At 36.7% G+C, this 72,089-nt stretch overlaps 2 protein-coding genes across 3 annotated transcripts in view; both read left to right on the top strand.

The window, feature by feature from the left end:
* The window catches only part of pdpk1a (3-phosphoinositide dependent protein kinase 1a), a 34,206-nt gene extending 4,463 nt beyond the window's left edge, over positions 1-29,743 (top strand). The window contains exons 2-14 of the mRNA XM_022666654.2: positions 4,487-4,699; positions 8,432-8,474; positions 9,244-9,381; positions 9,480-9,624; positions 10,939-11,036; positions 13,155-13,230; positions 14,244-14,312; positions 16,713-16,809; positions 21,123-21,296; positions 24,183-24,400; positions 26,117-26,174; positions 26,355-26,507; positions 28,938-29,743. Coding sequence (XP_022522375.2) covers positions 4,487-4,699; positions 8,432-8,474; positions 9,244-9,381; positions 9,480-9,624; positions 10,939-11,036; positions 13,155-13,230; positions 14,244-14,312; positions 16,713-16,809; positions 21,123-21,296; positions 24,183-24,400; positions 26,117-26,174; positions 26,355-26,507; positions 28,938-29,051 — 1,596 coding nt within the window. The 3' untranslated portion in view covers positions 29,052-29,743. The remainder of the gene's footprint in view (positions 1-4,486; positions 4,700-8,431; positions 8,475-9,243; positions 9,382-9,479; positions 9,625-10,938; positions 11,037-13,154; positions 13,231-14,243; positions 14,313-16,712; positions 16,810-21,122; positions 21,297-24,182; positions 24,401-26,116; positions 26,175-26,354; positions 26,508-28,937) is intronic.
* Positions 29,744-41,653: 11,910 nt separating this feature from the next.
* Positions 41,654-68,757, top strand: kctd5a (potassium channel tetramerization domain containing 5a). 2 transcript variants are annotated; one of them, XR_007438288.1, is made up of 7 exons: positions 41,654-41,936; positions 47,516-47,624; positions 48,954-49,045; positions 51,425-51,520; positions 56,962-57,087; positions 62,027-65,656; positions 65,707-68,757. XR_007438288.1 is itself a non-coding variant. In XM_022666676.2 (6 exons), the coding sequence occupies exons 1-6, from the start codon at positions 41,712-41,714 to the stop codon at positions 62,054-62,056; spliced, it is 678 nt and encodes a 225-aa protein (XP_022522397.2). In that variant the 5' UTR covers positions 41,654-41,711; the 3' UTR covers positions 62,057-68,757. The 2 variants fall into 2 exon arrangements, 1 of the variants encoding a protein (XP_022522397.2); XM_022666676.2 differs by having other exon boundaries at positions 62,027-68,757.
* Positions 68,758-72,089: the final 3,332 nt, after the last annotated feature.

Below are 72,089 nucleotides of genomic sequence, written 5' to 3'. Positions count from 1 at the left end.
CTATCTATCTATCTATCTATCTATCTGGATAGTGTCTGTTTGTGTCTGTCCAATTATTTATCCATTTGTCTGTTTGCCTGCCTATCTATCTATTGGTATGTGTAATTGTTGATCTGTCTGTCTGTCTGTCTGTCTGCCTGTCTGCCTGCCTGCCTGTGTGTGTCTATCTGATTATTAATATATTCATCTGTATGTCTGTCAGTTGATCTGTCTATCTATCTGTGTGTGTCTATATAATTATTTATATATTTGTCTGTCTGTCTATCTATCTATTGGTATGTGTAATTATCTATCTGTCTGTCTGTCTGTCTGTCTGTCTATCTATCTATCTGTGTCTGTGTGTGTCTATCTAATTATTTATTGTGTATGTATGTCTGTCAGTCGATCTGTCTGTATCTATTTGTGTGTATGTGTCTCTATCTAATTACGTATCTATTTGTCTGTCCGTCTGTGTGTCTACCTATCTATTGGTATGTGTAATTATTATCTGTCTGTCTGTCTGTCATTCTGTTTGTCCATACTTCTATATATTCAGTGATTGAGTATGAATAGTTGTTTTTTAGGATGTGCAGTGTCACAGGCTAATTCAATAAAACAATTACAACTTGCTTTATACAAATTATATGAATAATTCATACTGTTCTCATTTTACATGATTTATCTACCAGAGACAGATTATATCCACATGGTGTTACTTATTTTACTCCAATATTGGATACACAGAGTACATTATTAACAGAGAAATCCACAAAAATCTTTTTTTTTTTTTTATATTGCCACTTATAATCTTCTGATATTGTCCCACCCTATTGTATAAGTCTGGAATGTGGTCACTTTTGGACAGAAAGGATTAAAAGTAGTACAAAAGTATAATGTGTTATTTATGTTCCTTTCACAATATATAAAGCTGCTGTAGCACACTGAATTTATTTAATTATTTATATATTTATTAATTATTGTGAATGTGTCACTGTCATTTAGCTGCTGCTTCTTTTTCTGTTCTCTGAATGTACAGTGTGTACCGTGTTGCATGTTTTGTGAGACAGTGTGAAAGTGTGATGACGCGGTCTGAACCCCGACCCTTACCTTGTTTTTTTCAGTGTTGAGTAGTAGATCATTCACAGCTTTACACGCGTCTCAGAGCCACGCCGACCCTTCAGCACCCTGCTTCACCCTGATCACAAGTGTGTCTCTGTAGAGGATCAGAAAAAAAATAAAATCATGTGTGATTTGATCAGGGTGTTAAAAACTGCATGTAGAACAGAGATAAGGTAGCTTATACAGTCTGTACTGCATTGAGCAGTGAAATGTAAACTGAACACATATAATTCATATTTTGATTTACCATAGTCTGAAAAGAAGATCATATGTTTATTATAGTCAAACATAAATTTAAATACTTAATAAAGTTGTTCAATAAGAGGAGTGTTGTAATTTGTTTATTATACTAGTGCATCTCAAAAAATGTGAATATAATTGAAAAGTTACTTCAGTTTACATTGTGAAACTCATATTATATAGATGTATTACACACAGAGTGATCTAATTTAATTGTTTATTTATTTTATTGTTGATGATTATCGCTTAAAGCCAATGAAAACCCAAAAATCATTGTCTCAGAAAATTAGAATATTATATAAGAACAATCTGTACTTATATATGGCAGTGTGGGCTGGGTAGTGTGCCAAGTCCTGCTGGAAAATGAAATCCTCATCACCAACACCAGCAGATGACCTGATTCTTCAAATTATCACTGATTGTAAAAAACTTCAAGCAGTTTGGACTGTGTGTCTCTCCACTCTTCCTCCAGACTCTGCTCCCTTAATTTACAAATGAAATGTAAAATGTACTGATGATCAGTGATGGTTTGGACAGACATGTCTGCTATCTGCTGGTGTTGATCCACTGTGTTTTATTATCAAGTCTAAAGTCAGTGCAGTTTTGTTTTCCCACAAAATCTTACAGCACTTCATGCTTCTCTCTGCTACTGACAACTTTTATAGAGATGCAGATTTCATTTTCCAGCAGGACTTGGCGCACTGCCCACACTGCCAAAAGTACCGATTGGTCTTATATAAAATTCAAATTTTCTGAGACCTAAGAGTGCTCTTTAGGGCTGAGATTTGAAGTGACCCGGATTGTGTTGTTTGAGGCTGAATCTGGGTGTTTTTACTGTAACCCCGCCCCCGTGTTTGGGAGTTACGGGGAGGGAAAAGCCCCTCTGGTTTCTGTGGTGGGGTGCTGGCTCTGTGTGCGGCAGGTGTGTGGAAAGTACCAGGCTGCTGCATTAATAACAGAACCCTGACAGAACACTGCGGGGTTTACTGCTCTCATAAACAAATCAGCTGCTGGAGCTGGAAGTGCTGGTTCTGTATTTGCATGACAGTCGGGTCGGCGGGTTGATGGTGAGGTTAATGGTGAGGTTGGACTGGTGTTCTGATTTAAAGCGGGTCTTTGTAAGATGGGTCTGGCTTTAGAATATACAGCTCTGGAAAAAAATAAAAGCTCACTTAAAAATGATGAGTTTCTTTGATTTAACCAAATTGAAAACCTCTGGAATATAATCAAGAGGAAGATGGATGATCACAAGTCATCAAACCACCAAACTGAACTGCTTGAATTTTTGCACCAGAAGTAAAGGCATAAAGTTATCCAAGAGCAGTGTGTAAGACTGGGGGAGGAGAACATGATGCCAAGATGCATGAAAAAAAAACTGTGATTAAAATCCAGGGTTATTCCACCAAATATTAATTTCTGAACTCTTAAAACTTTATGAATATGAACTTGTTTTCTTTGCATTATTTGAGGTCTGAAAGCATCTTTTTTTTGTTATTTCAGCCATTTATCTCTTTTTCTGCAAATAAATGCTCTAAATGACAATATTTTTATTTGGAATTTGGGAGAAATGTTGTCTGTAGTTTATAGAATAAAACAACAATGTTTATTTTACTCAAACATAAACCTATAAATAGCAAAATCAGAGAAACTGATTCAGAAACTGAAGTGTTTTCTTATTTTTTTTTTTCTGGAACTGTAGATGGAGTGTTTTTATGATGGAGTATTTTTTATCACAGTTTTCATCTCATCTTGGCATCATGTTCTCCTCCACCAGTCTTACATAATGCTTTTGGATAACTTTGTACCTTTACTACTGGTGCAAAAATTCAAGCAGTTCAGCTTGGTTTGATGGCTTGTGATCATCCATTTTTCTCTTTATTATATTCCAGAGGTTTTCAATTTGGTAAAATGAAAGGAACTCATCATTTTTAAGTGATCTCTTATTTTTTCCAGAGCTGATGCACCCTAATGTGATAATTAGGGGTGGGTGATATGGCTCGATATTTCAGGGTATAATCGTGACCGATATTATACCCTGAAATATCGTGCCAAATCACCCACCCCTAATTATCACATCAGGTTATTACTTTTTTTTGCTGTTTTTAGCAAAAGAAAAATGCTTTTCTCATTTCCCATGATATATCTACTAGTGACAAATTGTATCTGTCCAGTAATATTTATTATTTTACTTTAATCCTAAATATATTTGGAGGTATTATGTGTGCATTATTAGTATCATGACATTCTGGATAATTGACGTATTGTATTCTTGAAATACCATTAAATATTGTGATATTATTTTAGGGCCATATCGCCCACCCCTAGCCGATATTATTGAGTACGATGCGATACAGCACACCACTAGTGCGAGTACTCTCTGAACTGTGAAACAACAACACAAATATTATATTAAATATTATATTACAAATATTTAAGTATTGGAAATAAAATAAAGTACTTTTAATAGTATGTACGTATTGATTTGGCTGATGATTATAGTAATTATAATAATGTTAATCTTTATTTTTTACATTATTTTATAATGCAAAATGTCTAAGCTAGTATTAATTTTACGTTAAAACACATTTTATGTTTCAAATTAATACACATGCGAGGGAGTATACTAGTGTAACTCTGTATTAATAATTAAAGTAAAATAAATAATATTGATTATTATTGTCAGTTTAAGACCAATTTATACTTTGATATAATAACTATAACTAACTGTAAGTAACTAAATAATAATATAAGGTAATTAAACTCTTTAAAAAGCAACAAATATTAAATTTTTACAAATATCTAAATATTGGAGTATAATATTGTTGTAATAAAACATTTCATAATGCAAAATGAAAGCTTTGATTCCTGAATAGCTCTTGCTTTTCCCAGAACTCCCAGCAGGTCCAGCTCCTTTAAAGGCTGGCGGAAAGGGCCGAGCTGGTGCTGCACCTGTAGAGCGGCGGGGCGCGTAAACAAGCGTCGCCCTGCCCCGTGCGGAAGCAGCGCTGCTTTATCAGCTGCTGCCTCACCGCTTACTACCCGCACTGGTTCCTCTTAGCGTGTGTGTGTGTGTGTGTGCGTGCATGTGTGTGTGTTTATGAGTCTGTGTGTTTGTGTAAAACGGCTGTTCTCTCCTCTGCCCTGTCAGTACGATGCCGCTCTCGCTCAGCCTGGCGTGGCCCCCTCGTGCCCCCCGGCTCCTCTCTGCGCACTGAGGGTCCGGCAGAGCCCTGGCTGCCCCCGGACCGGCACCATGGAGGGTCCCGCTGAGCCGGCGGCCCCAAGCCCCCAACCCCAGCGCAAGAAACGAGCCGAGGACTTCAAATTCGGCAAGATCCTCGGAGAGGGGTCCTTTTCAACTGTGAGTTATAACAGTTATTGTTATTGGAACTGTGTGTTTTAACCTGCAGTTTAGCCTTTAACCCTCCTGTTATGGTCCGGGTCAGTTTGACCCATTTCAAAGTTTGAGATCTAGAAAAAATAGTTAAAAGTATTTTTTTTCAGGATATGAAATTCTTCTGCTTGCATTTATTAGTGTAATCAACATATAATATGAAAATGGTTCATCTCAAATATTTGCAGTCACCCCCTGGAAAAAACTAAACTAAAACAAAATGGCAACGTTATGTTTTAATACTATGTAAAATTATTGTTTTTTTATGTTGGTCTTTTAAAAGTAATAAAGCAATGAAACATTAAAAAAATTGGAACGTGTATTTTCTTATGATAAATGAGAGAATTATCCTATTTAAAGCATTACCCGTTAGAGGTAAGGAACACAATTGCACTAAATATTGATAGAATAATTAGTAATGGAGTTATTAATTAAATATTTACACTGCTTGTAAGGATTTTTTTTGGTTTCTGACAACTTTTGGATAATTAAACATGCACCCGTTCAAATTAACCCCAGAACACCATCGCTGTTCCTGACAAATGAACATAATAGGAGGGTTAATACCAACATTATGTTTAGGACTAGTGGTGCTGTTTACCCTTGTTAGATCTTTTGTTTATACACACAAAAACACACAGATTACGACTGAGCTAAAAGTGCGCTTAAATACTTCTGAGTACAGTAAATCTGCTTAGATTTTGCAGAATATTGCCAAGAAATTTTGTTTTGGTGTTTTAAATTAATATACATGTGAGAATGTATACTAGTGTATTGCACAAGGGGAAAATATCCAATCTATGTATCAACAATTGAAGTAAAATAGATTGTATTGATGCAATACAAAAGTGTAATAAGACAGTTACACCCTCTTATAAGGTTACTAACATTTAATTATTACAAATATCTAAATATTGCAATTTTAATAAAATACTTTTTTTAATAATACACCTGAATTGATTTTGCAGAATATTGTAGTAATAATTTTAAACATTTTATAATGCAAAATTTAAAAGCTAATAGTAATTTTACGTTAAAAACACATACACATCTTGGGGTTTTAGGTTAAGATACATGTGAGAAAGTGTACTAGTGTGTTGCAGAAGAGGAAAGCATCTAATCTATGTATTAATAATTGGAGTAAATTAATTTGTATTGATCAGAAATCACCATTAAGCTGACAGATTTTGGTTGTCATGTAACACGTGAAGAACAGTGTGAGTTTTTCGTTATGTCTGAGGAATTGGCCAATTTATACTTTGATATAATAACAATGCATTAGTACAATAAGCTACAAACATTTAATTATTACACATATTTAAATATTGGAATTGAATTAAAATGCTTTATGATTTTTGGTTTTAACGTATGGTCATGAAAATTTGCCATGAAGGCATGGAGAAATCATGAAATAATGATGGAAGTTTATTGGTTAAAAAGTGTTTGAACCCTGTATTTATTATATAGGGCGTAATTATTGTGATAGGCCTGTTTAATTCAGTTTAATGCTGTAAGAAATAGCTTTCACACCACAAACAGTTTCCTGCTTTCTAGGAAACCAAAACAAACATCACCCCCCTCCCTCTAAACGTATACGCTCACTAAAACTGACTAATCTAATTTTTTGCCTCTATCTATGTCTATTATAACAGAGTGGTTCTTCAGGTATTCCTCAGTAGAAGCAGTGGCTGTATAATACAGTATATATGAAGAACATATGTGGGACAAAATCCATTGTTTAGTATTTAGTCCTCTGTGAGAAATAAAAGGAAAATGTTCCTTATCTGGGCAATATAACATTTTATATACAGTACCAGTCACAATTTTGGACACACCTTTTCATGCAATGTATAGTAAATGAATAGTGAAGTGATCTATCAGACTATGAAGGAACACATAAAGAATCATGTAGTGACTTAAAAACAGTGTTAAACAAACCAAAATACTCTGTGAAGAAGCTTTTAGATGCTCTTATCTGGGGAGCTGTTGACTTACGATTTCTGAGGAAACTCCTGCTCTTTCTTTCCTGAGGTGGTCCTGATGAGTGCCAGTTTCATCATAACATTCTTTGATAGTCTTTGCCAGTTCTTGCTATAATCTGGATTAGAACATTATTCAAATATTCACTATTCACTGTATACCTGTAACTCTACCTCTTCACTACTTTACTTTAACTGATGCTCTCAAACACTTTATTAAGAGGCAAGAAATTCAAGTAATTAACTCTTGATGAGTTCAGCACAGCTGTTAACTGAAAGCCTGAATTCCAGGTGACTCTACCTCATAAAACTGACTGAGAAAATCCAGCAGAGATGCGCAAAACTGTCTCTATCTAAGGAAGAGCTGCTACTTTAAAGAATGTAAAATGTAAAACATGTTCTTTTTTTGTTTAACACTTTTCTGTTTACTAAATAATTCCATATATAGTTTGGATGGCTTTAGTATTAAAATCTACAACGTAACTTGATATGCTTTAGAGAATGGTGATGTACAGAATGGTACAATATAATGAAAAGCCTAATGAGTATCAGTATTTGTTTATTTGTTAACACAAAAATCACAGAATGCTGTAAATGTAAATACTAGGGTTGTCACATTTAAGTTATTTGGTAACACTTTATAATAACTTTCATTAGTATACCATTAACTAATTATTAAAAATTGTTCTTTTTCACATTTTCAGAAACTAAAAAGTTTGTAAATACTAGTAAACACATCGGCAACATGAACTGCAATTGATAAACATTTGCCTGGTTTAAAATTCGTATTTACTAGTGATTTATTAATGTTCAAATTCTGATGAGCTAATGATTTGCTAACATTTTTAATATGAATATCCATACTGATAAACAAGTGTCATGTGTGAGCATTTGTTAATAATCAAATTCTGATGAACTACTGCGTTGTTCACATCTACTGATCATTAGTTAAACATATATTAATGAAAGTTATTATAAAGTGTTACCAGTTATTTTTGATTAATTTTTAGGGGAAAAAAAATAAAACAATTAACTCTGATTTAATTCCATCTAATCAATTTATCAACAATTAGTGATTCATTTATCTTGGAAAAGAGTTAGCTTAGCCAGTTATTTATTATGCCTAATCTGCCATTTTGGACTTCATAATAAAAGTCAGATCATGGCAAATCATATTAAAATGTGCTTAAACAATAAAGAACATCCAGTATGTTATTTTATTGAATTTGGACTTTACTAAGTATACTTTTTAATCAAAATATGGTCAAATATTTAAAATCTCGTGTTTAAGCTTAAGTTTAATTCCAATACACTCTAATAACTCTTTTAACTCTATACTAGTTATTCATTTCCTCATTTCTCAGAAAAAAGTATATTGAGTTGTGCATTTTAAAATACTTTGATGATGAATGCAATTTAATGTGATTAATTAGATTAGATTAATTAATCACAGAACATGTAATTAATTTTAGTTTTTTTTTTTATCGCCTGACAGCACTAGTATACTTATACTAAACAGCACATAATTGGGTATTTAAGCAATATAGATTGTTTTTATGATATTGTCACTATTAAGAAACCAATACAATTATCCCATACAGATTCTTTTTAAGCCCCAATTAACTCATTTTTTTCTCTACAAAAAGTAAAAACATTAGATTAAATCAGATCAAATGTTTTTATTGAATTCAGCTATTTTTCTTTTTTGTTTTTATTCCAGGTGGTTCTAGCCAAGGAGCTGTCCACAGGAAAGGAATATGCAAGTAATTACAATTTCACTATTACTACTTTTTAAATGTTATTAGGGGTGGGCAATATTATATCATATACAATATATCGTGACACAGAAATATCATGATATTAAAAATCCATATCATGATAATAGGGCTGTTCTGTCTTAAAAGTAGTCTATTATTTACTGTGAAGCTTTAGGTGTATTTATTGTATAATTGTTTTAGTTGCAGTTTATATGCATGCACTAAATATTCTGCAATATTTTTTGCTGCATTATATTATTTTATGCTATATTATTTATTTTGCCACATTATGATTATTCTGTTATACTCTTATACTATATTCCTGAAATGAATAAATTATTTTAGTTTCCCTATATCGCCAAGTATATCGTTATCACAAAAATAACCTGAAATATCGTGATATTATTTTAAAGCCATATCGCCCACCCCTAATGCTTATAAATATGCTTATCTAAAGTGTAAGTTTCTATTAATCTTTGTTGACTTTAAACTGTGTGTTCAGCTGTTTGGTGAAAAACCATCTCAAAAACAGCAACTTTTAATAGAAATCATTCTAAAAAAAAAAAAAAAGTTTGTTTCAGGTAATATTGGAGAATTTCTATTGGTACATTTCAAATACACAAATAAATATTCACTGTGTAATGTAAAGTTTGTGTGTTCAAATTATGTAGTTTACTTAAAGTCATCAGAAGTGGAGATACTGTTTTTTTTTATTGAAGATATTTTAATCTTTCATATTGTGTAATATCTTCTTCTGCTGCTGTTTTGTCTTCAGTTAAGATTCTGGAGAAGACGCACATCCGGAGGGAGAATAAAGCGCACTATGTGAAGCGGGAGAGGGACATCCTGTCCAGTTTAGATAATCCTTTTTTTGTAAAGCTGTACTTCACCTTTCAGGATGCTGAAAAATTATGTATCCTTTCTGTGCTGTAGTGAAGAGAACGCTGTGAACAGTGAAGTGGATAAAGTCCGTTACACTACAGTTCATCCTCCTTAACACTAACCCATCAGATTTTGGACTTAGTTATGCAAAGAATGGCGAGCTGCTTCGATACATTCGCAAAATAGGCTCTTTTGACGAGACTTGCACGAGATTCTACACTGCAGAATTAGTTAGTGCTCTTCAGTATCTGCATTCAGTCGGGATTATTCACAGGTAATGTTTTAATGTTGTATAAATATGTTTGAGTAAAATTAACATTGTTGTTTTATTCTATAAACTGCAGACAACATTTCTCCCAAATTTCAAATTAAATTATCATCATTTAGAGCATTTATTTGCAGAAAATGAGAAATGTCTGAACTAACAAAAAAGATGCAGAGCTTTCAGACCTCAAATAATGCAAAGAAAACAAGTTCATATTCATAAAGTTTTAAGAGTTCAGAATCAATCAATATTTGGTGGAATAACCCTGGTGATTTTAATCACAGTTTCCATGCATCTTGGCATCATGTTCTCCTCCACCAGTCTTACACACTGCTCTTAGATAACTTTTTTTTAACTCCTGGTGCAAAAATTCAAGCAGTTCAGTTTGGTTTGGTGGCTTGTGATCATCCATCTTCCTCTTGATCATATATTTTAAAGGTTCTTAATTTGTTAAAAACAAGGAAAAACATCATCATTAAGGGGTCTCTAGTATGTATACTATGGAAAAATATGCAGTACGCTTCAAATCCCAAGTTTATGATTATATGAAGAATTAATTGGCAAAAACAGGTGCTGTCCTTTAAACATTTTAATGAACTTTTATCTGTTATTGCAAATTAACTGTCATTCTCCTTTTCTCTTTATATATTTATAAATGTACTGAAAATGAAACCCCTGTCATTTTAGTGTGTAACATTGCACCAGTAAGAGCAGAGTGTGAAGGTTCAATTAGCAGGGTAAGAGCACAGTTCTGCTCTAAATATTGCAATGCACACAACATTATGTGTGACATACCAGAGTTCAAAAGAGGACAAATTGTTGGTGCACGTCTTGCTGGCGCATCTGTGACCAAGACAGCAAGTCTTTGTGATGTATCAAGAGCCACGGTATCCAGGGTAATGTCAGCATACCACCAAGAAGAACCAACCACATCCAACAGGATTAACTGTGGACGCTGTAAGAGGAAGCTGTCTGAAAGGGATGTTCGGGTGCTAACCCGGATTGTATCCAAAAAACATAAAACCATGGCTGATCAAATCACGGCAGAATTCAATGTGCACCTCAACTCTCCTGTTTCACCAGAACTGTCCGTCACCACGATAAATTATTGTGCTCTAAAACCAGGTGTTTCAGTTTATATTATGATACTATTTATTTTTATTATGGCATATTATCTTGAGCTACACAGTATTTTAAATGAAGATTTAAAACTTAAAGATAGTCTAAACCAGGCTTAATCCCAGACTAGGAAATTGTCCCTTTATGTTTTAAGTTTTGTCCATATTTGGGTGTTTTTTTGATCTGTTTTCTCTTTTTAAACAGGGATCTTAAACCGGAGAATATTCTGCTGAATGAGGAGATGCACATTCAGATTACGGATTTCGGAACAGCTAAACAGTTCTCGTCAGACAGCACTCAGAGTAAGCTGGAATCCTGCGCTGTTTTTCTGCACTGTAACTTCCCTCTTCTCCAGCCTGTGTTTACTCCTCTTACCTTACCCTCGCTGTAGGTCACTGATAAGCTGCCTTTTGTTATTTATAGATACATTCACCAACTGCCCCTCCACCCCCCCACACACACCTCACACACCACCACACACACACCTCCTCCTCCAGCACACAAACATCGTAAATACGGGATTTAGTGTTTGCATACATTTAACAAACTGAGAAAGAAAGAGCGGCGTGGACGCTCCCCAGAGCCCGCGCTGTGTTTACGCTCTGTTCTCAGTAAAGGTGGAGGAGCCGGCTTTGCTTCGGTGTGTTTTTGTCACGTCCACCAGGGTGTTACTCATTTTATTATTTACTTATTTATATATGTTCAGTCAGAGTTAACAGGTTATCACGTTGTGTTTATCTCAGTAATATACAAATTTAAAAAACTGACCAAGTTTACAGAGGCAGGTGACGTTTTAAGAAGTTTATATTATTTTATTTATATAATAATATAGTGTCGCTACTGCAGATTTCATAAGGCAAATTACATTTTACTTAGACTAAAATATGGATTTAATCTAAATTACTAAACTAAAATCTCTTGCTTTTTCTCTTTCCCTCCCTCTATTTCTCTCTCCCTGTCTTTTTCTCTCTCTCTCTCTCTCTCTCTCTCTCTCTCTCTCTCTCTCTCTCTGTTTAAATGTTATATTCATGGTTTTAATCATGTTTAATCACGGAATAGTGTTGTGTTTAGAAGGTAGATTACTTTTAATTAAATCTCATAACTTACACTTTCTCCCTCTCTTTCTCTGTAACTATCTCTCTCTCTCTCTCTCTCTCTCTTTCTCTTTCTCTATCATTTTTACAATTTTACATTCTTTTTTTTTTACATTTAAATAAACACTTAATTCACTCACTCTCTCTTTCTCTCTCTCTCTCTCTTTCCCTCTCTCTCATTTTTCCAATCTTAATTTTTTTTTTACATTTAAATGTTCATTATTAAACACTTAAGTCTCTCTTATTCTCTCTGTCTGTCTCTCTCTTTCTTTTTCTCTCTCTCATTTCTCCAATCTTACATTCTTTTTTTTTACATTTAAATATCCATTATTAAACACACAAGTCTCTCTCTCTCTCTCTCTCTATCTCTCTCTCTTTTTCTCTCTCTCATTTTTCCAATCTTACATTCTTTTTTTACTTTTAAATAAACACTTAAGTCTCTCTCTTTCTCTTTCTCTCTCTCTCTCATTTTCCAATCTTACGTTCTTTTTTTACTTTTAAATAAACACTTATGTCTCTCTCTTTCTCTTTCTCTCTCTCTCTCATTTTCCAATCTTACGTTCTTTTTTTACTTTTAAATAAACACTTATGTCTCTCTCTTTCTCTTTCTCTCTCTCTCTCATTTTCCAATCTTACGTTCTTTTTTTACTTTTAAATAAACACTTAAGTCTCTCTCTTTCTCTTTCTCTCTCTCTCTCATTTTCCAATCTTACGTTCTTTTTTTTACATATAAATAGCCATTATTAAACACTTAAGTCTCTCTCTCTCTCTCTTTTTCTATCTCTCTATCTCTCTCTCTCTCTCTTTTTCTCTCTCTATCTCTCTATCTCTCTCTCTCTTTCTCTCATTTTTCCAATCTTACGTTCTTTTTTTTACATATAAATAGCCATTATTAAACACTTAAGTCTCTCTCTCTTTCTGTGCCTCTTTCTCTGCCTATGTCTCTCTCACTCTCTCGCTTTTTCTTTCTCTCTGTTTAAATTTTAATCATGTTTTAATCATAGTTAATCGGATAATATTGTTGTGGTTAATTGTTTTTTTTAATGATTGAAACGAATTTAAAATTGAATTCCCTTTTGCACCATTATTAAATTAAGATGACAAAGTGTGATTAATCGTGATTTACAAAATGATGTTGTGATTAATTGTATATATTGTTTTAATTAATAGACTATAGATTAAATCTCATGACTAACGCTCAGTACTCCTCTCTCTCTCTTGTCCTCTCTCTGTTTAAATTGTATTTTTTTTAATGTTATGTTATTGTGATTAGTCCTATTAGTATTTTTTATAAAGATATATATTTTTTGTCTTTTTTTTTTCTAGCCAGAGCAAACTCTTTCGTCGGGACAGCGCAGTACGTTTCTCCTGAGCTGCTGACTAAAAAATCAGCGTGTAAAAGGTACATTTTAAAACTAAAAAATTCAGCACAGGTTGAAATATAAGGTGGAAAAAATTTAATCAATTTCAGTATAACTTGCTTTTTGTGTTACAGTATAGTTTAATAGTTTAAACATAACATTACATTTTTATACGAAATAAAAAGTAATTTTACCCTTTACTTCACTTTTTTTGTTATTCTGTACATTTTATACAATTTTCTCTATTTGTTATTAAAGACATTAAATAAATAAAATAAATAAATGAAAGATGTTTTTTTTATATAAATCAGACATAATTACTGACATCATCTCGGGATAACCCCGTCCCTTTAAGAAAGTAACCTTTGATTGACATCAGTGACATCACACAGTGACAGGACACTTTATGCTTCATGTTCAGCATTAATGAATGATATTATATTTCATATTTTAATATTTCACTTAATATTTCCCATATTTTCTCCATACTGAGTTTAAACAGGCAAAGCTAATTTTGTCCACCCTGTTGCAATAAAATATTACATTAATAAAATAAATAAAATAACAAAATCTAAATGTATCTTTGTAACAAAGCAAGAACAAACAGTCACTATTAAACCATGAACAATTGAGTATGTCTGCAACTCTATCTCAACCACATTATTATTATTTTTTTAAATAAAAATTCCAAATTTTGCTAAAATTGTCCATCCTGTTGTGCAGCTTGCCATAACAGTGTGGACAAGTGCATGACAGGAAATTAAAAGCAAAAAAAAAAAAGCAATTAAGATGAAAAACATGAATTGTGTGTAGTCTGAAATCTTGTAAATGTATTTTTATTAAAGTTATGAAACACCAAAAGGCACAGTATTCTGAAAATGAGCCAAAAATGGAATGTACAATATATACACATTATATTTTATAATAATCTCAAATCTCCAAATTTTTCAGCTTGGATTCTGCTCTTAAATGTGTTTTCTATGCGCATTTAAATCAGGTTTAGGCTATTAAAAATGCTTCTTTGTGTTTAATTTCCTCTTTTCTGTGCTTCCAGTTCAGACCTGTGGGCATTAGGCTGTATTGTGTATCAGCTGGTGGCCGGGTTGCCTCCCTTCAGAGCAGCGTAAGCCTTTCTTTACCCTTTTTCTTTTAAAATCAACATCACTTCAGTGTATCAAGCAGCATTGTAAACCCTAATGAGTTAAGTCTACTCAAATCATTTGAGATAATTCGTTGTCTCAAACGAATGAAGTTATGAATTAAGTAATTTATAATACTGTATGGAGTTAAACAAACATTTATCTTTACGTTCAACAGACAAACCACAAAAACTTACACTCAAAATGTGGTTTATCTGAAACACAACTTTTTAGGTATTAGAGTAACTATAGTACCATATTTTTCGCACTATAAAGCACACTTAAAATCCTTTAATTTTCCCGAAAATCATCAGCGCGTCTTATAATCTGGTGCGCTTTATGTATGAATTCTACCAGTCATATATTAAAGAAGCAGTAAAACCACTCTGCTAAGTTTCTCCAGCTCCAAGGCTGGAGCAGTATTAGCATTAGCCACCAACCGCACTAAGCACTAGCTCTTTTGCAGTTCAGAGGCGTATATTATCTGCCTGTAGCCTGCTGCTACCCCCGGCTAGCACTGCTAGAGCAGTATTAGCATTAGCCGCTAACTAAGGTAAGTGCTAGCTCTTACGCAGTTTAGAGACTAGTATATTAGACTGTAGTCTGCGTGTTTACCGTGTTAAAACAAGCTACATTTAAAGAACAGCTAGCTGATAGCGCCTTGGCTTGCCGAAACATTCAGGGTTCCTTAGTGTAGAGCTGTCGGGCGGCATTTACTAGTGCTAATCACAGCTATCACTAGCAGTTAGCTGCTAATGCTAATGCTGATGCTGCACCAAGCCTTAGTGGAAATCTGGGTCTAATGGAATCTAATCTTACTGTAAATAAGTGGAAGATCTTTAGTAACCCAAATAAACATTTTTAGAAGAGAAATCTGTGTAAATTAACATCCAGTGCTTGTGTATTACAGTTTTGTTTACTTAACTTAGCTTTACTTTACTTAACACCACCCAGCAGCGAGACCTGCTGAATTAGAAGGAAAATATGGCGACACCCTTGTTTCTTAATAGTGTTGCTTAAAATGCACCATATAATCCAGTGCATGAGTATGTATGAAAATAGACCAGATAATAGATGTCTATTTATGGTGTGCCTTATGATCCAGTGCGCCTTATAGTGCAAAAAAAAAAACTGTAGCTGTTTTTATAGTCAAAAGTTCTAAATTTAAGAGGCACCACAAAAAAATCGAAATAAACAATGAGATCAAAGTTAAGTTGAATTAAAATAGACTCTTAACAGGATGCAATAGATAAAGAAACTTACATTAGCAGTCTTTCCTCAAAATCATTAATTCATTTAACATCAATTAGCTATAGAGTGAACAGTATTGAGAGCACAGCAACACAGAATTACACAGAGTTACTATAGCAACTCAGAAAATGATGCTGCTTGTTCTTCCAGCCTACAACACAGAGACCAAGCAGTTAATCGTAATATATGATCTACAAGTTTACTAAAGGTAGCCCGGGGGAGGAATGACTACACACTGATGGTGAGTGTTAGTCAGAAACTGGAGGACACACCCATTATGCAAATAGAGAGAACTGTGTCAGAAGCCAATGGGAAGGAAGCTGCCAATGGAAACAGACTAAACTCAGTTATTATATCTCTGTTTAAATGTATATGTGCCCACAAATGTTCACTTAACTCAAAATAGTTGAGTTATGTCCAGTTTTATGTAAAACAGACTTAATTTATTTAAGTTTAAACAGCGTATGGAATAGAATATAGAATATAATATCTTTATTTGTAATTATACCAAGTATAACGGAATTAAGGTGCAATTTCTCCAGAGTCAGAAACAATACAATTTGAAAATTAAAGCTAAAATAAATGACCAAGAATGTATAAAAAATTGTAAAATAGCAAATTAAAGATTTATATAAAAAATATATAACAGCAAAAACAAACAAGATGCAAAATAAAAGTGGGTTTACAGTGTGTGTGTTGACTCTGTGCTCGGGGCACCGCGGTGTCAGAAAGGGGCCGTTGTTGTTATCACTGCATTTCTTCTCTTCTTTTTTGAATATGAAACATGGTGTGAAATAACAGGAAGTAATGGCTTTGGTGTTTATGACTTGTTTGTGTAGTGAGTCTGAAGGCTCTGAGAAAACCCCAACCATGCTGAGTCACGTGACCTGCTCGCCTCATGGTTACACTACAACCAGCAGATTGTCTCGACCGGCCGTTAAAAACACAACACTCGCAGCCATGTGACCCGATGTTCACCCATTCATTAAACCCAGGCTTTAAACAGAGCTCAGCACGGCTCAGTGTTATTTTGTGTGTGTGTGTGTGTGTGAGAGAGAAAGAGAGAGAGAGAGAGAGAGAGAGAGAGAGTTTCATGTGCTTGTTTTTGTTGTGTTTTTTTGTCTTTTTAACAGGAACGAGTACTTGATATTCCAGAAGATAATAAAGCTGGAGTACGACTTTCCTGAGAAATTCTTCCCCAAAGCAAAGGACCTGGTGGAGAAGCTTTTAGTGAGTTTGACTTCATCTGTTGATCAGCCAAATATGGGTTTGGTGTAAAAATGCACAAGAAAATCAAGAAAATGTTAAATTCATCAATGACATCAATACTAAGATAGAGTCCCCTCCTAAAGTACTGGAACAGTGATGTCCATGCCTTTATTTCTGCTGTAGACTGAAAACGTTTGGGTTTGATATTAAAAGAATAATATAAGACGAAAGATCAACATTTCAGTTTTTATTTGAAGTTAAGCTAAGTTCAGAAGATAGAAACTTTTTAAAAGGAACCTGCTAAAGAGGAGACTGAAGGGAGTAACACCCCAAAACAAACACCCACTGAAGAGGCTGCAGTGAGTTTAGTGAGTTGTGATTGGTAAGGATTTGCAAATAAATATCAAGTCTTAGGGCCCTATTTTAGCAATCTATAGCACTCTGGTCAATTGCGAATTGCATAACCCCACTTAGGGCATGTCTGTTTGTCTTTGCTATTAAGGACGCCAAAAATAAGCCTTGCTCGACTCGAAATGCATAAAAAGCATGTACTCATTGTCTTATTAGGGCTGCAACTGATGATTTATTTTAGTAGTCGACTAATCTAATGATTTTTTTTCTATTAGTCGATTAGTGATTATTTCTGCTATGTCCTCCATCTGTAAAAATGATAGAACCAGCTAAACATGAGATTTAAAAATCATTTAAAAATGTTGTTTAAATGTGGAAAGTACTAATATTTAGAGAACAAATATGTGATCTGTTGTGTTTGGGCACTTTTAAAGACACAGACTAAGTTAAGTGTAACCTAAATGCGGTACTGTTACAAATTAACGATTAGTCGACAAATTTAAATGACGGACATTGACAATTATGTCGAATAATTGTGGTTGTGTTTTGGGCGTAATGTGAAATAAACCAATCAGTGTGACAGTTGTCACTCCCTTTAAGAGGCAGGCGAGCTCTGACTTTGGCACGTTCGTATCTTAAGATACTGACCTGGCCGTTCACACTGTGAAGATGCACCAGCCGCTCATTTAAGGGAACAGCAGTGTTATTTTATTCTTTATTCTGTTTATTGTTGAGTTAAAAGCTGTATTTGTGCTCTGCAGTGCATTTATTTATGTGTGTTTAATAAGTGTGCGTGTACTAGGGTTGTCACGATACCAAAATTTTGACTTCGATACCGATACCAACTGTAGTATCACGATTCTTGATACCAAAACGATACTTGGAAGAAAAAAAAACAATAAAAATATCTGAACATAAAATGTTTATTTTTGACTGAACTGGATTGAACACTGAACAATCAGTGCAAACGTTTTTATTCTAAAATGAAACATCTGAACAAAAAACAAGTTTCGTTATTATAACCTTAACTATAACATAATTATCTAAACACTTCCTAAAAACTAAAACTAAAACCAGAGGTAATGGTAGCCTGACTATGTGAACCTGACGGGCGGGCAGAAGTTAAGTTCTGAATAAGGAAAATAAAGAGACAGAAGAACATTACAATGTTATGTTCATTTTAACACTCACTGCTCCGTTTTATTAATCAACCGTTTACCGTTTTTAATAAGCCCATGTTCAGTGTAACGATCAAGCAGGCTACGTGCCTGACCACAGATTTGCGATGGAAACGCGAAAACGTGAACATCTTGAGTTCATGTTTCACAGCCAATGGGATAATGGAGAAACAGAGAAAACCACGGGTCCAAAACAAAACTCCTGCACACTCCTCTCCATGTTAACGTGATTTACTAGCAGTCGCTAGTAAATCTTAGTAAAGCTACAGACAGAGTGTATCTTGACTAACTCCACTAACCTGTCGACTTATCAGCTCTTTGTAGAGATCAGGGTGCTTGTCTGCTAAATGAATGAGCGAAATATGATCAGAATTATGTTAAATAATACTGTAACATAGAAGCATAGAACTATTATTTAATTAAAATGATTTTTAAGAACAGCTACACACAATGCTGCAAGTCAAACGCGGAGGCGTTCACGAGCGAGAGAGAGAAAGAGTGAGAGAGCGAGAGTGAGAGAGAGAGATTTGCGTGTTCTGATGTGAGCTACTCACAGGTAAAGGTTCTTTTATCTCCTCGTGCTCATATTCTAATCCCACACATAACTCTGCAGCTCCCTCAGTGTTTTCTGTCGTATTTTGCGGCTAGCGCGAGCGCTTACAACTAACACCGCGGAGCGCGAGGTGCCGCCGCGCTTGTGCCGAATCCGCTACTGAATCCGACTCCCGCTTCGCGGACAGAATCGGCACAACACCCCCCGCTGTACAACTGCGGTAGTGAAAACAGCGCTTATGAATATATTAGTTTAGTTTCACTTTCAGTTTTCGTTATTTTATTAAAAAATAAAAATATAAATAAAAAACAGATGCCTACATCTCAGACTATTTTCCCACACTTCACTCCTCGCGCCCGTTTTGTCCACAAGTCGCGGACGAGAGACATCTGTTATTTTAGCCGTCGCCATTCTACACTCGCTGCTGCTCTGCTGGCTTGCGCGTGCGTGTGTCGCTCTCAATCGAGTCAAATGAATCGATTCACACGTGAAACGATTCATTTGTTCAGAACACTAAGTTTATCTGAATCCTGCCACACCGACTGCTGCGGTGTGAATCAGTTTTCTTATGAAATGAATCAAATCGCGCCTACTAATTTGACTCATTTGAAGCTAGTGACTGGGCTATATCCAGTATCGAAAGCATCGAACGCTAAAGAACCGAATTGTTTGTGATGACGTAGTATCGAAAAAGAATCGAATCTTCGGTACACCGTGCAACTCTAGCGTGTACACGTGTTGAGGAAGGCAGACTGTTGACTGTTGTCAGGGTTTTTATCAGTCAGTGGAGCACCTCTATAACCCACCGGCAAGATAGAAACACACCAAAAATGTACCTGAACAAACCTCACCTCCAGACCACACAAAACCATCAGTGTAGATTTATTCCTAAACTCCAATACTATTTTAACAGCGCGGGGATAAAGCATGAAAATAGACTGTTGACGGGGTGTAAGATAGCAATAAGCATCACAACGTGCCTTGCACAGAGTGTACAATAGGGCTCCATGTCGCTGAAAAAGGGGAGGAGCGTGAATCAGCATAACCTGAGCAAGTGGCCTACGGCGTTGTGCGTGTTAATACTTGTGCACATTTGTGTATCTGCGTCGCTTTACAGTTAAACCAGGAAAGCAGGAATGTGTGGGCGGAGGCGTGTGCTTGTCCTCGCTTCCATATTCTGCTGAATTAGCCATGAAAATTAATCTCAAAAGGCTTTCTCTAGAAAAGTTTGGACACACCTTAAATTCTGTGTTTTCTTATTATTTTAAAATGTTCTGTATTGTAGATTAATACTTAAGTCATCCAAACTATGAAGAAAAAAAGTGTAAACCAAACAAGAATATGTTTTATATTTTAGATTCTTCAAAGTAGCATCTCTTGTTTAGAAACAGACAGCACATCTCTGCTGGATTTTCTCAGTCAGCTTTATGAGGTAGAGTCACCTGGAATTCAGGCTTTCAGTTAACAGCTGTGCTGAACTCATCAAGAGTTAATTGCTTGAATTTCTTTTCTTTTAATGTGTTTAAGAGCATCAGTTGTAAAGTAGTGAAGAGGTAGAGTTACAGGTATACAGTGAATAGTGAATTTTTGAGTAATGTTCTAATCCAGATTATGAGAAGCAACAACTACTCAACTAAATAAAGAAAAAAAATGACTTCTTAAGTGCAGTCGCCACAAAGACCATCAAAATCGTTATGATGATGGAACTGGCACTCATCAGGACCGCCCCAGGAAAGGAAGAGCAAGAGTTTCCTCTGTTGTACAGGATAAGTTAACAGCTTCCTAGATAAGAGCACCTAAATGCTTCACACAGTATTTTGGTTTGTTTAACACTTTCAAGTTACTACATGATTAAAATGGCCCTCATCAGGACCACCCCAGGAAAGGAAGAGCAAGAGTTTCCTCTGTTGTACAGGATACGTTTATCAGAGTTACCAGTCTAAGAAACAACAAGTTAACAGCTAGTATTTGGTTTGTTTAACACTATTTTTAAGTTACTACATGATTCCTTATGTGTTCCTTCATAGTCTGATAGATCACTTCACTATTCATTTACAGTGTAGGAAAAAACTAAAAACAAATAACATTGAATATGAAGGTGTGTCAGTTCTGCTTTTCCTTTAAAAGGGGAACTCTTTTTAAGCATAAAACTAAATATGCATAGTTTAATACAAATTATTTTAAAAGATGCACTAAATAAATGCATGTTTTGTGATATTAATTGTCTGAATAATGCTTTTTTTATGTCTCAGTGCTCAGACGCTACTAAGCGGCTAGGTTGTGAGGAGATGGGAGGGTACAATCCACTGAGAGCTCATCCATTCTTCGAGGGCGTCTCGTGGGAGAACCTCCACCTGCAGACTCCTCCCAAACTCACCCCCTACCTGCCGGCCATGGCCGAGGACGATGAGGAGTACTACGGAAACGTGAGCGTGTTAGATTTCATGTAAACGCAGGGCAGAGTTTTCCAAGTAATGCTTATTTTTCACTGCGGCAGAAAATGTTCTACACATAAACAGTAGAGGGCAGATCCATGAACATGAAACATGAAAGTCTTTTCATGTCTGAAACAGATTTTTGTTTGTTCATTTATTCCCATAACTTTTCTCTAAAGAACAATTCTGAGAACTGGTATTCTTTAAAAGAAAAACATGTTCTTAAAAAAACTTTCTTATATTTTTAAATGGCCTGACAGTGGTCTCAGACTAAAAGAGGTCAGAATTTCAGATAATAAAATCCTCAGTTTAAGTCAGGGGTGTCCAAACTACCCGCGAGGTATTTTAGAAATAGAATGAAAGTTGGCCCGCTGTTAAGCAGGTTTTTATAATGTGAGATTCAAAGTTTGAACACTAGGTGTCAGAAACGGGCCAAAGAGTCTAAAAGCGGAGAGGCTGCTCAGTTGTAGCGCAGACAAACGGGCCAAAGAGTCTAAAAGCAGAGAGAGTGCGCAGTTGTAGCGCAGAAAAACAGGCCAAAGAGTCTAAAAGTGGAGAGGGTGAAGTTGTAGCACAGAAAAACGGGCCAAAGAGTCTAAAAGCGGAGAGAGTGCGCAGTTTTAGCGCAGAAAAAACGGGCCAAAGAGTCTAAAAGCGGAGAGGGTGCTCAGTTGTAGCGCAGACAAACGGGCCAAAGAGTCTAAAAGCGGAGAGAGTGCGCAGTTGTAGCGCAGAAAAACGGGCCCATGAGTCTAAAAGCAGAGAGAGTGTGCAGTTTTAGCGCAGGAAATCGGGCCAAAGAGTCTAAAAGCGGAGAGGGTGCGCATTTCTAGCGCAGAAAAACGGGCCAAAGAATCTAAAAGCGGAGAGAGTGCGCATTTCTAGCTCAGAAAAACGGGGAAAAAGAGTCTAAAAGCGGAGAGAGTGCGCATTTCTAGCGCAGAAAAACGGAGTAAAAGAGTCTAAAAGCGGAGAGGGTGCGCAATTTTAGTGCAGAAAAACAGGCCAAACAGTCTAAAAGCAGAGAGGGTGAAGTTGTAGCGCAGAAAAAATGGCCAAAGAGTCTAAAAGTTGCCGTAATTAAGGAGTTTAATATTAAGAGACATCATGAAATAAAACATCAATTAGAAAAATCTTAGTTTAGACAACACTGTCAAAGATAGATAAAGATTAAGATTAAGTAAATAGATAAAGAGTAAGTAAAGTAAATGGTGTGTAAATGAAAGTAATTAGGAAAATGTATTATTTAAAGTGGTATATTTCATTATTTGTTGTTATGAGTCTGTGGCCCGTGACTTTATATATATTTCTCCTTCTGGCCCCCAACAAAAAAAAGTTTGGACACCCCTGGTTTAAGTAGTTGTATTACAGAATTAATGTCTGATTTCAGTAATTTCACAGGATTAAAATTGGAGATTGTGAATACTATTAGTTTCTATTAAAGTTGCTGAATTCCCACATTTCCTCACAGTACTCAAACTAAAGAGGAGACTGAAGGGAGTAACCCCCCAAAATAAACTGAAACAGGCTGCAGTGAAAGCCTGAAAAAGCCTAAAAAAATTATTTATTTATTAATAAGTTCTTAGATGTAATGTTTTGTGTCACAGTTTGGATGTCTGGAGTATAATCTACAATAAAGTAATTATTTAGATTTTAAATAATGAAAAAACGCTAAATTTGTGATGTGCCCAAACTTTTCACTGGTACTGTACATTTTAGAACTTCCCCTTGGGGATCAATAAAGCATCCATCCATCCATCCATCCATGTTACTTGTATAATTTAATTAGTTACATTTATTGTAATTGCGATTTATTGTTCTTAAGCTTCTTCAAGTTTCATATTTGTGTTTCATGGATCGCTATTTTAACTTCCTATGAGAAATATAATCTTAGATTAGACCACCACTAAAGTAATCATTAGTCGCAGCCCTACACTGGACACTGCCTAAGTATTGAAGAACAAGGTGAAGGGAGAATAGTAATAAAGTATACAGAGAAACGGATACAGAACTACAGTCTAATAAAGCTTTTAAGATTGACAGTATACGGTAGGAAATTGTGTTAATGTTATGGCTTATAGTGAAAACTCCAGTAATCATACAGTATAATAATGATTATGGCTTACAGCCAATGAAAACCCAAGTGTTTCCAGTCCTGCTGGAAAATGAAATCATCACGCATCTCTATAAAAGTTGTCAGTAGCAGAGAGAAGCATGAAGTGCTGTAAGATTTTGTGGGAAAACAAAACTGCACTGACTTTAGACTTGATAATAAAACACAGTGGATCAACACCAGCAGATAGCAGACATGTCTCTCCAAACCATCACTGATCATCAGTAAATTTTACATTTCATTTGTAAATCAAGGGAGCAGAGTCTGGAGGAAGAGTGGAGAGACACACAGTCCAAACTGCTCGAGGTCTAGTGTGAAGTTTCCACCAATCAGTGATGGTTTTATATATTGGAGAGACATGTCATCTGCTGGTGTTGATCCACTGTGTTTTATTATCAAGTCTAAAGTCAGTGCAGTTTTGTTTTCCCACAAAATCTTACAGCACTTCATGCTTTCCTCTGCTACTGACAACTTTTATGGAGATGCAGATTTCATTTTTCAGCAGGACTTGGCACACTGCCCACTTCAACAAAAGTCTCATATAATATTCTAATTTTCTGAGACACCAATTTTTGCGTTTTCATTGGCTGTAAGCCATAATCATCAACAATAAAAGAAATAAAAGCTTAAAATAGATCACTCTGTGTGTGTAATACATCTATATAATATATGAGTTTCACATTTTGAACTGAATTACTGAAATAAAGTAACATTTCAATGATGGATCCATGTTCATTATCTGTGTGTATTTTCTCGTTGTGCAGTATGATGACCTCCTGAGCCAGTTCACGAACCTGGAGGTGGTGCAGTCCACTTCCTCTCAGGCTCTTTCACTGCCGGCCACGTTAGTCCCACTGAGATCCAGCAGCAACATCGAGCAGTACATCCACGACCTGGACAACAACTCCTTTGAGCTGGACCTGCAGTTCTCCAGCGAGGAAAAACTACTGCTGCTGAAGAAACAGACCAATGGGAACCCCTGGTAGGTGCCATTTTTAAATACTAGAATTTCTAGAATTTTCTTCTTTTGCAAACTTTTCCAGGTCTCTCGTATATTTGTAGGGTGCCTTCTCCCAACAGCAATATATATATATACATAGCTTTTTAGTGGTGTTGTCAATCTGGACACTTGGACACTTCCATCCATCTCTGGGTGCTTTTTGAAGCATGTTTGGGGTCATTGTCCTGCTGGAAGACCCATCCCCTAAGACACAAACCAAGCTTTCTGACCCTGAACCCAACATTACGACCCAAAATCCTTTGATAATCTTTAGATTTCATGATGTTTTACACACAGTCAAGTAGGGGTGTCACAATTTCGATATTTCATCAAAATCGATTGAAATTATGTCATGGTCTCGAGCATCGAAGTCAAAAAGAGGATCAATGATCGCTCCCGCAAATGGCGCAGCACACTGTAGCTCTGTAGAGCAGCCCTTTCTCCAGAGAATGTGGACATTCTCATCTTCTTAAAGAAAAACATATATAAAAATATAAAAATAACAGTTGTTTTGTCTAGCCTCAAATATGTTAATAGTTTTGGTACCTTAAGGAGCATCTTTCTCTCAGGTAAAGTTAATAATATATCTTTATTAAAGAAAAAAACTTGTCATTCTCAGGGACCGAGTCTTATTTTTCATGTTTAAATGTTATAGTAGGATAGAGTTCAGTTTGTTAAGGCTCTAATTGTTCTATTATTTTTTACATGACTGTTCCTGTATTTTATTATTATTTATTTTAATAGTGCACATTGCTGTTTTAATAGTGCACACTGCTGCTACCAAAAAAAGCCACTAGATGGCATTACAAATATATCTTAATTAAATTATTTAAATTTGACCATTAGTGCCTAATGTGGTGTATTACAGATCACTTGTAACACTTTGCATCACTTATATCAAGCCCACCTTTTGAAATAAGATATTGTAAATTTGATTAATCAAACCAATGACTGACCATAGACTAATCTAAAACTGGCATAGGCCTCTCTGCTGTAATAAAAAAAAAAAAAAAAAAATCGAGAATCGAATCGTGACCCTAAAATCAGAAATAAAATCGAATCGAGAATTAAGAGAATCGTGACACCCCTACAATCAAGGCACCAAGTACCAGAGGCAGCAGAACAGTCCCAAAACATATTTGAATCTCCACCATATTTGACTGTAGGTACTGTGTGCTTTTCTTTGTAGGCCTCATTCAAATCATTTTAGGTAAACAGTAGAATGATGTGCTGTTTCTATACCAAAAATCTCTTTCTTTGTCTAATCTGTCCCCAATACATTTTCTTAGAAGGATTTTGCCATGTTATCTTTTTTATGTCTTAGTGTCAGCAGTGTGGTCCTCCTGGGTTCAACAAAAATGATGCAGAGCTGTCAGACCTCAAATAATGCAAAGAAAATAAGTTTATATTCATAAAGTTTTAAGAGTTCAGAAATCAATATTTGGTGGAATGACCCTGGTGGTTTTTAATCACAGTTTTTTTTTCATGCATCTTGGCATCATGCTCTCCTCCACCAGTCTTACACACTGCTTTTGGATAACTTTATGCTGCTTTACTCCTGGTGCAACAATTTAAGCAGTTCAGTTTGGTGGCTTGATGGCTTGTGATCATCCATCTTCCTTTTGATTATATTCCAGAGGTTTACAATTTGGTTAAATCAAAGAAACTCATAATTTTTTTGTTTCTTTTTCTTTTAAGGCACCAGTTTGTTGAAAATAATTTGATACTGAAAATGGGACCAGTTGACAAAAGGAAGGTGAGATTTTTTCTCATTATCTGCTGTATTTTATTACACGAGATAATATGAATTATTGCAGAATACAGTGCTGTTTAATGAACTGTGCATGCTTGGAGCGCCCCCTGTAGACCGGGAACTGGTGCTACAGTTTAGACCCGGTGCAGCAGCGTGAGCTAATTGTTTGCTGTATCCTCTCAGGGGCTGTTTGCTCGGCGGAGGCAGCTGCTGCTCACAGAAGGGCCACACCTTTACTATGTAGATCCTGTAAATAAAGTTCTCAAGGGGGAAATTCCATGGTCTCCAGAGCTGCGACCGGAGCCCAAGAACTTCAAGACCTTCTTCGTCCACACGGTACGGTTTTAATCAGGTTAAAGCGCTCAGCTGGAAACGTGTACAGTGTTAGTGTGATACAGTACACACTTCAAATATGGGGTGAGACTATAGAGGAAAGCTTGTGTTTCCTTTATTGGTTTTATGCTGAGAACCATTAATAATAATAATAAAAATAATAAACTTTATTTATAAAGCACATTTTTAATACATTTAAATGCAGCTTATTATTATTAACCCTACACCTAACCCTAACCTTAACCCTTAATCAACCATAAAATCTAACCCTACACCTAACCCTAACCTTAACCCTTAATCAACCCTAAAATCAAACCCTACACCTAACCCTAACCTTAACCCTTAATCAACCCTAAAATCAAACCCTACACCTAACCCTATCCTTAACCCTTAATCAACCATAAAATCAAACCCTACACCTAACACTAACCTTAACCCTTAATCAACCATAAAATCTAACCCTACACCTAACCCTAACCTTAACCCTTAATCAACCCTAAAATCGAACCCTACACCTAACCCTAACCTTAACCCTTAATCAACCCTAAAATCAAACCCTACACCTAACCCTAACCTTAACCCTTAATCAACCCTAATATCTAACCCTACACCTAACCCTAACCTTAACCCTTAATCAACCCTAAAATCGAACCCTACACCTAACCCTAACCTTAACCCTTAATCAACCCTAATATCTAACCCTACACCTAACCCTAACCTTAACCTAAGCTTAAAATCTAACCCTACATCTAACCCTAACCTTAACCCTCAATCAACCATAAAATCAAACCCTACACCTAACCCTAACCTTAACCCTTAATCAACCATAAAATCTAACCCTACACCTAACCCTAACCTTAACCTAAGCTTAAAATCTAACCCTAAACCCAATCCTAACCTTAACCCTTAATCAACCATAAAATCTAACCCTACACCTAACCCTAACCTTAACCCTTAATCAACCATAAAATCAAACCCTACACCTAACCCTAACCTTAACCTAAGCTTAAAATCTAACCCTAAACCCAATCCTAAAATATTAAGATAAGTGTTTGGATTAGAGTTGAATGTTGGGTTATATTCAATAGAGAATCATTTACTTTCACCTTTAGGTTCATTTGAATTTAATAGACATTTAGTTGAATGTTAGTTGAATTTCAGTTGAGCATCAAAGAGGCCATCAAATGAACCATCCAAGTAAAGTGTTACCAAACCTTTGTTGGATAGCCCACCTCTGTTCACCCCCAGCATTCCCAAATACAGCCAGTGCTCTTAACAGGCTTACAATGCAAGTGATGGCAAATAAGAGAACAAAAAATAAACTTTGAGCCAGAAAAATATATAAAAATTTAAATATGATCTAATTAAAAGCTAATATAAAAATAAATGTTATGAACTTTTTCTTAAAAGTAGTAACAGAACAAATATTCATTGTTTTTTTTGGTGCATTAAAACAAAAAAGCTGTTTCTCCACTCTTTATACGCTTCATACAGAGGATCTGGAGATGGCTATGCATGTATTTATTGCCCGTTTGTGTCAGTGTCTCTTGTCGGTTCTTGTACGTGTTTAACGTCTGTTAGGTTGCTTTGTTTCTTGGTTTTCTGTCTGAAGTTTATTACGTGTTTTTTCTAGTAGTCCTGTCTGTTTAGCTTAGTTTATTTTTTTTTATATATATATATATAAAACTCTTACGTTTGCTTCCTCGCCTCCTTGTGTGAGCCTGTCAAGTTGATTTATTTATTTTTTTTAATATAATTTTATTTCTAATTTTTCCTTTTTCTCCCCAATTTATACGGCCAATTACCCAACCCACTCATTAGGACTCCCCTTATCACTATTAATGCCCCAACACACCAGGAGGGTGAAGACGAGCACATGCTTCCTCCGATACATGTGAATCAGCCACCGCGTCTTTTCGAGCAATGGTTCTGATACATGATTCTGTGCTGCAGACATCACCGCTGGAGTGATGTGAGGAGAGAGCGCCATCTACTGTACCACCCGGAGGGAGCAGGGCCAATTGAGCTCCCTCTGAGTGCACACCGGCAGCTTGATGGTAAAGCTGTGTGAGCTGGGGTTCGAACTTGCGAACTCCCACTCATAGTGGCAGCGCTGTAGACCACTGGACAAGTTGCATTTAATAGTCCTAAAATGGCGTTTATCGTAATAATTTCTGGGACAAAATATCATGCACAAAACATTAGTTGACATAACAGGTTGTAGTTGCAAGCATTGTCTAAATTTGTTGTATTTGGGAATGCAGGGGGAGAATAGAGACGGGTTATTCAACAAAACTTATCATGTAACATACTTGTTATCAAGTTTCACATCACCTTACATCCATTCTACACCTGATATCTTCTTTTAAATCACTTTTTTGCCTTTTTTTAGCTGGATAATTGCATTCTAAAGCCTTAATCTTCCCCCTGCAGCCACACAGGACCTATTATTTAATGGACCCCAATGGTAACGCGGACCGGTGGTGTAAGAAGATCCAGGAGGTGTGGGGGACGATTTACCACAGCCATCAGCCTGCAGACCTGTAGAGCAGCGCGGGCTCGTCTGTATGAACTGAGCCCTGAGCCTCTCGGCGGATACGACTCCTTTAAACCTTCACTTGAAGCTTCATTTCTGAGTGGAGAGTTTCAGCATTACGCTAAAAACATCACGTTTATTACTGGAAGCTATTCATCCAGGCTTTGCTCGTTCTGTGTGCTCTTTCATCGCTCTCGCTTCACTCTGTGGGTGAGGATCACTCTCGCGTTCAGCTGCTTTTTTTGGCTTACGAGCGAATGGACTGTTTGTGTGTATATATGTGAGTGTGTATATGTGTGTGTGTGTGTGAGAGTTAAGTTGAGAAAGAGTGTGACAGAGAGTGAGTGTGTGTAAGTAAGTGAGAGAGCGAGTGCGCTAATTCCTGTTGCCTTTTTTAGAGCTCCAAATAATTTAACATAGCTGTCTTTGTGATTCTGCTGCTTCTGTACTGTGTTAGAGCGGCTTTACTTTAAATACACTTTAAATACTTTAAATACACTTTACAGGATATACACATACTGAAATAAACCTACAGGTCAGTGGGGGGCGGGGGGAAACAATAGGACAGATAACAAAACAGATATGCCCTTTATATACCACTGCATCTCCAAATAATTATAACATAATTGAAAAGTTACTTTATTTCAGTAATTCACTTAAAAATGTGAAACTCATATATTATATAGATGTATTACACACAGAGGGATCTATTTTAAACTTTTATTTCTTTTATTGTTGATGATTATGGCTTACAGCCAATAAAATTTTTTTTTAAAAATCAGTGTCTTAGAAAATTTGAATATTATATAAGACCAATTGTTATTTTTGGCAGTGTGCCAGGTCCTGCTGGAAAATGAAATCTGAAACTCTATAAAAGTTATCAGTACTTTTGGTCACTGGTTGGTGGAAACTTCACACTAGACCTCGAGCAGTTTGGACTGTGTGTCTCTCCACTCTTCCTCCAGACTCTGCTCCCTTGATTTATAAATGAAATGTAAAATGTACTGATGATCAGTGATGGTTTGGATAAAGAGACATGTCATCTGCTGGTGTTGATCCACTGTGTTTTATTATCAAGTATAAAGTCAGTGCAGTTTTGTTTTCCCACAAAATCTTACAGCACTTCATGCTTCCCTCTGCTGATGACAACTTTTATAGAGACGTGGATTTTATTTTCCAGCAGGACTTGGCACACTGCCCACAGCACTGCCAAAAGTACCAATTGGTCTTTAATATAATATTCAAATTTTCTGAGACACTGATTTTTGGGTTTTCATTGGCTGTAAGCCATAATCATCAACAATAAAAGAAATAAACGCTTAAAATAGATCACTCTGTGTGTTTAATACATCTATATAATATATGAGTTTCACATTTTGAACTAAATTACTGAAATAAAGTAACTTTTTTCAATGATATTCAATTTTTTTTAGATACACCTTTATCTTGCATATACACAGACTTAGCTTTGTGTTCCTATTACAGGGTACAGTGTTAGCTCTGGTGGGGGTGTGGTTAGTGTTGGCGATGTATGTAAACCACTGGTGTGTGTTATATGCTGACACTCTGTTGCCACAAAATTAAAACTACAGGAACTACTGTGGGTTCAGGTTACAGTGACTCTAACTGCACTGTAATATAGCTTTTAGAAAATGATTATCATTAAATTAGGGGTTATTTAGTTAAATACAGATGCAGTGTGGGGTGGTAGTGCTCTCTGGCAATAGCTGTGGCGTTTTTTTTTTTTTTTAATGCTTAATAATTTTATTTTCGTGCATTAATTATATTTCTCTTTGGGTTTACAGATCTGCTGTTTTTTGTTTGTTTTTAATTTTCAACTGGTGATTTAATGAAATATTCTAACTTGGGTACATGCTTGTTTTTATTTCTATAATAGATGTTAACACTCTGGAAATTAAGTTATTTTTTTGGTGAGTTTCTTTTATTAGATTTAATAAATTAATGATCCATTCTCGCCTGTAAATAAATATAAAAGTGCAATCTGAATATTCAAACTGCTACTCAATCCCAAAAACACACCCAGAAATGCTGGATCTGTCTAGTTTATCCCAGTTCAGTACAGATGTGGATTTCTCCTGTTCTGATTTGTGTGCTGTTCATTTTTATATGGAATGGTTTTAACGGAAATTGAATTTAGATTTTATAAATCTGAATTATTGTCCTTAATGTGAATTAAAATCAGAAATTTTGTTGAACTAGATCTATCTGAAATTGCATTTAATGTCAGTAAAACATGCTTCACATTAGGGCTGTGCGATGGGATCGAAAATATATCATATCCCGATAATTCAGTGAATTTTACATTGAATTTTCTGTACTTTTTTTTTTTTCATAAAATAATCAAACAAAACAAGTATTTCTTATTAAAAGTTTAGTTAATTGGGTGTTGAGTGGTCCAGTAGTCTAAAGCGCTGCCACTACGATAGGAAGATGGGAAGCTGCTTCGAATCCCGGTCATGCAGCTTGCCATCCATCAGCTGCCAGAGCCAGAGAGAGCTCAATTGGCCTTGCTCTCTCTGGATGGATAAATGCCGTTTTTTCCCCTCATCACTTCTAGGTTGTCTAAGAACATCCAGAAAACTTGACGGATTTAATGTTCTAAGAATGTTACCGTTCAGAAAATGTCCTACAAACCAAAACTTTTATCTGGATTTAAGCATGCTTTTATAATTAAGATTTTCCACATTAGATTACATTGAAACTGACTTAGATTAAACTGAATTACATTTACTTCAGACATAAATATACATTAAGACTGTGCAATAGAAGTTCAGATTCATCAAGTTTAACATATTTCATTAATATTTACATATGAAATAATTCACAAATGAATAATTCAGATTTATTAAATTGGTAGAAAAATCGTTCCTTATTTATTTGCGTTTGAAATTCTACCTGGTTTTGCGGCCGAATATGACTGTGATGTACAGATGTATAAATCAGAAAGTAACGCAATGTTCTAAGGATACACACTTTTTATATTTTTATTCTTATACAGAGTTATGTGCCGAGAATACCTCGGCATGCTGTTTGTTTGTGTTATTTAAATTCTAATATATATAAATATGAGCTCGTGTTCAGGGGCCAGTGTGTGTACGTACTGAGATATAAAGCCTTTGAATGTGAATCATCGCTGTAAACTCTGATCTGTTGCAGATTTCTTTCTTTATATTGTGCATTATTTCCTGTTCAGGGACTGAATTCATTTGGTCAGTTTTCAGGAATATGTTTATTTGGGTTTATTTGTGCTTATTATTATTATTATTATTATTATTATAATTATTATAATTCGATGGAAGAATGTCCCACATGAACTGATGGTAAATCCTATAATAAAAGCATGGAGGCTGTTATTATAATTTAAATAAGTGTTTTTGTGTGTTTTATTATAAGATTGGAAGTTGGATATGGAAACTATATATCTGGACTGTAACCGGTGTTATGCCAAATTTAGCATCCCTGCCAGGAAAAGCACCCTTTCTCGGGAGTGCACACACATCTTTTTGGATTTAACTTTTTTTTATAAAATGAGAATACCCAGGAAGCTCTTCTAAGCTAAGCTGACTCATTAGAAATAATGAAAAATAGTCATGTCACCAGCAGCCTGTCGGGATGCTAAATTCGGCACCATAGTAGTCATGGGACACAATGCCGATGTTTAGCCGCAATATGCACCCCCGCCATGAAAAGCACCCCCTCTCAGAAGCCCGTACGCGCCATCTTCTTGATAAAAGTGAAGATAATCCGCTTTAACTTAGAAATATGCTCCTGAGAGGGGATGCTTTTCCTGGCGGGGTTGCTGAATTCGGCACAACACTGGCATTATGTGCCATGACTTTTTGCATATCCCTTATGAGCTAAAAAACATTGCACTGACCTGTGTGTCAGTGGATGTGATTTCTGATTTCCAGAGTCACTTGATTTTCTGTTTCCATGGACAATTCTAGCCAGACACCTCCGGTCACCATCATTACGCCCCACTGCACTGCTCTTGGTGTCCACTGTAAGCCTTCTATGGTGTATTCCCAGTAATCACCTAATACTGTGGATGGAGGAATGTTAAATACATGCAAGACTTCAGAAATGAAAAGTCCCATCATCCATCGTCTGCACCAACTATCACACTTCACTTCAACTTTTATAATTCGACATTTGTGTTGCCTTGCCATGAGCACGCTGACCAGAGTTCAAGCTCACTCACAAGATAACCCCTCACAACTTATGCAGATGTGGGTGTTTTCAAACAGAACAGGCCTCCCCAAGGTTGACCAAAGAAGTTGACTCTGCATGTTCAGAATCATATCTAGAGGTTGGCTTTAAAAAATAGATGCATAAGTGCTGCCAGCATTGCTGCAGAGGTTGAAGAAGTGAGAGGTCAACCTGAGAGGTGCTCAGGCCATACATGTCATACTGCATCAACTCGGTTCTAGAATGCAGCCTCTTCTGAAGCTGATGCACAAGAAAGCCTGCAAACAGTTTGCTGAAGACAAGCTGTCAGGAATATGGATTAATGGAGGGGCTCTGAGTGTTCCAGCGGAATAAGGAATAAGGTGCTGCAGCTATGATCGGGAAATCGCTGGTCCGAATCCTGTTCATCTAGCTTGCCATCAGTTGCCCGAGTCCTGAGAGAGCACAGTTGGCCTTGCTCTCTCTGGGTGGGTACAGTAGATGGCGCTCCTTCCCCTTATGACTCCTAGGATGATGTTGATCAGCACAAGGCATCTGTAAACTGATGTGTAGGAATCGAGTCGCTGCGCTTTCCTCCGAGCATTAGCGCTGTGATGCTACTCAGCAATGCTGCATCAGCAGCAGCTCAAAAATGAGTGGGTGGGGTTGTTGACCTTGTAAATTGTGAAGAAAATGGGATATAAATTAGTACCAAATATGACAAAAAGAGCAAGTATTACTAGAACCATCATGTCTGATGAGATCAAGATAAACTTGTTTAGTGTAGACGGTGCACAGCATGTTTGGTGAGGAGTACCAAGGCAACTGTGCCTTGCTAACAGTCAAGCATGGTGGTGGTAGCATCATGGTCTGAGGCTGTATGAGTGTTTCCGGCACTGGGGAGCTGAATTCAACCAATTTTTCTCACTGTTTTTGACAGTGGTTTAGATGTTAAGTCAAAGTCAAAGTGGTTTTTATTGTCATTTCAGCTATATACAGAGTACACAGTGAAACGAAACAACGTTCCTCCAGGGACCATGGTGCACATAAACACAGTGTAGACAGAACAATTGTGCAACAGTACAAAAGTGCAGACAGACAATACAACACCATACAGACAAAGAATAATAAATAACAAGACTGTGTGCAAATTTTGCAGTGTGCAAAAAAGACCAGGTGAGGTAGTAATTACTCTATTACACAGTGTGCAATAGAGTCCAGTGAGGTAGTAGGGTTTTTAGTGCTTTCCATTTTCTGGGGTAAGTGGGGTAAGAGTGTGTGTGCATGTACAGAAAAAACATCAGTTCAGTCTCTGCAGTTAAGGAGTCTGATGGCTTGGGGGTAGAAGCTGTTGCAGAATCTGGTCGTGCTGGACCGGATGCTGCGGTACCTTCTTCCCGAAGGCAGGAGGGAGAACAGTACGTGTGAGGGATGAGTGGGGTCATTCACAATGCTGGTTGCTTTGCGGATGCTGCGGGTGGTGTAAATGTCCGTGATGGAGGGGAGAGAGACGCCGATGATCCTCTCAGCTGTCCTCACAATACGCTGGAGGGTCTTGCGATCAGAGACGGTGCAGGTCCCAAACCAGGCAGTGATGCAGCTGCTTAGGATGCTCTCAATGGTCCCTCTATAGAAGAGTGTGAGGATGGGTGGAGGGAGACGGGCCTTTCTCAGCTTCCGGAGGAAGTAGAGACGCTGCTGGGCTTTCTTGGCTGTAGAGCTGGTGTTCAGGGTCCAGGTGAGGTTATCTGCTAAGTGGACACGAAGGAACTTGGTGCTCTTAACAATCTCCACAGAGGACCCGTCGATGTTGAGTGGAGAGTGGGTGTGTTGTGCTCTCCTGAAGTCAACAACCATTTCCTTTGTCTTGTCCACATTCAGGTGAAGGTTGTTGACTGTACACCAGTCTGTCAGCCGCTGCACCTCCTCTCTGTATGCTGACTCGTCGCCTTTGGTGATGAGACCCAGCACGGTTATATCATCGGCGAACTTGATAAAGCTGTTAGAACTGTGTTTTGCAGCACAGTCATGAGTCAGCAGGGTGAACAGCAGAGGACTCAGGACACTGCCCTGGGGGGGCCCCAGTGTGATGGTGCTGGAGGTGCTGCCCCCGAACCGGACTGACTGGGGTCTCCCCGTCAGAAAGTCCAGGATCCAGTTGCAGAGGGGGGTGTTGAGGCCGAGCGAGCTTAGCTTCCTGGTGAGGTTCTGTGGGATGATGGTGTTGAATGCTGAACTGAAGTCTATAAACAGCATTCTGACGTAAGTGTCCTTCTTCTCCAGGTGGGTGAGGGAGAGATGAAGGGTGGTGGTGATGGCATCGTCCGTGGAGCGATTGGGACGATACGCAAACTGCAGGGGGTCCAGTGAAGAGGGCAGTTGTGTCTTGATGTTCCTCATGACTAGCCTCTCGAAGCACTTCATGATGATGGGTGTAAGTGCAACGGGACGGTAGGACACTGTGGACTTCTTCGGCACGGGGACGATGGTGGTGGACTTGAGGCACGATGGGACAGTGGCGCTGCACAGGGAGATGTTGAAGATGTCCGTGAGAACATCTGTCAGCTGGTCTGCGCACTCCCTGAGCACTCTGCCGGGGATGTTGTCTGGTCCTGCAGCTTTCCGTGGGTTGACTCTGCGCAGAGTGTTCCTCACATCCACTGCAGTCAGGCACAACACCTGCTTGTCCGGCTTGGGCATGGTCTTTCTCGCCATCGTGTTGTTTTGTGCCTCAAACCGTGCATAAAAGTTGTTTAGGGCATCAGGGAGGGAGGCATCACGTTCACAGGACGGTGGCATTGTCCTGTAGTTGGTGATTGCCTGGATGCCCTGCCACATGCGCCGCGTGTCACCCGTGTCCTTGAAGTGGCTGTGGATTCTCTGGGCGTGTGCGCGCTTTGCCACTCTGATAGCTCTTGACAGGTCGGCTCTCGCTTTCCTCAGGGCCACCTTGTCACCCACTCTGAAGGCGGAGTCGCGGGTCCTCAGCAGCGCACGTACCTCAGCAGTCATCCAAGGCTTCTGGTTTGGGTGTGTGGTGATGGTCTAGGAGACAGTGACATCATCAATACACTTGCTGATGTAGCCAGTGACTGATGTTGCATACTCCTCCAAATCAACAGAATCGCCTTCAGTAGCAGCCTCCCTAAACATGTCCCATGCAGTGCACTCAAAACAGTCCTGAAGGGCAGAGATGGAGCCTGCCGGCCAGGTTTTCACCTGCTTCTGAACTGGTCTGGAGCGTCTGATGAGTGGTGTGTATGTTGGTGTCAGCCAAACACACATGTGATCCGAGAAAGCGAGGTGGAGGCGGGGCTCCGCCCGGTACGTGCTGGGGATGTTTGTGTAAACAAGATCCAACGCGCTCGCTCCTCTCGTTGCAAAGTTCACTTGTTGGTGGAATTTAGGGAGCACTGACTTGAGATTTGCGTGGTTGAAATCTCCGGCGATAATAAACAGTCCGTCTGGGTGTTTGTTTTGCAGATCGCTGATAGTCCGATAGAGTTCACACAGAGCCTCTTTAGCATTAGCACCAATGCTAGCGCTGGGTGGAATGTAGACAGCAGCTATTAGCACGGTGGAGAACTCCCGTACTAAATAAAAAGGTCTGCACTTGACTATCAGGAACTCCACCAGCAGAGAGCAGTGTTTGGCGACAGTCACAGCGTTGTTACACCATTCCGTGCTGATGTAAACACACACGCCTCCACCGCGGGTCTTCCCGGATAGAGCCGCGCTTCTATCGGCTCTGAACGCGGTTAGCCCGGCTAGCTGAATGGCGCTGTCCGGAATGTTGTCGTTAAGCCACGATTCCACAAAAAACAAAACACAGCAGTCTCTGAACTCACGCTGGGTAATTCGCTGGAGTCGGATGTAGTCCAGTTTATTGTCAAGGGAACAGACGTTTGCAAGAAAGAGCGATGGTATAGCCGGCCGGCTAGGACTAGCCTTTAGCCTCGCGCGGATCCCGGCTCTCTTTCCGCGCTTACACTTACGCTCGCACCGCTTGCGATGGCACTTCCGCTGGGCTCCGGCGTCAGGAAACACCGCGGGCTGGCAGCCTGGGTCTCTAAGGCTAAGCTCAAGTAGCGTCTGCAGAACCTCGTCCGGTAGCATGTTTTCTGGCTGGTTTCTCCACTGTAGCAGGGTCTGGCGGTGGTAGAACATGTGTGGGTGTTCCGATGCACATATTTGCAGGAAATAAACGGAAAATACGACAAATAGTAACACAAAAGCACCATTTAACGGACCCGGAGCGGCCGCTGCGTGTTAACGCGCCGCCATCTTGGGTGAGTAATGGCTGTGTGTTGAGTTGTTTTGAGGGCACAGTAAATTTACACTGTTACACTGTAGCTGTACACTGACTATACTGTATTAAAGTGTCCTCACATGAAAAAAGATAAATTATTTACAAAACTGTGAGGGCGTAATCACTTTTGACCTCTTTTGTACCTCACCATGGGCTCTTTAGGGTTAACCAGTGTGAATTTCTGCCATATGTTCAAGACCCGAAACACAAGCTGCCTATCGTAATTTGATCTAATTAACTAATTCCGGTCTACAGCTCAGAAAGAATTGATTCCATCAGTAAACACTGTGCAGAAATGTAAAGTGCAGACGACTGTTTATAAATAGATAAACAACACAGATTTTGCATGTGTACGATTGTGGAAAAAGAAATTGTGACTCAGAATTTGACTCATGCAAAATTCCCACAAATATACCCAGGGTTTAGAGGCACGAGGCATGCCGTGGCATGCCAGTAAAATCACACAGTGTACAGCATTTTACACACTAATAATGAGTGTGCATAATGTATACACAAGTGTGCTGTAACATCTGAGCGAGTCCATTGTGCTGTATAACCACATATGGATCATTTCTATCTTTTGTGAAAATTCATTTATTTTCTTTAAGTACAGGGGTTGGAGAATGAAACTGAAACACCTGGTTTTAGAGCACAATAATTTATAGTGGTGACGGACAGTTCTGGTGGAAACAGGAGAGTTGAGGTGCACATTGAATTCTGCCGTGATTTGATCAGCCGTGGTTTTATGTTTTTTGGATACAATCCGGGTTAGCACCCGAACATCCCTTTCAGACAGCTTCCTCTTACAGCGTCCACAGTTAATCCTGTTGGATGTGGTTGGTCCTTCTTGGTGGTATGCTGACATTACCCTGGATACCGTGGCTCTTGATGCATCACAAAGACTTGCTGTCTTGGTCACAGATGCTCCAGCAAGACGTGCACCAACAATTTGTCCTCTTTTGAACTAACTAAATATTTTGAGGGAAACTGTGCTCTTATCCTGCTAATTGAACCTTCACACTCTTGCTGCTCTTACTGGTGCAATGTGCAATTAATGAAGATTGAACACCAGGCTGCTCCAATTTAGCCACGAAACCTCCCACACTAAAATGATGACAGGTGTTTCATGTATTACGGATCCCCTATAGTAGGAATATTTAATTATAATAGAGTTTGGTCCAGTTGGGGAAAAATTTTGTCAGGCCAAGGTCCAAACTACTTTATTTTATTAACTATTACTTTTGAAAGACCAACATATAAAACAATAGTTTGACATAACATTAAAACATAAAACATTGTTTTAGTTTTTGTTTTTGCATAGGGTGCAAAATGATGTGTAAATATGTTTTCATATTATATGTTGATTACACCAATTAAGGCAAGCAGAAGAATTTCATATACTGAAAAAAAAATACTTTTAACTATTTTCCCTAGATCTTCAAACTTTAAAACGGGTCAATTTGACCCAGAACATAACAGAAGGGTTAATGTGAATCTGTATGTCGCCTTTGTTTTAAAATTCTATATTTATTTGATTTGATTTTATTTTATTTATCATGATAATTAATTACATGAATGACAAATCGTACAATATATGGAGAAATGTTTGCTGAGCTTGGCCAGATTATCAGCTTTGTTTAAAAACAGCAGTTTTATTTTATTTAATATAATTACTGTTAGTATGTTTTATAAATGTAGTATTTTAATTTTTATTTCTGGTGCGCACCATCTGAATGATCCTTTCTCGCTTTATTCTACGACTGCTACTTCTCACTGTGTACTTCACCTGTGTGGCTCCGCCCTCCTGAATCTGCACAGATCTGACTGGCTGAGGAGGTGTTTGGTGATCTTATAGCACACGTGATTGGTCTGTGAGTTTACTGCACTGCAAAACATGTAAAGTTATACCGTAAAGACAATAAAAGTTCAGTCGCTTTAAATAAACACTGTCAGAATTAAATCCTTCTCAGTAGTTTATTTGTATCGGACCCGGACCACAGCCTATTATTGACCTCTGCCCTATATGGTGACATCATGTAAAAAGAAAATAATGTGTGGCCACAACTTATTAAGGTGTGGGGATGAGAACCTAATGCATAGGAACAATATAATTAAGGTGTGGCCTTGACTTATTAAAGGGTGTGAATGAGTTACCTAAACCAAAGTCTTAAGACATGGCCACAAGGTCATTTTGTTTCTTTTGTTTCACAGCTAAATAAAGCAAGCAGCTCTCAGGGGTTGTGCTCAGTATGACGGTGTAAGGAACCTAAATGGCTCTGCATACTGTTTGTGTCTGAGCCAATCAGCTTTTAGTATGAGAAATAAGAGTCTTTTGTATTTTGTCTCACTGCAAGAGACTCCAAAATATCTCCATAGTTCATTCAGAGATTAAAATAAAAATAAACCTGTTATCTCTCCATTTTCTTACTAAAGATTATTGCTGGATTAAAAGAGCTTTGTTGTAATATTCAGTTTCTTCACTGACATAATTTTACAGATAAGAAAACTTTATTATTCTCTGGATACGACTTAATTATCTCGTACCCATGGCTTAATAAGTCATAATAAATTTGTGGTTTTTCATCTTGCCAGTGATTTCTTATAGCCCTCTGTTTGGAGTGTGCCTTTGAAACACTTCCCCCCTAACCTACCCTTCCAGCATAACAAGAATTGGGACAAAACAGAGGGGTAGGGCTGAGTGGTAGGTCCAGTGGGTGAAATGAAATTTGACCTGTAGGAGTTCCAGTTAAAATTTCCTACTAGGTACTTGACAATTTTCAAATTTTAATAGAATATAGTGTATGGAATATAAAAAGTGGGCATACTTTGGTTGAATTTGACACAAAACACTGGTAAATAACGGTCAAACCAGTTAACAAAAGACTTTGGAGTTTTTCATTTTTAAATGGTTTTTTAAGTATCATAAAATTAATATGAATGTTTAACAGGAATATCGTGAGTTTGGGCGTGACATCTTTTCCAAATTCATCATCTGACTTCCTAGGTAAAATCAACACAGCCTTACTGTTTAAGGGTGGTTTATATGTTGTTTAACTTTGCTCCTTAAATAAATAAATAGGTTTCCTTTGTCTCGTAATACATTTTGACAAACAACAAAACAAACAGTGGAAATGTGAACAACAGCAAAACATTTACATAACATAACACAACTGACTGAGTGCTAATTATTCCCTCACTGTTATTTTAACAAAATCAAACACATACCTGAAGATGAGGTTTAGCCAATATACCAGCTTTTTGGAACAGGCAGACCACCTGGCATATCATAGCAACTGCCACTACAGCACCCATGGCATACAGCAACCACAAAGCATACACCCCGACCCCAAATACCATAGCAACCATCTAGCAATGTCATATCAACAAGCTAGCAATTCCATGCAAATCTGCTGGGATACACAACAACAACCATCTTGCAACATCTCGGCCTCTAGTGCACTACAGTATCTATTGAGTAAAAAGTATTGTATTTTAACTAACTTAGATTTATTTTCACACCTTTCAAATATTCTTAATGTTATCTATTATTTTACACTCAACTATATCATCTTACTATATAAAACACATCTAATAAACCTGTAGAGAAACAGAAAAGTTTGGACTCATCTTAAATTAGGTGTTTTTCTATTATTAAAAAATTGTCTGCATTAGACTAATACTAAAGTAATACTAAAGTCGTCCAAACTACGAAAGAAAAACATGGAATTATTTAATAAACCAAAAAGTGTAAAACAAACCAGAATATGCTTCATATTTTACATTATTAAAAGTAGCGCCGTATGCTTAGATGTCAGCTTCACGAGGTAGAGTCACCTGGAATTCAGGTTTTCAGTTAACAGCTGTGCTGAACTCATCAAGACTCACCAGGACCGCCCCAGATACCAGTAATTTTGGTTTGTTTAACACTTTTAAGTTACTACATGATTCTTTATGTTTTCCTTAATAGTTTGGATCACTTCGGTATTAATTTATTATATAGGACAATATAAATAATCGAATCGCACACACTCCGCAGGGTGGGCGGGTCTGTGGAGCGGGGTGGGCGGGTCTGTAGAGCGGGCGTGTGAGCGCTTCCTGCCCCGCTCCGCTCCGCACTCTGCCGCTGGGAGGCGGAGAGACAGACGGAGGGAGAGAAGGAGAGAGAGAAGGAGGGATGGCGGAGAAGAGCCCTGACCCGAGCGGCTCGGCCGGCCGGAGGTGCGCCGCGCTGTCCCCGGCGGACAGACTGCAGTCCTCGGGGAGCGGCGGATCCTCCAAGTGGGTTCGGCTGAACGTCGGCGGGACCTACTTTCTCACCACGCGGCAGACGCTGTGCCGGGACCCCAAGTCCTTCCTGTACCGCCTGTGCCAGGCGGACCCGGACCTCGACTCCGACAAGGCAAGCGGGCAGAGCCAGCTGCACTCCCCCGGCTTTACTAGCTTCTGTAGCGGGGTGGGACAGTCTTAAGGTGGAATTTAGGTGGTTTGCTGAGTTTGTAATTTGTTTTTTTTAGCTAAAACCGAGCTAACAAAGGGTAACTAGAGTAGCGGCAGCAGCGGGCTGTGCTACTCAGGCTAGCGGCGGTAGTGAGGGTAGAGTAACGGATTGGCAAACGGGCTATCCCCGCTCCTTGGAGGTTTTTTACAGTTTTGTTTTTAACAGTGCGAGGTTGTTTAATTTAACACAAGTTTGTAATCAATTTTAGAATATGTATAAGCTATTTAAACAGCCAGTTTGTGAGATATTGCTCGTGCTGGAGTAGCTAACGCTATATACTTAGTTAAGCTAGTTTACATGACAAACCGGCAGTTAGCCTGCTAGCTGCTAATGCTAAAGCTAAATGTTAGCTTAGCATAGGCAAAATAACAGTAGCAGCAGTAACGTTAACTTAGTTATAGTACTATAAATACTATATATTACAATATAAAAAACATACTATTAAATTATAAGAGTTAGCTATTATCGGTATTATAAGAGTATAATGTTGAAATAAATTTTAGCTAATTTAACTACTTAGCTAACCTATATTTTTAGCCAGTGCTAAACATTAGCTTAGCATAGGTAATAATAAAAGTAACAGCTAGTAACGTTGGTAGTAGGAGTAGCAGCAGTACTACAGATTACTAATAATAATATAAATTTAAATTATAATTGTAAAGTTATATATTATGGTTATTATATTAGAAAATGTTGTAATGTAAGCTAATTTACTAAAATAAAAAAAATATATATTAGCATAGCATAGGCAATAACAACAGTAGCAGCATTAATAATATACTGTATTTAAAAAGAAACAATGAAATTATAAGTTAGCTATTATCGTTATTACATTAGTATACTGTTGAAATTTAATCTAATTTAACTACTTAGCTATATTTTTAGCTAGTGTTAAACATTAGCTTAGAATAGGCAATGATGACAGTAATAGCTAGTAGTAATAGGAGTAGCAGCAATAGTACCACTACACTACTATAATAATACATATAAATTATAACTAACAGTTAGCTATTGTGGTTATTATATTAGTTAACATTATAATGTAACTTAACTAATGTTTTTAGCTAATGCTAAACATTAGCTCAGCACATGCTTTAATTTTGGGTGCTATTAGCTGTAATAAAAATACTATAACTGGGTTAAAAGGGTAACAGTTGTTTTGGTACACTGTATTCATTTTTAAACAGATATTAATGTTTGGACACATTCTCATTATTATTTCTCCTTTATTTGTATTATTTACTACATTGTAGATTTAAAGTTTTTCATGTTTTTTTCAGGAAACAAACACAACTACTACTAAAATTAATTGATTTAGGCAGATTTTTGCGGATGCACCTACGTGGGAATTCTGGCACAATGTCGATATTACACATGCATATATTTATCCATGCTGATATACACATTTTTTTTACTCGCAGAGAAACCACACACCCAGATATAACTTTAGAAACAATTGGAGCAGTTTAGCTTACATTTTAGCTTTGAGTCAACTGTGTACTAACAATAAAATCAAAAGTTTCTCCTGAAAAATTATTTTCACATTTATTAAGATAAATGGTCTTTACATAGCTTTACACACAATACAGGTCAAAGAAAACAATAGATATATTAAAACTATTATAAAGAAGTCACCTCTATTTTCAGTATATAATTAAAGCTCTAAGCAATACTGCTGCTACTTCTATTAGTTCACCCTATCTTAACCTTATTTGTCAGTGTGTGTCTCCTGAGGCATGTGTTAATGTGTTGTTATTCCTCACTGCAGTTGGGTCATTGCATTGTTGTTTGTCGGCTGTTATACATTCTTTCTAACTGCCAACTGTCTTTATCCCCTCAGAAACCTATGTTGTTGATGATTATCTTTGTTTTTAGTTGTCAGACCTGTTTAGCATTCACTTAAAAGGGTGATGGTAGAGTTTCATATTCAAAAAACTGTTGAGAGTTGAATAATTTTTGTTATTTTAGTATTATTTTACACTAAATGATATCATCTGTTATTATAATAACACATCTAATAAAACTGTAGAAAATATTTTCTTTTTTTATTGTACTCACCAAACACTTTCTTCTCAAACTTACAGCTCTTTTTGTTGAGTTTAAACCATATATATATATTAATTTGAATACATCCTAAATTAAGTATTTTCCGTTTTTTTAATCGTCAGCATTGTAGATTAATATTAGTCATCCACACTATGAATAATAACATGGAATAATTTAGTAAACAAGCCAGAATATGTTTAATATTTCACATTCTTTAAAGTAGTTTAACACAAGTTATTACATAATTCCTTATGTGTGCCTTCATAGTCTGGATGACCTAAGTATTAATTTACAGGAAATGTAGTAAAATATATTGTTATTTGGAGCTTGTGTACAGAAAATGCATGTGATTTTTTTTGCTCCTACTGTAGAAAATACAGTACTTGGTCCAACTGACATGCTGCAATGTGGTGCGATGCTCACACTGCTCATGAATCACAGCCCCTAGGCAGAGTTCTGTCTTCATACAATCCCTTAATTCAGCAGAATATGGCACCATGTTTATCAGATATCGTCAGAAAGAGCATAGTCTACTCGTGCCGTGCTGTGGGCTATAAAAATGTCTGTTAAAACAAAGTATGTGTGTGTGTGTCGTTGCTGTCCAATTAAAAACAATCAATCTTTAAATTCCATACTTTTAATGGAAGTCAAAGTAAAAACGTTAATTTTGGAGAAGTTCTATTGATCCGTTCATCAAGAAATTTTGACACAGTGTAAGGGACATTTGGGTTGTTGAAATAATGTAGTAATCTAAAAGTTGGCAAAAATGGAAATGCTTGTTATTTTATTAGATAGTGACAATATATATCTACTTCCTACAGTTTGCTGGGGGAAGCGTGTGCCATGTGGTTTGCCCATTTTGTAGATAATTGTACGTAGACAGATTTTGTAAGGTCAAAAATGATTTAGTTTAATTTGTCTTAAACCTCTTATACAGTCTCAAACTAAGATGTGTGCTAACATTTTGTCCTCCTTCTCTGTGGAAAAGATGTGCATTGCTGTTTTGTCATTTATTAGATGTTCTCCTTGTAGATGTTTGTTTTTGGCATTGTTTTAAGTGCTTACACTTGTTGGCCTAACTAATCCTTATTATGAACAATTAATTAATCGTGTAATGGACTAGACAAGCCCTTTCATACCTGACCACAATTATGTTAGCATTATTGGCATTTTTGCGCTCTACTTGCAACAAACTCTCTGAAACTGCTTAAAAAGTACGAGCTGTACAGGACTAGGATAGTAACGTTAGCAGAGCTGACTTAACCTTAGCATTTTTTTGCTTACCAAAAGACTCTCTGCCTTTTTAAATATAAATTTGACTTGCATTTATTCTGCTGTGGGTTTCAGTGTCTCCATGTGGCTTTATTAAATGTAGTACTGTTAAAATGGTGGGTGGCATGTTAAAGAAGTGAACAGTACATGGAGTAGTTGCTTGCGTTTTAAAATGGTCATTTTTATGACAGATTTACCTAACGTTCTGAAGCAATGATGGCAATAATTGATTAGCAGAAACACTGTATGTACTTTATCTAGCTGTTATTATTGTACATTTTGTGCATCTTTTTCATACCTAGGTATTTGTACTGGCTCTTTTGTATTGGGTAGTGTGTTCTCTGTCACTATAAGTATTGTCATTTTTGAGTGATTTTGTTGCACTGAAATAATAATAAATAAATAATAAAAAATTAAGAGACCACTTTAGTTTCTTAATCAGTTTTTCTGATTTTGCTATTTATAGGTATTTGTTTAAGTAAAATTAACTTTGGTGTTTTATTCTAGAAACTATGGACAACATTTCTTCCAAATTACAAATAAAAATATTGTCATTTAGAGCATTTATTTGCAGAAAATTAAAAATGGCTGAAATGACTAAAAAGATGCAGAGCTTTCAGACCTTAAAATAATGCAAATAAAACAAATTAATTTTCATAAAGTTTTAAGAGTTCAGAAATCAATATTTGGTGAAATAACCCTGGTTTTAAACTGTTTTCATGCATCTTGGCATCATGTTCTCCTCCACCAGTCTTACACATTGCTTTTGGAGAACTTTGCCTTTACTCCTGGTGTAAAAATTCAAGCAGTTCAGTTTGGTTTGATGGTTTGTGATCATCCATCTTCCTCTTGATTATATTCCAGAGGATTTCAATTTGGTAAAATCAAAGAAACTAAAATTTTAAGTGGCCTCTTATTTTTTTCTAGAACTGTATATTGGAATAATGTTATAACCATATAATCCAGTTATACTTGTAAAAAAGAGAAATTCGGAGTTCAGGTCCACATGTTGTTTGATTAGTTGATAACAAATCTATTGTGATAGGCCTATTCAGTATTGTTGTTGTTGACGTGTTTTGTGGACGTCTCTGTCTTCAATCTCTTAAGAGTTTGCTTTGGATCACAGATGGCGGCTCATTTGCATGTGAACTGATTTGGTAAAGTGATTTGTTTGTAAAATGAGCAAGTCAGTGAAACGGGTATTTGAATGACCTTCCTTAAAGCTGTAGTTCCATTACACAACTTATAGTCCTATTTTCACCCTGATTTCCAGTTGTGGTGAGTGTGTACGATGAGCTGAGACTCGATTTTTAGTTTCAAATCAAACCGATTTTGGGTGAAATGTGGTACTATAAACTCCTTCACCATCTCAAGCCTTAACCCACTTCATCAGCAGCAAATGGAAACAGACCTTAAAAAGTAAATACAGACTTTTCCCCAATGTTTATTTTCTTTTTTGTTGATAATTATGGCTTACAGCCACTGAAAACCCAAAAATCAGTGTTTTAGGAAATTAGAAAAATAAATAAGACCAATTGGTACTTTTGGCAGTGTGGGCAGTGTGCCAAGTCCTGCTGGAAAATGAAATCGGCATCTCCATAAAAGTTGTCACCAGGAGGTCTAGTTTGAAGTTTCCACCAATCAGTGATGGTTTGGAGAGACATGTCATCTGCTGGTGTTGATCCACTGTGTTTTATTATCAAGTCTAAAGTCAGTGCAGTTTTGTTTTCCCACAAAATCTTACAGCACTTCATGCTTCCCTCTGCTGATGACAACTATTATGGAGATGCAGATTTCATTTTCCAGCAGGACTTGGCACACTGCCCACACTGTCAAAAAGTACTGATTCGTCTTTAATAATATTCAAATTTTCTGAGACACTGACTTTAAGCCATTTCACGTTTTGATGTGAAATAAAGTAACTTTTTAATTATATAGCCTTTTTTTAAATGCACTTGTATATCCAGTCTGTTTCTAATTTGCTCCTGCTTTAAAAGTCATGTAGTGTAGCTGTGACTTAAGGTGCAGTGCTGGGGTGAAGTATCTCCAGCACAGGCTGCTGAACTGCAGGACACGATGCATTATTAAACATGTTTGTTGAATCACATCTGACCTCTGAGTGCACGTCCTGATGATGTTTGTTTCCTTTCACTTTTCTCCAGGATGAAACAGGTGCTTATTTGATAGACCGAGACCCAACCTACTTTGGACCAGTACTCAATTATCTGAGGCATGGAAAGCTGGTGCTGAACAGAGGCCTTGCAGAAGAAGGTATGGTGGGAATGCTGTTGTGTCTGGAATCACTGTGTCAAGGCTGGACACGGAATTATTAGAGCTGTGTGTGCTGACAAGAACATGTTGATATTAAACGTATCACCATACAGGGGTTATGTTTCTGTATCATGCAATATATTGCAGGTTTACAATCAAATTTTAGAGAAACCTGTCATAGTGTATATACAGCTCTGGAAGAAAAAATAAGAGAACACTTAAAAATGATGTTTCTTTGATTTTACCAAATTAAAAATCTCTGGAATATAATCAAGAGGAAGATGGATGATCACAAACCATCAAACCAAACTGAACTGCTTGAATTTTTACACCAGGAGTAAAGCAGCATAATGTTATCCAAAAGCAGTGTGTAAGACTGGTGGAGGAGAACATGATGCCAAGATGCATGAAAACTGTGATAAAAAAACAGGATTATTCCACCAAATATTGATTTCTGAAAACTTTATGAATATGAACTTTTCTTTACATTATTTGAGGTCTGAAAGCTCTGCATCTTTTGTTTTTAGAATTTGGGAAAAATGTCTGTAGTTTATAGAATAAAACAACAATGTTCATTTTACTTAAACATAAACCTATAAATAGCAAAATCAGAGAAACTGATTCAGAAAATGAAGTGGTCTCTTAATTTTTTTCCAGGTTCGGACAAAATAACTTTATAGCTATAAATCGTATCGTTTCACCCCCACTTTGGCTTACTAAATTACTGCTTCATTACTCCAGCAGTCATTACATTTACATTTACGGCATTTAATTTAATATAATCATATCTTCTTCCCACTCATTATTTGTTATCTTCGCAATGTTTTGTGATATCAATGCCCTGTGATTTCCAATTACAATTCTGTATATTGCAATATATTGCAGGTGTTTATTTTGGTAAAATTTGAGAAAATCGGTCATTGTATATAGTTTACTTTTTATCCAATCAGAACCGTAGGCTCTAAAGACACAGATCTACACTACATTATCTAGTGGGCCGGGTTTCAAAACAACACTAAATAACCCAATTCTGGCTCCAATCTTTACTAATACTTAATATTTGTGTTCTTATACCCCTACTTTTCAAATAATTGGGTTTTGTTCTGTGGATATGAAAATAGTGCTGTGACCTCAAAGCAGTATCACAATTAACAATGGACATTTTGCCACTATAATTAGGTGATAGGGCCCAGTCATGGGTTTGATAACACAGAGAAGGGGATTATTATAATAAAAATATTTTATTTAAATAAATATTTCTCATTTATTTCTAGATCATGTGATCTGTATGTGAGTGTGTTATTAAATATGTGTATTCTTGTCTGTCAGGTGTTCTCGAAGAGGCAGAGTTCTACAACATCACATCATTGATAAAACTAGTCAAAGACAAAATCAGGGAGAGAGACTGCAAAACGACTCAGGTAAGTTTGGGATGCATCAAATAATTTTTTAGCCAAACAAAATAATGAACCAAGAACAAATACCAGAAAACGTTTTTTCTCGTTAAGATTTCCATTAATTTTGGCTTTTTCTTTTACCAATAAATGTATTAAATAGCCTAAATATTTTGTTTTATATAAAAGTAATGACAAAAATCTACTGTTCAAAATGTTAATTGAGCATAATATTTTTAATATCCCAGCTGACATATCAAACAAAGTACAATAAGTTTACCTCAGCAGTGCGAGTGTATTCATGGATTAATCTCGCTAGAGCTACTCATCACAAATGTACCTCAGAATTGTTTCTCAAGTCACATGTGAAAGAAATTTGCACAAAGGTAGGCGGTCAGATTTTTTTTTTTTAAGCTCAACTACAATTGCTATTCTAGCCCTGTATAACTCTCAACTTTCAGCTGGAAACAGACCATTTTTAAAGAGTTAGTAAACTGAGTGAATTAATATAAAGTGTGATAAGTTATTCTGAACACTTTATTTAATTTGATGTATGCGAATAGAAAGTAAAAATGAACTTAAACATGCCGTTTCTCAGCTCTTCCTAACATAAACCCAGTCGTTCCCATGAGTATCACTGTATGCAAGAGTTGACGACACCATTGCCATCTGCCATTTCCTTGCAGGCTGGTAGAAGCACATCTTATCAAATGCCTTCCTTAGCAGTTTTTTTCCAGGAGATATATCTGTGCCTGTCTTTTGAGGTCAGTGATTAGCTGCCAAATTTAGCATCCTATAGAAATAGCATGGAATGGGTAATGTCTTTGGGGGAGCTGCAGGGATCTGTTTCACAGGAGCTAACCACACAGGAATCCAGCAGGACTTTATCAGGACAGACTGCTTCTACCTCTGCAGCTTTATAATTGAAGGTCTTTCAGCTCAGACTTCAGCTAAATCTTCTATTAATCTTATTATTGCACTGAAGCTGTAATTTATATAGACTCTAATTATTAATCTTTAAACTGCTGTTAAAATGATAATAATTATGATTTAAAACCATTACGTTTACTATTATTATATCTACTAATACAGCTTGAGCTGCTACTGCTGCTGCTAACCAGAACATCTAAAATCAAGGGTATTAAAAAGAGATGATCCTGTTTTGTTGGAATATTTGTCTCTACAGTCCAGAGAGGACTTTTTACCAGATTTTGAATAAGGCATTGCTGTAAGGATTTGATTGAATCCATCATTATTGCCCACAGTCCAGTCCTATTCTATTACCAGCACTTCTGTACAGGGACTAGACAAGCTGTGTGTGTGTGCATTTACACATTCTGTTGAATAAATTCCACAGAATGGGCATCCACAAATATTTGAACATATTCAGGGCTCCAGACTAACTTTTTTTATGACCACCCCAGGACCGTCCCAAACTAAAATTCGTATTTATTTTTTTTAACAATATTGTTTTATTTACTTGTGTAAAATTTCTTTAATTTTCATACATTTTTCACTTTCACTTCATGCAGAAGTACATTTGCACATCTTTAAAAGTTCTCCCAGTTTCCCTGATTACCGTTGCCACTTTTGAAGTTCCACAGTTTACTGACAGTTTATAAGAGCGTTATCCCCACTAGCACTGACCCTTCTCCTCTTGTGTTGGTACCAGCAAGCTGATTGCCTCTTATCTAGATCCTGACAGAGCTTTAGTACCATCCTGTGTGGCTTTCTTTCTTTCTTTTTTCTTTTTTTTGTTTAAATATCCGCCGGGACAGTGTAAGTTCCCGTATATTGTGTTTATGGCATTAGGGTGACTACACTATTTATTTATAAAGATTTTTTCCTGTATCTGTAAAGTTGCTTTGCAATAGTACAAGTATATTTGACTTTAATTTACTTGGCTTAGGCCTTTGTAATATGATTCAAATATTTTATCACAGTATTTGAAAACATTTTCACTATACAGATGATTGGAGTCAGAATGCATGAGTAGTGGCAGATCCTTAAAACTGCTTTCCCATATTTTTTTTTACCTTTTTATCCAATTAAACCACAGTAATTACACTCTCTGCAATGAAATATGCAGTAATGGATCAGTATTCTTTAAATACTGATGGTATCCTTTTATATTCTTTAAAAAGTATATTGTTAATACAATAAGAAAATTAATCACAGTATGATAAAATGCTGTCATATCGTCCACCTCTAATTTAGCTTAATGAATTAGTAAATGAATCAGTTTTATTGTGCATCAAATGTCTTTTGATTTCCTCCATAGGTGTCTTTACAGTGAACTCCTGGCTATAATAGGCATTTGATAATCTTATAATCTGGTGCCATTTATGACACATAGCTTTGTAAAGTTTACTCATTGTTGAATGTCTCTCTCTTTTGTCTTTCCAGCTTCCTGTGAAACACGTCTACAGAGTCCTGCAGTGCCAAGAGGAGGAGCTGACTCAGATGGTCTCCACCATGTCTGACGGCTGGAAGTTTGAACAGGTGAGCGTCTGATTTGTGAGGGAAGCTGGGATCGAGTTGAAAGGAGAAGCTTTAAGCTGCTGATTAGTGATGTTTGCTTTAAAGGAACTTAGGTAGGTAGGTGACTGATGGTGGAGCTGGTGGACCATCTGGAGATATACTAGAAGCTTAGAAAAGTGTAGTGATGACAATTAGAGGAGAACATGATGAAAACTCACATTTCTATATGCTTAAAAGATATTACAATATACAAAATGATTCTTTGTGGTATTTTACTAACTCTGCGACTAGGGCTGCAACTAATGATTATTTTGGTAGTCGACTAATCTGATGATTATTTTTTTGATTAGTCAGTCAGTCAGTCAGTGATTGTTTCTGAGGTGTCTTTAATCTTTAAAAATGATAGAAATTTTTAGAAATAGCTGAACATGAGATTTAAAAGACATTTAAATGGCTGGATGATGTTTAAACATGGAAAAGTGCCATTATTTAGTGATTAAATATGTAATATGTTGTATTTAGGCACTTTTGGAGACTAAGTTGAGTATAACCTGTGTAAGCACTTTGTATAATGCAGTACTCTTACATATTAATATTCAGTCGATTAATGAAATAAGTATTCAACAAATTTAAATAATCAACATTGTCAGTTATATCAGATGATGAGGAGGTTTGAGAGTCGCCACCTGGATGTAAGTAAGTAAATGATGTGGGGTTGGTTGGTTGATGCTGCAGTTGGTCTGCAGGTTTAGGTTCAGCAACAGTATGTGCTGAAAGAATGAGGTCAGCTGACTACCTGAATATACTGAATATAGACCAGGTTATTCCATCAATGGATTTTTGCCTGCCTGATGAAACGGCCATATTCCAAGATAACAATACCAGGATTCATGGGTCTGGAATTGTGAAAGAGTTCAGGGTTCAGGGAGCATGAGATCATCATTTATCATTTTCACACATGGATTGAGAGAGAGTTCACCACAGAGTCCAGATCTTAACCTCATTGAGAATCTTTGGGATGTGCTGGATGGAGAAGAGCTGCTTTGTGCAGTGGTCAGACTCTACCATCATCAATGCTGCTGCAAGATCTTGGTGAAAAATGAATGCAGCAACACTGGATTGAAATAAATCTTGTGACGTTGCAGAAGCTTATTGAAACAATGCCACAGTGAATGTGTGCAGCAATCAAAGCTAAAGGTGGTCCAACCAAATATATTTTTGGTGGTGACTTTTTTTTGGGGGATAGACAGTGTATTATTAATATTTTAGATATAATATAATATAATTAATATTTCTTTTCATTAAAAAGGACAAAGAAGCTAGAAAAGACATAGTACAGAATATAAAAAAAGAATTTTAACATAAAAATGAGTGGGAACTAGCACACCAGCATTTCTCCAAAAACATGCTTATTGTGAAGTAGGGCTGTGACGATAATTTTATTACCGCAATACCGCGGTTATGGGAGTCACCGCGGTGATGAGCTCATTACCGTCATTACCGCATTTTTTTATGGCTGTCAAATCTGATTGACTGCGTTTTGAGCGGTAGTAAAATGCTCCATATAAGCACAACTGTGGTGAATTCAGTATTAATATGTCAAGTGTAAGTCCTACACTATAGGGCTGTGCAATATATCAAATACATTTTGATCGCGATAGATATTGGTGTCAAACGATCTCAAAATTCATAATATCGAATATAAAAAATTTTGTCATTTATCTGTGCTGCCGCTGCACTGGCGCGGCGGCGAATGGGTTAAGCAAAACGCGGTGCGTGGTACTCATTGAGGTCAGAACAGCTCTGGAGTCTCCTGCTCACTTCGTCTCCATTGAGGCTGCTGAAGAGAGTGAAGATTAGCAGCACTAATATTGGCTCGGAAATGGAAGCTACAGGGCAGGCTCAGTAAGTTGAGAAAAAAGGAAGAAAAAGACTCAGAACAGAAGAGAATCATCTGCAAGTTTTGCCGGAAAGTGGTGTCTGCACCTCTCGCCAACACATCAAACTAATTCACCCACCTCAAGGTAAACCATAGAGCCATGTAAGGTGTTCCGTGGTCACATTTTGAGAAAGTAAAATATATTAATTCATTGTCTGGCTGCTGGCTGTTCTGCGTGAGCACCGCGGAGAACGCGCGGCATTGCGCCTCAGTCTTGGTAAAAATAGTAAGGTTGGTTGAAGTGTAGTTCAAACAGCAAAGCAATGATATAAAACTATAACCACCATCTTTACTGAAATGTTGTTATCTGACCAAGTCTGAGGTAAAATGCGCTGCGCCTTGTCTCTTTCACAGCACGCGGAACTGAGTTCAGAACCGCTACAAATATAACCATATAAAACTCAGTTCAGATAAATAAACTTCAGATGAGTAAGGACACGTAAAGTGAAACAAAAATTGTCAAACATAAAGGACAGGTTTCTATTATTTTAAAATGGAACTAATGTCTTTTTTTGGTCGGTTGTCTCTTGCGAGCCGATTTCTTAACGTCACGACATTTTAATCAACATATTATATGACGCGGTTACCGTCAGGATATCTTGCGGCACAGACAGAACTGAATTGTTATTGGCGGGAACAGGAGTTTAATCAATCCAGAGGATGTGGGAGCACATTAATAAATAGTTAAGAAAATTGTAATAATCACGCAGTGATTCTCATGCACGCAACAAAAAAACCCTAAGCACAAAAAAGGAGCGGAGAATGGACCGACACGCGCACACACACACCGATTTTTTTTTTTTGTAATGTGGTAAGAAACGTGACCGCACTATTCAGCGCGGTTTTAATAAATATTTTTTTTAATTTTAAGCACTAAATGTAATTTATTAAATTTATTTAGGACCGCGGGGCAGGTGCGGCAAAACTGTGTATGTGGCGGGCTGATGCGGGATTAAAAGAAGGATTTTTTTTTGCGGAACGGTAACGGGACAAAAAAGAAATGATGTCTGAATTAATTTCCTCCAATCGAATATAATTTAACATGGTTTAAGAATATAAAATAATTTATAAACAAACGAAAAATTTAATATTGAGCTAATAGCCCAAGTGCAAAAATACAAAATCTGTAATACTCTGCACTGCACAATTCAAACGAAATAGCCGTAACGCAGCTGCGCTCCTGCCCTGCGATGCAGCCGAAGCCTGGTGTGAGGCAGCAGAAATTCTGGGGTGAAAACTACATAACTACACAACATAAGGAGACATAATGCACTCCAAATATTCAGGAGGGAAGTGAAATAAATGATACTGTACAGATATAATCTGTATCTAGTAGATATTTAATGAGAAATAAGAAGAGTGTGAATAAAAAAAAAAAAAACAGACGCCTATCACAGACTTCTTGAGCCTTGAGCCCGAACGGCCCGAGGAAAGGGGTGAGAAATATATTTTTTTCGGGGCGGGGGTCAGTGGAAAATTTAGCTGTGGATTAATTCGTCTTTTTTTTTTAAACGAATATTAGAATATTCGCTACCAATTACTGCCGAATATCCTGAGCTGAATTTGTGGTGTTTTTTTTTGGGGGGGGGGGGGGTTGGGGTCTCACGGTTAACCGCAATATCGCGGTGATGCGTTAGTTTTTTACCGCGGTTATAAAAAATCAATACCGCCCCAGCCCTATTGTGAAGTACATTACCAGTCAAAAGTTTAGACACACTTTCTAATTCAGTGTTTTTCATTATTTCTTTTTTTAATGTATGTTCTAAGTTGTTGATTAATATTAAAGACATTAAAACAATTAAGGGATGCACATTGAAAGGAATTACATAGAAAATAGTATAAAAAAGTGTTATTCCTCCACATTAATCCCCTGATCTAAACCTGATGAACTGAGATGGTGATTAGAGGTGTTCAGCACCTCCAGAAACTCCTTCCTTCAAGACGCTGAGAAAACTATTCCAGGTGACTCTCCCTCATGAAGACACTGAGATTAAAATCTCTGAGAGTCTGCAGATCTGTCCTCAGAGTTTATGTCTGTGTTTTAAACTGTAGGACAGTGTAGTTTCTCTCCAGGCCGGATCAGTAGTCAGTAGTCTGTGTGCTGCTGTTTCCTGTGGGTGTGGTATTTGTGCTGGGAGCGTGAAGTGGCTGTGGGGGAGGGAGGAGGGCGGCGGGAGAGGAAGTGGCTGTTTGGAGTGGAAAGGCTGGGCGGGCATGTCTGAGCTGTTTTCTGCATTAGACTCTTCCTCTGGGATCTGCACTCAGATGCATCTGCACTTTCACCTGCCTGTGGCCAGACCATAATAATAATAATAATAACTTCATCTGCACAGCTTCTCATTTACTGTATACTTCAGTACAAGTCTCTGATACACACTAGCAGTTTACAGGGTCCTCTACAAGTGCAGTTTACAGGGTCCTCTACAAGTAAGTAAATTCTGTTAAAACACAAAGCACACCAAACCTACAGTTCACTAGTGATGTAACTGATTATAAAAAAAAAAGTGATCCATTGTGAGACTAATTTTACATTTTGAGAAATACATCGCAATATATATTTTTATTGTTTTGAATCATAACCCCTGTTTCCAGACAGAATGTATTAATAATGTTATTTTAGATTAATCTAATTGTTTTAAGATATTAAATTATTATATGTTGTGTGTATATATTTTTCCCCCATTTATATATAATACTTAATATATTTTATAATATTTAAATGTAATATATATTTTTAGATCTTTTAAGAGGTTTTTATATAATTTTGTTTTTTATTTAAAACATTTAAAGAATAAAATATTACTTACAGTACCAGACAAAAGTTTGGACACACCTTTCATTCAGTGTAGTAGTTTTTATGTATTTATTTATTTTTTCCTTTTTTATTATGTATGATTTAATATTTAAGACTACAGGAACACATGCTGAATTATTCTGTAAACAAAAAGTGTTAAGCAAACCATAATATATATTTACACTTTGGGATGTATGTGTCCTTTATGTATCTTTTTAATGTATTTAATATTAATGTACAATGTAGAAATTAAATGAAATAAAAAATAAAGAAAAAGTGTGTCCAAACTTTCAACTTGTACTTATGTTCTTTGTTTTATTTGTTTAGGATATTTAGTCATTTTTTGAATATTTATTTTTGATTGTTTTAAGTATATTTCAATATTTTTATATTCTTTATTTTATTTATTTAAGATATTATAAATAATTGCATTTTACTTATCTTCTTTCATTTTGTATTTTTACTGTCTGAATTGCCTTAATAATAATTTAATTGCTCTGCTATGCTATTTGCATTACTCTGCTATTATTATAATCTTAAAATGCCAGTACTTTAATTTATTAAAAATATTTCTGGCACAGTATCTCGTCTAACACATTAATGATAATGACCAGCCTATTTCTCAGTGTTTTATTTATTCATATTTCTATATTAATTCTCTCTCTCTGCCCTTGATGAAGTCTAACGCTGGTGTGTGTGTGTGTGTGTTCTGTGGGCTCTTCTCTCCAGCTGGTCAGTATCGGCTCATCCTATAACTATGGAAATGAAGATCAGGCGGAGTTCCTCTGCGTCGTCTCCAAGGAGCTGCATAATCAGTCGTACGGCACGAGCAGCGAACCGAGCGAAAAGGCCAAGGTAACATCACCTGATCACTCTGCTCCTGCTGCTGCTGCTGCTGCTGCACACACACCTGCTGAGGAGCAGGAGGCACACACACACACACACACACAAACCTAAAACACACATAAAGCAGCATAACTCCGATGTAGTGCTGGACGGTATGCTCAAAATTTATGTTATTGTGATTTATATTCCTTAATTTCGGTCAATATGATATAATTTTGATATTGATATAAATACTTAGAAGGCCGCATAAAAACTGCTAAGAATCCCTGCAATAGAAATCTGTAACTACTACTGTGTGAAAATTTTTATAAAATATTTGAAACCTCCTCTCATAATACAAAAAAAAACATGACATCCCGGTCAAACATAGACCTATAACCTATATACATATTACTAATATAAATAACTTTAAATTACAATAGAGGCAGAGCTTCTTATTCTTTTGTAAACAAATTTAACAGATTAAAACTAATGTGTCTCAACCAGGATAAAGAATACAAGAAGCCTTCATATACATAAAAAAGGAACCTGACATCCCCGTTAAATAAGCAAACCTACCCGCTTTATCAACTATAAATAACTTAGTTACAACATAAGCTACAAAAGTGCTTCAGTCAGAACAAAGAAAATATTGTATGTATATTATTTGCGATAAATGGCGTGGAGTGGTCCAGCGGTCTAAAGCGCTGCCGCTATGAGCGGGAGGTCGCAGGTTCGAACCCCCCTCACGCAGCTTTGCCATCAAGCTGCCGGCGCTCAGAGGGAGCAAAATTGACCCTGCTCCCTCCGGGTGGGTAGATGGAGCTCTCTCCCCACATCACTCCTAGGGTGATGTCCACAGCACAGGGCATCTGTGAGCTGATGTATCAGAACCGAGTTGCTGCGCTTTCCTCCAAACGCGCTGGCTGCTCGGCAATGCTGCATCAGCAGCAGCTCGAAAAGAAGCGGTGGCTGACTTCACATGTATCAGAGGAAGCATGTGTTAGTCTTCACCCTCCTGGTGTGTTGGGGCATTACTAGTGATAGGGGGAGTCCTAATGAGTGGGTTGGGTAATTGGCCGTGTAAATTGGGGAGAAAATGGGAAAAATGTTAAAAATATATGAAAATAAATGCGATTAAAACTGATATTGAATTATTGTTCTGACCTACTCCGATGTGTGTGTGTGTGTGTGTTTGTGCTACCTGAGGTCACTTTAGTTTAGACTTTTGGTTACACCTTAGACTAAACGCTTTTTCACACTGGATATCTCAAGCAATGTCTCTTTTTCCCAATTATGGTCACACCCTTGAGATGGTCTCTAATTAGTACGGCTCTACCTATTGGATTTGAATGTTCAGCTCAGAACATGACACACTAATTCTGTACTGGTTTCATCAGATTTATCTGTGCCAATCTATTTGTCGTATCACAGAATAAAGCATAAGAAATTTCTTGTTAAAACCTACTTAGACTGTTGATGGGGTGTAGGATGTCTAGGGAATGTCAGAATCTTCATGAAAACAGCCTGTGTTGTTTAAACAGCAACAGTGCTTCTGAATATATCTACACAGTGATCTGGAAATAAGGTGTGTTTAAGCTAATTTCTGGTGTATTGCTATCTTGGCAACAGAAAACACAGGTGCTCCACTGACTGAGTACAACCTAGACAGACGTGCATCATAAGCCGAGGTCAACTTCATGAAAATAACTCCGGGCAGTTCGTTTGACAAGTCAGAGCACCATAAATGTGTGAATAGCAATCTGTCAAAGCACACCTAACTCTTAAAAGGAATGGCAAGTGATGACATGCTGATTGATTATTGCATGTTACACCCAAAACACACCCATGGTTAATTAAGAGAATTAGTACATGACTTTTGGGCACCCCTATAAAGTTTTATTATTTTCCTTTATAAATCATTGGTTGTTCAGATCAGCAATTTCAGTCAAATATATCATATAGCAGAAAAACACAGTAATATTTGAGAACTGCTCCAATTTATGCACCTGCCTGTTTAAAGAATTATTGCACACGTTCTGTAAATACTGTAAACTTCATTTCACTTCTCAAAGTGAATATATCTGCTATATGATGTAATTAACTGAAATTGAGGATCAGAACAACCAAACTTTGTTTATACCACTGTTTTTACATTACGTTACATTTGGCAGATGCTTTTGTCCAAAGCGACTTACAATAGTGAAGTACAAAAGTAATAGAAGTTAAAAACATCTTTATATAGGGCCTAAAGGAGGTCAAAGGGAAATAATGGGATAGAGGAGTGAAAGAGGGGAAAAAGGAAATGAGGTTAGAAGTACATTACATTACATTTAGCAGACGCTTTTGTCCAAAGCGACTTACAACAGTGAAGAGTATTGTAAATGAAATAATTATTTGTATTTTTATCCAGTTGCACCAGCTGAACTCAAATCTGATCATAGCTTTTGTTTTGTTACATGTATAATGATTTCATACAAAATCTTGTTAAATGACTTTTGTTTACAAAATATTTTATTTCAGCTGGAACTGTTAGACTAAATAAAACTTTCATTTTATTTATTGCAATGGAATATTCTTAAACTTTCATGTCACCCAGAATATTTTTGTTGCAAAAATGTCTTGAAATATTGTGATATTTTAGGGCCATATCGTCCACCCTTAGTTCAGAATCTAGTTCTCACTTTTAGGTGTGAAACGCCCTGATAGAAATTATTTATAATAGTGTGATTAGATGATTTAAACTTGTGAACAGCACTGCATGTTGTCTGTTGAGTCTCTGCATCTGTTTCTTACGTAGCAAATAAATCGTTCTCTCTGTGTGAAAGGGTCTTAAGCTAGAGCTGTAAATGTGAAGCCTGAGCACTCAAGACAACTCAAACCTGCTGTTGGAACATGGTATAAATGTTTGAATAGTGTGCTCACTCTGCAGTACATTTGTATTCCTGCATGCTCCCTCCAGAAGACCAGGACAGGGTTAATGCTGGTGTACATTAACCCTGTTAAAGTGCTTCAGTAAGACGGTGAGGTCTCGTTTCTGCTGTTTAGGGTTTTTATAGAATGTGTAAAAATGCTTTCTGCTCTTTCTTCTTTTCCCTGTTTGTTTTCCCCACGCTTGCTTTTTTTTATGCTCTGCGCTCGTCGTCTACATTAGTCCCAGTCAGACTAGAATTACCCTCAGCTGGTCCAATCTTCTCCCTGTCGTTATCCGACACAAGGCCGAGTTAATGATGGAAAACCTCCTCAATATTTAACGACCTCCCCATCAGCGGCTTGTGTGCTGCAAGAACATCTCTCTGCTGAAAATGTTCTCGCGTCGCTCCTCTCTGGAATTCAGTGCAGTGTTCCAGCTTATTTAATGCATTATTAATGTGTAATATTGTTTCAAGCCAGTCTGCCTATAGCATTAGAGCTTATGCTCTTAGCTAGTTCCTGAGTGCAGGAGGCAAACACGCAGTATAGAGGAATAAATATTGTCTCTGTCATGCAGAAAAAAAGAAAAATGAACACTATATTTACAAAAGTTGGTGAACATCCTTCTAATTCCTTTTCACACCATCCTAAATAACAGCATCTGTGTTACTGAAGAGGATTTTTCCCCCATTTTCTTCCCAATTTATGTGTCAAATTACCCAACTCCACTCATTAGGACTTCCCCCTATCACTAGTGATGCCACAACACACCAGAAGGGTGTGTACTGCTGCTGATGCAGCATTACAGAGTAGCATCACAGCGCTAATGCTCGGAGGAAAGCGCAGCGACTGGGTTCTGATACATCAGCTCACAGATGCAGCCTTGTGTTGATCCACATCACCCTAGGAGTGATGAGGGGAAAGAAAGAGTGCCATCTACTGTATCCACACAAAGAGAGCAAGACCAATTGTGCTCTCTCAGGACTCTAGCAGCTGATGGCAAGCTGCATGAACCGGATTCGAACCAGCGATTTCCCGATCATAGTGGCAGCACTTTACATGACTTTTTTGAGTATTCAGTCATTGTACTGTAAACACTACAACTACGACGGGTGGTGCTGTAATCTAAATTGCTAAAAAAAAAAATGCTAATCGTTTTAAATGATTTATTTTACTTTAATCCTGGATATATGGAGATATTTGGAGTGCATTATGATTAGTACCATGACGTTCTGGATCATTGATTCTTTTAAAAATCTGATAAAATTAGGACGCCAAGTGGTCCAGCGGTCTAAAGCGCTGCCACTATGAGCGGGAGGTCGCAGGTTCGAACCCCCGCTCATGCAGCTTTGCCATCAATCTTCTGGTGCTCAAAGGGAGCAAAAATGAACCTGCTCCCTCCAGGTGGGTAGATGGCGCTCTCTCCCCACATCAATCCTGCGGTGATGTCCACAGCATCTGTGAGCTGATGTATCAGAACCGAGTCACTGCATTTTCCTCCGAGCACGCTGGCTGCTCGGCAATGCTGCATCAGCAGCAGCCCGAAAAGAAGTGGTGGCTGACTTCACACCCTCCCACCCTCCTGGTGTGTTGGGGCATCACTAGTGATAGGGCAAGTCCTAGTGAGTGGGTTGAGTAATTGGCCATGTAAATTGGGGAGAAAATGGAAAAAGTAAAATTATTTAAAAAAGAAAAAATGGATAAAATTCTTGTATCTCAGTTGGGGTGTGCCATATCATATTGTATGCAATAATAATGAAATTACATTTTTTAATTATGCTGCAGTAGGGTATTCTTTAAAATAATGTTTTTTCATATAGCCAAGTGTATTGTTATCGCAAAAAAATACCATGAAATATTGTGATATTATTATTTTAGGGCCATATTGATACCAATGACTGTTTCTGAGTTGTTGCATGACAGAGACAATATATACAGTATCAATACTGAAGATGACTAATATAGCTGGTATTTTTAAATTTTATTTATTTATTTCCTCAATCAATTCGTCCGTCCTGCCACCTACTAAACAGTTGCTGCTCTGTTGTTTCCTCAGATCCTGCAGGAACAAGGCTCCCGGATGTGAGGCGGCGGTGCTGTAGATGGTTCGGTCCTGCCGGTGCCGAGCGGAACCACATGCGCGCGGAATTCGGCGTGAGGCGAGAGAAATTATTAGAAATGGGCGATCTAATTTTTTGATTTGGAGTAAACGACACACGTTTGTGCCTGCGCAGCAAAGCTGGACCGGCTTTATTTCACGTTCTGGACGGAAAATTGATTCATCAGTTTTGGCAATACGAAAGGCAGGAATATTATGGGCTACTCGCTGAGCTAAAAGGGCCTCGTTCATATCCGGCCCACAGTTTACTCAGGGTCTCATCGACTTACTGAAATTACTTTAACCATCAAATTTACATTTACAGTCTCATTTATGTTCCCATAAATACATTAACATATATATCAAGATATGTACAGTATGTCAAAGTTGAACCATGATGGAGAAGGGAGTAGTAGAATTGAGTGTTTCTGGTTTATTTGTCTTCTTTTGTCTTCTTTTTCTAAATATAAAAATATGTTTTCTGTTTAGTTTTTTTGGGGTGAGGGTGGTTATTGCAGAAGTTACAGGTGATCTGATGAATAGTGTTGACCACATTTCTTCTTTTTTTTTTGTTGCATTAAATCAAACTAAGATCTTGTATTTTAGCATGTACATCAAACCAGAGCTGATCAAATATATTATATATAAATATATTCATACATAAATTCCTCTTCCAACTGCATAGTGTTAGTCAGTTTTACAGTTTTTTTCATACCAGGGACAAACAAAGAAAAAAAAACACGTCCATATCGACTCAAGGTTACAGTACGAATTAGTTTTTTGTTTGTTTTTAAGCAATTTATTTATTTTTGACTTTTTTTATGTGATTTTTTTCGATGTGCTAAAAAAGAAAGAAAGAACAAGATGGGAACGTCTAAAAACGTCTAAAGTCTGTGCTGAACTTTTGAACTTTGTCTTCCATCCTTGGGTTCATTCCAAATGGTTTGCAGTTAAACTGGAACTGTTTTATATATAAATGTGTGTAAATATATTAAATATATCGTCACTGTCGCTCAAAAATCTTGTAAATTCTGATTTGCCATTTTTTTTTACCTTTTAATGCAGGTTGTTTACTGTATTGCTTCAGATGTTCATGATAAATGAACCAATAGAAATGCTCCAAAATGATTTGGAATAAAATCGCTTTATATTGACTTTTATTGATTAAGCCTTATCTGCTTATTGTACAATATATGGATAATTAATTTTTTTTAATAGTGCAACAATAGCGTGTTGCACTTATCGTGCATAAGCAGATATGATAACTTTGCTTGCAAATATTTGCATTGTCATTTTATTTGTGCTTTATTTATTAAGGGTATTTTAAAAATGGATATAATTTTTTTTATATCTAAATAACCCTAATAATCAAAGTTTATTGCAATAAAAATATAAAAAGGTCTAATTATATTAAGCTATTCTATTTTTCATATATTTTCCTATTTATTAATATAAGTTATCACAATAATATCGTGCATAAAAAAGCGATTATTGTGACGGGCCTGACTTCCATTTTTATTTTTTTATTTAAATTGTGTTTTGGTGATTTTAGCAGTTTTTTTGTGACAGTGACGATATTTAAAATATAGCTAGCTAGGTATGTTGGGTAGTTTTGGAGAGGGGAAATAATGCTAAGGGTTTTTTACTGATGGATTAAGAGAGGCGAGGGAGGACCTTTTAGATGTTTAAGCCTTTTTTATATATATATAATTGCAAAATTTAGGCAGATTTCGTGTTTTTTTTTTTTTTAAGACTGACTGAATCAGGTCCTTTTTATGTTTTTTCTCTGCTGTTAGAGAACTGCTTTATTAGTTAAATGACTGACTGTTATTAGGTGGTCTTGACATTTTTTTAAATATGTTTCTTTTATACGACCTTTAGTTTAAGGCGACAGAGACATTTCAGATGTTTTAGTGCGCATCGATACCATTGGCTGGAGCTGGTTCATATCTGGCATGATCTAAATCATTATTAATCATTGTAATTTCAGGAGCTGTGAGTTGATTCACATGAGACTACATTCTCATTATCAGACTGCTTAGAATCTAATCAGATTTTTTGCTTTAATGTGAAAAAGATCTGATTTTTTTTAGGGCTGTGTGGACACACTAAATCTGATCCCTTCAAACCATATTTGTATTACTTTTATTTGTATTCCAAAATTCGATTTGTTAACAGAGCAAATAATCAGAATTAAATAATCAAACTTATAATTTGAACACAGCATTAGAGCAGTGGTTCCTAAAGTGGTTTCACTCACATTTTGTGTCTGTCTGCTTCAAACACATCATTATCAAGTACTCCCTGAGTTAGCGATGGTGCTTTACAAGCAGAAAACCAATAAAATGTGCACCAGGGTTGGGAACCATTGACTTGAGCTCTGGGTGGGGACAGTAGATGGTGCTTATTCCCATCATCACTCCTAGGGTGATGTGGATCAGCACAAGGCTGCATCTGTGAGCTGATGTATTAGAGCCGAGTCACTGCACGACGATATATTGTCCCACAAATTATTGCGATACACGATATTTTTGTCATTTTAAGACTATTAAATGCCACTGACATAATGATATCAGAATAGCATTTAAAAAATTAAATTAATCAATTATTATAATTAGTTTGGGAATTATTATATACTAATTTCTTCACCTGTTCACTTTTATATATATGTGTGAACAAAACAAACATACAAATAAACACAATAGATGATATCACGATTATAAAAAATGATTGAGGTCATGTTTATTTATTGTACGATAAATCGATATTGCAATTATTGTGACAGGCCTACTGACGTTACTCACATTAAGTTACTGCTCTTTTACTCTGTCATACTACACAGACCTTTGTCTCTCGCAACACTGAAATTTGGAAATTTGTCGGCTCCAACATAATCGGCCTAAAATCTGATTCCTTATAATGTGAATGTAGCCCTAAAAAACTAAACTCAGCTCTTTATTGACTGGATTTTTTGAAGAATGGTATCTTTGCACCTCTGTATATGACTCTCGCGCACTATCTATAATTTTATAATTAATATTAGGACTCGTGATCTACGTCCCATATACGCCTAGTGTATGGCGACTCCTTCAGACTGTAGCAAAACACAATCTAATAGAGCTAAAGCTCGAAGCTTATCATTTAAAAGTGTTTCCTGTTTGTTTTTTTCTTAGATAAACAATCACTTTTGATGAGTTCAACTCTTTTGTAGTTGAATATTCTTACGGAATATACATATTTCTGTTCATAAAACACATTTTCGACAATGTTGCCTTTAATTGATGACCAATAAAATGTCCGTTTCATTTTGAATCATGGTCAGGGAAAACAACGACAAAAAAAAAATAGCGTATCACTTTGCTGGGCTATGAGCTTCGACTGCAGTTTAGGGCCAGTGTTAAAAAAAAGAAAAAATGGATATAACGTAGGCTCTGAGAGTGAAGTCGTAATATTTTATTAATAAAGTCATAATATTTGGAGAGAGAAGTCGTACAATGTGGCATTTCACAAATAAAGTCCTAATATTTTGAGAAAAAAGTCGTATAATGTTGCATTTTGGAAACAAATTCGTAATATTTAGAGAGAAAAGTCGTACAATGTGGCATTTTGGAAATAAATTTGTAATATTTCAAGAAAAGGTCATACAATGTGGCATTTTGGAAATAAATGTCTAATATTTTAAGAAAAAAAGTTGTATAATGGGGCGTTTTGAAAATAAATTTGTAATAATTCTAAGAAGGTCGTACAATGTGGCGTTTCGGAAATAAATGCCTAATATTTTGAGGAAAAAAGTCTTATAATGTGGCATTTCGGAAATAAATTCTTAATATTTCGAGAAAAAAGTCGTAAAATGTCGGAAATAGATTCATAATATTTCAAGAAAAAAAGTTGTATAATGTGACATTTCAGAAATAAATGCCTAATATTTTAAGAAAAAAGGTTGTACAGTGTGTCATTTCGGAAGTAAATTTGTAATATTTAGAGGAAAAAAAATTATATATTGAAAATAAAGTGGTGATATTTCAAGAATCAAGTCATAATATTTTAAAAATACTTTTTTTCTTGGTAATTAAAATTTTATGAGATTTGTTTTAATAATTATGCCTTTTCCTAAAATATTACAAATTTATTCTTAAAAACGTTTACATCTTTATTCTCAAAATACTACGACTTCATTCTGGACGTCTGCTGTTTTTCTTTTTTTAACAGTGGCCTTTAAACACTGTCTAAAAAGGCATATCTCGATGTTGGCGTTGTAAATAAACTAAAAGCAGCATAATATTCAGATGTAACTATTCAGTGCATGCTATTATTTCTCATAGGTCTGTCTTTTTCTCGCACACACACACACACACACACACACACAAAGGGCTTTAATAGTGGAATACAAGCTATAATAACTTTTGCGGAGGCTCGTCCAGCCTCTCTATATCGCCTGATCAGGGCTACGTTTACATGCTAGTGTTTTGGCTTTGTTTTCTATTTGATAATCTTTCATGTTTACTTACCTTGACTCTGTGGCACCACCGTGTTGTTTGGCTGGTTTTAAAAACCTCTATGTTTACATTTTCTCTTTAATCTAATAACATAGCTAGTTACTGTCCACCCATGTGTCTTTTACCTTTACTTTTCATATTTTTACCTTCATCAGAGTCTCTGACTCACTGAGTCCTTGGCTTACTGCTCACTCGCTGAGTCGCTGATTCCATAACTCGCCGAGTCGTTTGCTCACTAATTGAGTCACTTAAGTTAGTTGCTTGCTCAATGAGTCACTGGTTCAGTAAGATACTGGCTGAGTAGCTGGCTCACTGCTTAAGTTGGAGCTTTTCTAAACCACTGGTTCGGTTAGTTGCTTATTCACTGAGTCACCTTATTAATGAGTCACTGGTTCAATTAGTCACTTACCTGCTGCATTGCTGATTAAGTTATTGGCTTACTAACTGAATCACTACCTTGCTGAATGAGTTACTGGCTCACTAATTGATTTGGTGCTTTAGTGAACCACTGGTTCGATTAGTTGGTAATTCACTGAGTCAACTGCTTGGTGTCTGAATCAGTGACTGAATCGTTGTCTCAGTGTCTGAATCGGTGACTGAATCGTTGTCTGAATCGGTGACTGAATTGGTGACTGAATCGTTGGCTCAGTGTCTGAATCAGTGACTGAATCGGTGACTGAATCGTTGTCTCAGTGTCTGAATCAGTGACTAAATTGGTGACTGAATCGTTGTCTCAGTGTCTGATTCAGTTACTGAATCATTGGCTCAGTTTTTGAATCAGTGACTTAAATGTTGGATCAGTGTCTGAATCAGTGACTGAATTGTTGACTCCGTGTCTGAATCAGTGACTAAACTGTTGGCTCAATGTCTAAATCAGTGACTGAATCGTTGGCTCAGTGTCTGAATCAGTTACTGAATTGTTGGCTCAGTGAATCAGTGACTCAATTGTTGGCTGAGTGTCTGAATCAGCAACTGAATTGTTGGCTCAGTGAATCAGTGACTGAATTGTTGGCTCAGTGTCTGAATCGTTGACTGAATTGTTGGCTCAGTGTCTGAATCGTTGACTGAATTGTTGGCTCAGTGTCTGAATCAGTGACTGAATTGTTGACTCCGTGTCTGAATCAGTGACTAAACTGTTGGCTCAATGTCTAAATCAGTGACTGAATCGTTGGCTCAGTGTCTGAATCAGTTACTGAATCGTTGGCTCAGTGAATCAGTGACTCAATTGTTGGCTGAGTGTCTGAATCAGCAACTGAATTGTTGGCTCAGTGAATCAGTGACTGAATTGTTGGCTCAGTGTCTGAATCGTTGACTGAATTGTTGGCTCAGTGTCTGAATCAGTGACTGAATTGTTGGCTCAGTGTCTGAATCAGTGACTGAATTGTTGGCTCAGCGAATCAGTGACTGAATTGTTGGCTCAGTGTCTGAATCAGTGACTGAATTGTTGGCTCAGTGAATCAGTGATTGAATCGTTGGCTCAGTGTCTGAATCAGTGTCTGAATCAGTGACTCAATTGTTGGCCACACTGAACATGGTCGGGCATTGCAGCGCTGTAAATGTGTATTTTTTACACTTCTTTTTCTGTCTACCACACACACACTCTCTTGCACGCACACACACACACACACACACACACAAACACACACTCGCAACAAGCCTGGCTGTCCTAGCATGTGCGCTGTGACCGCCTCTCCCTCTGAAGAACACTATATCTGAGTCCACAGTGACATTTCAGGTGCCCTCCTCTTCTTTCTCTCCTTTTCTCCTTTGTTTTCTGAGAGGAGGAGTACAGAGCTAATCGTTATCGGGCACACACGTGTTTATTCTGAGACTGCTGTGGACTGGCGTCTCAGTTTAAGATGCATAAATATAGATTTTTGTTGGTTTTCCATTTGAGCGTGCAATGAATCTGCAAAAACGTATTTAAAAAAAGAATAAAACGAAACAAAAAAAAAAACCGAGCAGAAGCGAAACGAGATGCCTTCTGCTCCACTTTGTCACTGCTGTTCCTATTACTACTATCCTCTAAAATGTTTTTGTATTTGTATTTTTTTATGCTTAAAATTTGTGTATACACATAGTATATTATTATATATATATGTAACTGCAAGTTAACAAATGGGGGAAAAATGTGTATGATGGTAATGCTAGAACCAGGTCAACCTAAATAAAACGTTGAATTCAAACATTGTATTTGGTGTGTTGTGTTTGTTTATTATCATTAGGAGTCTTTAAAATATACTTAACATGGATAAAAGTATTGAGACGCTTTTTAATGACTGAATTTAGGTGTTTTATTTAGCCCTGTCATCACCAGGTGTATAAAATCCAGCCCCCAGCCAATCAGACTGACTTTACAGTCAGTAGTAAAAGAGTGGGTGGAGCAAAAGAGCTGACTGAAGTCCAGCTTAATTCCATATTAATTACTATGAGTTTAGAATGGGGAAAGCTTCTGTTTATGTATTGTGTAGGTGTCCGATTACTTCTGTCCATTTAGTGTAGTATCTCACAGTAATGGGTTAGCATCTCAAAATATCTTAATATGTCAAAATAATAACTTAATATCTCAAAATAATGAGATAGTATCTCAAAATAACTGTTTTAAAATAATGTAATTATTAAGAAAACAGCTTAATATCTCAGGATAAAAACTTAATTTAACTTAATAACCAAAAACAGCTTAATGTTTCAAAATAATCACTTAAGATCTCAAAATAACTTGTGAGCTCATAAAACAGCTTAATATCTCAAAATAAAAAATAAATATCTCAGAATAATGGCTTATCAAAATAAGGTAATATTTTAAAATAATAACTTAATATCTCAAAATAATGTTAGGATCTAAAAAACTGTAATATCTCAAAAAAATGAGAAAGTATGTTTTATTAATTAGATAAAAAAAACCAGTTGAATATTATATTAGGTTATATTTATACGGTGTTAAGTGTGATAAGTGTCTGTCTGTAGCCATGGCGATGGCACTTTCCTGCTTTTACCTTTAAATCAATGCCTATAGGTTTAGAATGAGACGTCATTAAAGCTTTTATAGGTGTCCCAATACTTTTGTCCATATAGTGGAGCTGCAAATGGTATTTTGTCGCTCTATTTTTAATGTAAACTCTATTTTAATGAGTACAGGTGTAGAATGAGATGTGAGAAGCTCCTGTATATGTAATCTGTGGGTGTCCCAATACTTTTGTCCATGTAGTGTAGCTGTAAATGAACAGCAGCTCTATATTAATGAGAATGGGTTTATAATAGGAGTAACGGTGTAAAAGCTTCTGCAGATTTCCCAGTAGTGTAACAACTCCATATTAATGCCTGTTGGATTAATAATATATATATATATATATATATATATATATATATATATATATATATATATATATATATATATATATATATACAGTGCCCTCCATAATTATTGGCACCCCTGGTTAAGATGTGTTCTTTAGCTTCTCATAAATTGAGTTTTGTTCAAAATAATATAGGACCACGATGGAAAAAAAGAGTAAAATACAACCTTTAACTCAAGTGGATTTATTCAGTAGGAAAAAAATCCCACATTAAGAAATAATTATTTAACATCAAATCATGTGTGCCACAATTATTAGCACCCCTGATGTTAATACTTTGTACAACCCCCTTTTGCCAACAAAACAGCACCTAATCTTCTCCTGTAATGTTTCACAAGATGGGAGAATACAGAAAGAGGGATCTTTGACCATTCCTCTTTGCACATTCTCTCTAAATCATCCAACGACCTGGGTCCTCTCCTCTGCACTCTCCTCTTCAGCTCACCCCACAGGTTTTCAATGGGGTTGAGGTCTGGGGACTGAGATGGCCATGGGAGGAGCTTGATTCTGTGTGCGGTGAACCATTTCTGTGTAGATTTGGCCACATGTTTAGGGTCATTATCTTGCTGAAAGACCCAGTGACGACCCATCTTCAGCTTTCGGGCAGAAGCCACCAGATTTTGTTTTAAAATGTCCTGGTATTTTAGAGCATTCATGATGCCATGCACCCTAACAAGGTTCCCAGGGCCTTTAGAAGAGAAACAGGCCCACAGCATCACTGATCCCCCGCCGTATTTCACAGTGGGCATGAGGTGCTTTTCTGCATACTCAGCTCTTGTGTTACGCCAGACCCACTTAGAGCATTTGTTGCCAAAAAGCTCTATCTTTGTTTCATCTGACCAAAGCACACGGTCCCAGTTGAAGTCATAGTACCGCTTAGCAAACTCCAAACGTTTGCGTTTATGATTGTGAGTGAGAAATGGTTTCTTCCGTGCATGCCTCCCAAACAGCTTGTTGGCATGTAGATAGCGCCTGATGGTTGTTTTGGAGACTTTGTGACCCCAAGAAGCTACCATTTGTTGCAATTCTGTAACAGTGAGCTTTGGAGAACTTTTTATTTCTCTTATCATCCTCCTCACTGTGCGTGGTGGCAAAATAAACTTGCGTCCTCGTCCAGGCTTGTTTACCACTGTTCCAGTTGTTTTAAACTTCTTAATAATTCCTCTGACAGTAGATATGGACAGGTGTAGGCGAGTAGCGATTTTCTTGAAGCCATTGCCTGACTTGTGAAGGTCAACACACATCTGCCTCACTTGAATGGTATGTTCCTTTGTCTTTCCCATATTGAAGATAAATGGCCTCTGTGTCACGTCATATTTATACCCCAGGGAAACAGGAAGTTGTGAATTACTAATTAGATGTTCTTACATACTCTGATCAACTTCGTAAACTACTGTAGAAGTGACAGAAATACTTTTATTAAATTTATTTCCTAAGAATTGTTAGGGGTGCCAATAATTGTGGAACAGGTGATTTTATGAAGAATAATTATTTCTTAGTCAGGAATTTTATTTCCCCCTTAAAATTTACTTGAGTTAAAGGTTGGACTTTACTTTTTTTTCCCATCGTGGTCCTATATTATTTTGAACAAAACTCAATTTATGAGAAGCTAAAGAACACATCTTCACCAGGGGTGCCAATAATTATGGAGGGCACTGTATATATATATATATATATATATATATATATATATATATATATATATATATATATATATATATATATATATATATATATTAGAGAAAAGACAAGCTGAATATATATATATGGTACAGTTCAGTGATCCAGTTTGAACAGCAGAGGGCGCACTGAAGCTGTGTTATTTTACAGCTCTTTATTATTAAAGGTTCAGATGAGATGAGAGATCATTATATTATATTTATTTAATGACAGAATAATTGCTGTTTATTATTTCTAATTGCTAATAAACCCTGAGATAGATGAAAGAAATACACTGTAATGTTTCTGTAACTTTTCCTACCCCCTGTCTAACAGGCCTATCAGTCCCAGATCTGGAGTCGGGCACAGTTAGGCATCAGTATCTCAAAATAACAACTTTCTCATTATAATTATTAGTATTTCAAAATAATAATTAGCATCCCTAAATAGTTATTAGTATTTCAAAATAATTAATAATGAATAGTGTCTCAGAATAATGATTGAGTATCT

The sequence above is a fragment of the Astyanax mexicanus genome, chromosome 3, assembly GCF_023375975.1.
Source record: "Astyanax mexicanus isolate ESR-SI-001 chromosome 3, AstMex3_surface, whole genome shotgun sequence".
NCBI classification, from domain to species: domain Eukaryota; kingdom Metazoa; phylum Chordata; class Actinopteri; order Characiformes; family Acestrorhamphidae; genus Astyanax; species Astyanax mexicanus.
The sequence above is the reverse complement of the archived record's forward strand: the minus strand, read 5'-3'. Positions and strand labels throughout refer to the sequence as shown.

What these genes read in the sequence shown, in the direction of transcription:
- kctd5a (XM_022666676.2), top strand. Translation starts at nt 41,712, where the DNA reads ATGGCGGAGAAGAGCCCTGACCCGAGCGGCTCGGCCGGCCGGAGGTGC. An exon ending in CAGAGGCCTTGCAGAAGAAG is followed by an intron (nt 47,625 to 48,953) that starts GTATGGTGGGAA and finishes CTTGTCTGTCAG; the next exon opens with GTGTTCTCGAAGAGGCAGAG. An exon ending in ACGGCTGGAAGTTTGAACAG is followed by an intron (nt 51,521 to 56,961) that starts GTGAGCGTCTGA and finishes TCTTCTCTCCAG; the next exon opens with CTGGTCAGTATCGGCTCATC.